Here is a 72,089-nt window from a genome sequence, read left to right as displayed (position 1 = left end):
AATGTCAGCCACCCCTGGAAGCTTGCTATGAATATAGAATCCCCAGCTGACCCCAAACTCCCCAAATTAGCACCATGATTTTAACAAGATCTCAGGTGATTGGTGTACACACTACAGTTTGAGAAACACTGCCCTTTTCACATTATATGGCTCTGTGCTCAGTACAGATTTAGTTTTCTTTTTTTTTTTTTATTATACTTTAAGTTCTGGGGTACATGCGCAGAACCTGCAGGTTTGTCACATAGGTATATATGTGCCATAGTGGCTTGCTGCAGTCATCAACCCACATTAGGTATTTCTCCTAATGCTCTCTCCCCTAGCCCCCGACCCCCTGACAGGCCCCGGTGTGTGATATTCTCCTCCCTGTGTCCATGTGTTCTCATTGTTCAACTCCCACTTATGAGTGAGAATGCAGTGTTTGGTTTTCTGTTCTTGTGTTAGTTTCACAATCGTTCTCAGATTTAGTTTTCAAACTATTCATTCCACCTGCCAACAATTACCAAGCTCCAGACATTGTACCAGGTGAATGATGGCGGTGAAGAGACAAATTTCCTTATAGAACTTGGCCACACCCTTCATGCAGGCAGTATGTAGACTGCAAGTCAGGACACTTGGATCTAAATTCAGTGCTACCACCTGCCGGCTGCGAGACTGTGGCTGAGTCATTTCACCTTCTTGGGTCCCAGTTTCCTAATCAGTAAAACCAGGAGGCAAGCCAGAGATGTCCGGCCCCAGCAGCATATTCTATGTGAACAGGATGAGGTGCCCAGCAGGCACTCGATGGGGATCTGCTGAATGAGGGAACCAGTAAATGAGTGAGTGAACCGATCATCCACCACAAGAAAAAAGCCCTCCATTTCCAAATGAAGAAAAGAAGTATGCTAGTGGAGGGGAGATGGGATTATCTGCTGTGTGTCAGGGAAGAGTAGGGCCTTCCCAAGCTCCCTTACTACTAACATTACACAGGGGTCCTAACTTGCCCTTCTCAATGGTCCACTCAGATGATTTCTCTTGGCGAATGTCTGCCCCACATCTGTGTGTCACTCAGCAACTTTGGCCATGTATCCAGTGTGGGATCTCTAGATCACAAGGTGGAGAAAGGGGTGAGGAATGACCTAGAATCCTGGCCTCTGGCCTTAAGAGCCTCACTTGTTAAAGGGAAAGGGGCAAATAAGATCTGAACATCAAAAATTATTTCAGCTTGCCTTCCCTCTCACTCTTCTCTGTCCCCGTCTCCTCTTGTCTTCCCTGCAAACCACTTTGAATCTCCTTTGGTTACTAAGATAAAACCAATCCACATTAACTATGGCTGGTATTTTTTTCGCTTTTACTCCAAGCCAATGCATAGTGCATTTTGCTTACATTAGATTATGGAATCCTTCAAACAACCTGATGATGAGTGGGTGCCATTGATACCCCCATTTTATAGCTGGGGCAACTGAGGCACAGGGTTGTTAAGCAGCTAACCTGAGGCCACTCGGTCACTTCCTTGTGGTGGGCCCAGGATTTGAATCCAGGTTTGCTCAACTCCAAAGCCTGTGTACTAAACGACACTTCCTGCCTTGATAAGATAATTGTGGTTGTTACTTGGCCAAATAAAGAGCCTATGGAGAAGTTGTTTCCAATGAAGCATATCAGCTTCTAAATCTGGCTGAACATTGGACTCTCCAAAGGGGCACAAAATACAGCTTCCCGGGCACCATCTTGAAATGACTGATTCAGCAAATTGGTGGTAGGCAGCGAGGCACCTGTAGTTTGGTAAAGCTCCCAGGTGATTCTGATAATGAGCTTGTGCAGAACCCATTTACCTAAGGAGAACGCGGGTTCAAAGGGACTGGACAGCTCTTCCTTATTTAGAGTAGGAGGCTGTTGGCTTCCGAGAATGAGGGCTAATTAACTTTGGGGAGCTTCCTGGAGTGACCTTTGCCCTCAGTGAAAGTGTGGGGATTGAGATAAGAGAGAGAAATCCTTGGTGGCTAGGAGGAAGGGTAGGGTGTTTGCTGTCAGGCTCCAGGCTTAGCCCTCGTGGTGTCCCTCGTGGAGATGGTATACACTGAGTGCAATGGCTGCTGGAGAGTGGGTGGAGAGATGAAGGTGACAGGGGTGGGATTAATTAAAATATCAGGCAGTGTGGCTGGGAGCAGTGGTTCACACCTGTAATCCCAGCGCTTTAGGAGGCCAAGGCAGGTGGATCACCTGAGATTGGGAATTCGAGTTTAGCGTGGCCAACATGACGAAACCCTGTCTCTACTAAAAAAATACAAAAATTAGCTGGGTGTGGTGGTGCACTGCAATCCCAGCTGCTCAGGAGGCTGAGGCATGAGAATTTCTCAAACCCAGGAGGCAGAGGTTGCAAGTGAGCGGAGATTGCACCACAGCACTCGGGCTGGGGCAACAGAGAGAGCCTGTCTCAAAGAAAAGAAGCAGTGAACCTTTAGATTATCCCGCTCTAAAAGTGAGGCAACCTTAGTTTGTCTGGGTCTTTAGCAGCAGAAGTGCCCTTGGCTATTTCTAGGCTGAGGGCCCCACCTAGTTCAAGTCTTCTAAACATCCAGTGTTTTGCTATATTCATTTACCACTTGTCCTATTAGACTCTTAGGTCTTTTTTTTTAATGACTCACTTATTAAAGAATGTGCATTTATTTACAAAGCAACAATATCACTACCTTTAATGGAAAATTAGCAACCCTGGCTACACCTAGAAGGTAACTGTTAATAAATAGGATGAAACCCAAGGCTGGAATTAACTTCTCATTGGATCCTGCAGCCTATGCTCCTTTCGTTGAAGGGTGATATCAGCCAACTGAGACCTCCTCTAAAGTCTGTGAAGGATTGAATTAAGAGAATTGGAAAGGGCACACATTTCTCATGATGTGATTCAATATTGATTAATTCCAGGTTCACCTATTATGTAAAACCATGTTACTTAAAGTGGCTTATAAATACCACAGCACCAGAATGTAAGCTCCATGAGGGCAGAGTTTTTGGTTTTGTTTTGTCTTTTAAAAATCTGTTCATTGCTGTATTCCTAGACTCTGAAACAGTACTTGGAATATAGTAGGTGTTCACATATTTATTGACTACGTGGACTCTTTTTAGACTGAGAAGCGGAATATAAAGTCGGAGGGTCCGACTGGTGATCGAATGTCTTCCTTCCTTACTCAAACCCACTCACCCACTTAGTTTTGAGAACTCTGGTGACCCAACCTACATCCTGTCCCACCTTCAGCTTCTTCCCATTCCTTGGATGCACGTGTTGCTGTGAGGATCAGACGAGGTCATGGATGGGCAGGACCCTGAACTGCGTGCCCTCTGCACTGCGAAACAGCTGGGCTGATTATAAATTGCAAAGGGGATACCTGATGGTGGCCCCATGACTTTCCATATGCTTTGGGCTGTTGTGAGAGAGAGTGCCCAAAGCCTGATTCTGGAATATTTTCTTTGCTCTCTTTTAAATGAGAACCTGCTTGCTTCAATTCTCCCACTGAGCAATCATGCTGACATGAGGGAGATGGAGTCAGACCTTACATTGTTGAGACCAGATTCTGTGTTCTACTGAGTATTGGGAAGGGTGATGCAGGCAGGCACCCACCATGTTCCCTGTGAGTGCTTATTTTTAGTAAAAACCTTGGTATACTGCTATTAATGAAAATAATAATAATAATAATAATAATTACTCCTGCTAATAATATAAGGAAACACCCACTGGTCTGTGACTGAGCCAGCCTTGCCTGAAGGCAGGGGAATGAATTCAATGACCTCTTGACACTGGTCTCAGCCCTTTGGTTCTATTACCACCTTGTAAACCTGAGGTTGTTCTGTTTTTATCCCTAGGGAGTTGTGGTTAGAACCTGCCAGAAATTTCTCACAATGAATCAATCTTCCATTGGTCACTGCCCTTTTCAACATGCCTGTCATTCAAGACTTACGATTTCCTAGGCATTGACAGAGAGAAACTGGCCATGTGGCCCAAGGCAGTGGGATTTACGTGACACCCGCCAAGCCGGTGGGGCTAAGTTCCATTGCCGAAGTCTGATACCTGTCATCTGCTGTGGGGTGACATCCACACCATGTAATTCTCCATTCATTCAATACATATTTGTGGATTCCTAGAATGCCCCAGCCACTGTGATAGTCCAGCTCAAGAGAGAGGAAGTACATGAGACATTACCACACAGTGTGGTATGTGCTGGAGAGATGAAGACTCTGGAGCAGAGAGGCAACAACTCAGGTGGGGACTGAATGGTGGCGGGGTGGGCTCATCAGGAAAGGCCCCCTCCGGGGAAGCTGTGTTTGGGCTGGGGTCGAAGGATGAGCAGCAGTTAGCCAGGGAAGACAGGGAGTAAAGGTACCCAGGCATGTGGGGCAGTCTATGCAATAATGTGGGGATTGGGGGAGGAAGGAAAGAGAAAGAGAATGGGAGAATGGCCTGCCTATCTGGGGAAATGAAAGGAGCCAGTATGTAAAAAGTCAGGTGAGAGACAGCTGGAGATGAGGCTGCAGAAATAGGTAGGTGCCAGGTCACAGAGGGCCTTGTGAATAGTATCATGGAGGCTGGACTTTACTCCAAAGGGCATGGGAGCCATCAAAGAGTGTTGAACAAGGAGATGCACATTATAGAAAGGCCAGGAAGGTCTCTGGGATCTCCTCTTCTCCAAATTGTGGCTCTGGGGACAGCTTCCTATAGTGCTCTTGGGCAGTACCAAACTGGTGTTTAGGCTCAGCTCACATGCAGCTCACAGCAAGATGGTGACAAATGACTCATCCTCACACAACAGAGCAGGCATAGGAAGGAGGCCCCGGTTAGGGTCTTGCTTACCTGGTTTGCTGGTGGCCTATGCGTTTAATTATAGAAAAGAATGCCAAGCCACTTGTGCCTTCTCAAACACTTTTTAACCTTTCTTCTACACCATGCCCTGCACCTCCCGTTCTCTCTCTGCTCTTCTCCCTTCCACCCTCAAATTTCTAAGCCATGTCCAGGTCTCGTTTTCATCTGTGCCAGAGAAGATCTATCTGACTTTGGCCATGGAAGAGGTATAGCAGGTACCAGTTGGAGAGGGCTGGAAAAGGTGCCTGGTGCTAGATATGGAAGACCTGAGCTTCCAGTCCTTGCTCTCACAGCCACCAGGCATTTGACATGGGGCAGAAGCACTTTTCCTCACCGAGCCTCTGTTTCCTCGTCTGTAAAATGGGAATCATGTTATGGTGATGGTGTGATATTTGAACAAGTCTTTTTTTTTTTTTTTGCAAAATTGCTTTGTAAACTGCAAAGCTCTGAATAAGTGTTTATTTGGGATTATTAGGAACTGCTTTGCTGGAATAGTCTACCAGAGGGATGGAAGGAGAGGAACTGAGAAATCCATTCTTTGAAACATTTTTATCATATGAGATACAAATATATGTCTATATAAATATAGATATAAATACGAACAAATATATCTGTCATAAAATTTAAAAAAGGATGAAACTTGCCCCTACTCTCGCCCCTAGCAGCAACTATTAATTGTTTGTTGTATATTCTCCCAGACACGTACAAAATATATATATTCAAACAAAAAATATAATCATATTATAAGCTTTGTTTTTTAGCTTGTTTATTCACATTACATGGAAATCTTTCAGCATCGTGGCCTATAGATCTGTCTTTTTAATATTACTTCATGGTCTAGGTGAACCATGGTTTATTTAGCATTTTCCTTTTGGTAAACATGAAAGTTAGTTGCAATTTTTCATCATATATTTTTTCTGGTCTTTTCTACATATATCTATGTGAGAAATTCCTAGAAATAGGGTTGCTGACTCAAAGGATATGAGCATTTTAAATTTTGGTAGGTACTACCAAACTGCTCTTCATAAAGACTGTACAAATACACCCTCCCACAAACAGAGTGCCTGCCTTCCATGCCTGGACCAACCACAGGCATTACCACCTCTGCTGAAGCTTTTTTATAAGACAAGGTCTTGCTCTGTTGCCCAGGCAGGAGTGCAGTGGCGCGATCTCTGCTCACTTCAACCTCTGCCTCCCAGGTTCAAGTGACTGTCATGTCTCAGCCTCTGGAGTAGCTGGGACTACAGGTGCGTGCTACCAAACCTGGCTAATTTTTGTATTTTTGGTAGAGATGGGGTTTTGCCATGTTGGCCAGGCTGGTCTCGAACTCCTGGCCTCAAGTGATTTGACTGCCTTGGCTTCCCAAAGTGCTGGGATTACAGGCATGAGCCACCATGACTGGACTGCTGAGGCTTTTTTTTTTTTTTTTTTTTTTTTTGAGACCAAGTTTCACTCTTGTAGCCCAGGCTGCAGTGCAATGGCATGATCTCGGCTCACTGCAACCTCCGCCTCCCAGGTTCAAGCGATTCTCCTGCCTCAGCATTCCAAGTAGTTGGGATTATAGGCATGCACCACCATGCCCGGCTAATTTTGTATTTTTAGTAGAGATGGGGTTTCTCCGTGTTGGTCAGGCTGGTCTCGAACTCCCAACCTCAGGTGATCTGCCCGCCTTGGCCTCTCAAAGTGCTGGGATTACAGGCATGAACCACTGCGCCCAGCCTTGCTGAGGCTTTTAAAACCATGAAACTCTCCTCCTCCCTCAACTGGTCATGTGGCCGCTGCCTGCTTCATCACACTGCTCCTCTGTCTGACAAGCCTGTTCTTATATAACACCAGTAGATAGGGCCATCCGAGACATGGTTACCCAATAAAATGGTAGGAACCAGCCCTAGGGTATTTGGGAAACTGGCTTTGAGGGTTCAATGGAATATTCACATTTCCAAACATAAAATTTAGCAGCAATGGAGAAACGTACTTTAAGCAGATAGTTTTGCGCCTGACACAAGAAATTATTATTGTTGTTGTTATTGAAAGTTCTGACCCACAGATCTCGGTTGTGTTTGGAAGGAGGATAGTCAGAGAGAGGAGGAAGGTATGAAGAGGTCGAGGTGTTAGTTTTAAAAAGTGTGTCTTTGTCATTGTCGAGCTGTGGCTGGTCCCACAACCTGGTTCTATCAGGCCTTTGGTGTTACAAAATGCAAAACACCAGGCAACCAAATAGCGTTTCCATGGAAGTATCCCGTGACCTCTGGTGCTGTGTACAGGTGAGAAAGTGAGCACTCAGAAAGGGATGGCCTGGGTGGGGAGGGCGAAAGGGGCCTCTCCAGCCTCTGCAACCTAAAACAAGGGGCCAATGAAAAGTTCTGGAACTGGATCACTAAGAAGACAGGCCCCACTGCTGGCATGCGTGGGATGACCAAAGAATTAGGAACCTGAGATTGGAGTTGGTCTCCAATTCAACTGGCCCATTTTAAAATTCTCATAAGCAGGGACAGAGGATCAAGTCAAGAGCACTAGGGAGATGGTGATGAATGGAAATTGTGTAAGGTAGATGGCTATTTGCTGGGGAAGGAGGAGAGAGGATTCAGAATTATAGGAATAATACATGAAATGACTGACAAAAGTAGCCTTTTACGTGTGTTATCTAATTTAATCCTCTTAACCTTATAGAGTTAGCACTGTCAGGATCCATATTAAAAAAAAAAAAAAAAAGACGAAGCAGAAGCTCAGAGAAGTCAAATTACTTGGCCGAGGTCAAGGTCACACAGCCACACGTGGCAAATCTGGAATACAAACTTAGGTCTATCTGACTTTAAACCAAAATGCTGCATATAGCTTCGATTTCAGCATGGCAGAGTTCAACTTGGAGGTAGAGGGTGGTGTTGTAGATTACTAGATATGATAGTGGTAGGTTTTCTTCTTCTGTCTTGATGAAAGATGAGCTATTTTTATCCTGTTGCAGGACAACGCGAAGGATCATGACTTCCATTTTTGAACTGACATTGTAGATTTGTGTATATTTGACAGCTCTACCACATTCCCAACCCTATGCCCTCCTATCACCCTTTCTGAGAATACTGGGCTAGTTGGGGGCAGTGTTGGGGGACTTGGGCCTGGGTGTATGCTGGGAGGAAAGGCAAGGAGATTGTGCAGTGTGGTAGTAGGGACTGGGGGAAGTTTTTTTGTTTTTGTTTTGAAAATCCTAGTTGGTCCCCAGTGGAGCCTCCAGACCTCCTCAAAGTCTTTGAGGTTGTGATTAATTACCATATAAACTAGACAGTCCTTGGCCTTGGTGTTGCCATTCCAGCCTGTAATTATCTTCATCACAAGTTGCTGTCTGGCTTTGTTCTGTAGGTAGAGGCTCTTTCGTTGGTCCCTGCATGTCCCTGAGTCACTAGCAGGCTCACTTGTGCTTATCCAAACTGGTGAATCATTCGCTGTCACCCTGGAGAGCAGTGCAGTTTGGGAAGGCGTGGGTGCTCCCATGGAGAGGGTGATCCCTTCTCTCTTCTTTCCAGGCATGCGTAAGGAGCAGTGGCAGAGAATTACGGAACACAGGATGCTATCATAGGTGACCTATGAGCCAGGCACGTTCATACGTGTCATCTCAATGAAAGCTTTACAGCACCGGTTATACAAGTAGTACACAGGGATAAACAGCAAGGTTCTTAGGTGGGTTTCAGACCCGGCTCTGCCACTTATCTAGAGGTATGACCTTGGCCCAACCTTCCTAACTTGTCTGTGCCTTGATTTTCTCAACTATAAAATAGAGATAAAAATGGTAACTGCATCTAAGAGCTTTTGAGAGGAATTGATGCAAGGATGCAAGTATAGTGCCTAGCAAACTGCAAGCACTCCACGAGGGGTGGTGATGCGGATGCTAATGCTGATGCTGGGACAAACTTATACCCATTTTACAGATGGGAGAACTGAGCCTCAAGTTGTCCAAAGTGGCATAGCTAGTAAGTGGTAGACTTGGGATGAAAACCCCAGTCTGTTTCCAAGTCAGGAACACTTTCCTCCATAATGCCATCTGCATAAATTAGACTGTTGGACTAAAAAACAATCCATTCAAACCACAAGGGTACATTGGCCCAGGTTGCTTCTATGTTTTATCCTCAATCTGAAGCAATATAATGAGCAATGTAATGAGATTATGTTAATATTTACTCAGGGTTCTGGGAAACCCAGAAGGGTTTCAGGGTAAACCATCTCCCAGCAAGCAAGGGCTTGCCTGCTAATTCCCCTTTCTTCCAAGACAGATCAGATTGCCCAGTGCCTAGTAAAATGCCAGTTTCCTTCTATGTGGAGGGGAGCAAAGCCGTCAGCTCCTGCTGGGGCACAGGGAGAGGATGTTTCTTATGGATGGGTAGGTGGTGCTTAGGGGTAGAGGCTCTGAGATCAGGCAGACCTGGTTTCTATCTGTCCTTCCCAGCAGTGTGACCTTGGGTAAGTTACTTAATGTCTCTCAGCTTCAATGTCCTCATCCTTAAGATGGGGGATTATCATGCTACTTTGTGGGGACTTTGTGAGGATTAAATGATATCTTAGTATCTGGCACATAGTAAGTGCTTAATAAAAATAATAAGGTAGAGCTGGGTAGATTGAGGGTTTCATTTACAGCACTTTGGCAGCAAGTCTCTTGTTTCCTGCCATTCAGAGACCCTGGCCAAACTACGTCCATTGTGGCCACATGACCATTGCCATGTCAGCCTCCAAAAGAGAGATGGCTGCTCAGCAGGCATTAACCAGATCAGAGGTTCTTTGATTCAGCACAGTGCTCTCTTTTTGCACTGCTCTCAGTCCACCAACAGTATTAATCACAGCAACCATTCATGGTGCAAGGTGATCTCCCTAAACTTACATTATATCTTTAATCCTCACAGCAGCCTTGGGGGATGGTATTATTTCCATCTGTAGATGAGACAATAGGGGCTCAGAGATGGTAGGTAATTGCCCAAGGACACATAGCTGTTGGAGTAAGTAGTATTGGAGCAAAATCTATGTGTGTGCATCTAGATTGACCAACCTTCCTGGTTTGCCTGGGAATATGGGGTTTTCTAGGATGTGGGTCATTCAGTGCTAAAATCAGGAAAATCTAAGATGAGTTGGTCACTGTATATGCGGCCTCTCCGTGGAGGGTTGGTTGGTGGGCCTGGAAAAGGGATGGGGATAAGAGAGAGAAGAGGAGGACGCAGAGAGAATGGCAGAAGCAACTCTGCACTGTTTCTTTCTGCAAAGACGTCTTTTCAATTCAACCTGCTTGTTCAGTTCAATAAGCAGGTTTGAATGCCCTCGTCCTTGGAGGGAGTCATGTCAGGACTTTCTGGGTATTTGACCATGATGAAGAGCGCTGTCTGCCAGGGTTCACCAGGCTGGATGTGGAAAAATGGTGCCCCAAACCAGCCCCACATGGCAGAATAGGAAACATGCTGTCATCTTGCTTCATCTGAATCTCCATTCCATGAGGGCAGGAATTCTTTTCGTTTTTACTTCTATAGCTGAAGCCCCAGTGCCCAGAATATGGCAGAAACTCCAGAAATGTTGGTGGAATGTAGACTATTGAATAGTACGAACCAATATCAGTACAATGTAGACTATTGAAAAGTACAAACCAATGGTCCAGGGAGATTTAAATTCTGATGAAGGCAATCTGGGGAAGACTGAATGGAGAAATAGATTGGAAACAATTTGGATACCACGTGTGGGGATCAGGAAGCAGAGGAGCACAGAATGCTTGTGCGGAAGTGACATGGGCCCACTGCACCTGGGGTGGACCCTGTGAGGTAGAGTTGGAGACCAAGGGCTTGAGGACTGGACATGTCGGTGGAGACCAGGTGCTGGAGGATGGAGAATGCCATGCCCTTAGGGAGTTTGGACTGCCTGACGTTAAGCCATTGTTTTCTCCAAATTTCAATCCCCCTCATTCCATTGTCACCATATTTGCCATGTCTGTGTACCTACCTATATTACTTATTTAATACTTTTCCTTCAAGTGACTTACTTTTTAACTTTACATTTGTTTTCATATCAAACACACATGGCTGTTAAAATAAAAATTATGATTTGAGCTTAGAATAATCTTGCCTACCACATGAGGTAGGTGTACTTCCCTCTGAGGACCACAGCTCCAGCAACTGGGGAACCGATTTGAAAGAAGAAAAATCTTCTTTCAAAGATTTTTGAAAGAAGAAATGATTCAGTTGCTTTTTGAGAAGACTACACACGTGAGGAAGTACCGAGTGGAAGATATGTGCATAAAATTTTGGCACAATTGTGACTAACATGGTAAGAAATATTATCAACTCAAATTTAGGGGGGCATTTCAAAGTCTCTCGATGGTAATCAGGATGAAATATGCAAGAACTGCTCTCTGTCTCTCTCTCTCTGTCTTTTCTCTTCTTGGTCTCACTTTGCCCTCTTTCCCAGCAGCTCTGCCTTCTCCCCCATGCTTTGCTGCCAACAGCTCTGAGGAATGGGAGGGATTGCAGTTCAAAGAGTAAACAGGTCTACTCTGAGTAAGGCCGTGGGCCCTGCAGTGACCCCCAGTGGGTCTGGGTGCCTGGCAATGATGCCTGCACTGGCATGATGCTGTGGCTTTCCAGGCTTGTTTTACCTGGTTGTGCAAAGAATGTTACCCCCAGCCAAGGCTCAAGTTCACAGACCACTGGCCCATCCCCTAACTAGCATATTATTCCCAGCTGGACATTGAACTTCCAAGTTAAGGTGACCTGCCAAGCTGGAAAGAAAATGGATTTGCAAAAATCAGATGTTTGCCAAGAGCACTATCCCCCACCACAACCATACACAATTGTGAGATCTAAAGTTGGACTCCCTGAGGTTTTCTGCCCTGGCGGTTCTGGCAACTCCTGGAGAGCCACAGACTGATGAATTTGAGGATCATAAACCTTAAGAAGACTTTAAAGTATTTTTGGCATTAATCGACAAAGTCCACAGCAAGCCAGACATGCCCTTCTCTCCCACTGCCCTTGTCAGAGATGTCTCTTTCCCCTTGCTCTCCTTACCCTGTTCTTTCCAGCATAACCAAGCTTAATAGCCTCCATGTTTCCACTGTAAGGAAGTGAGCCGAGTGTGGTTGGTCTGTTTCACAGCAGGGCTATCCTCACACGAAAAGTTTTCAGATGCACTGACTATGCAGATTTTTGGCTCAGTTTGCAGAAGACTTCCTTATTTCAATTTTACTGTACACCCACCTACATAATACTTTTTGGTTCTCAGAATTTCAGAGCTATTAACCTCTAAACTTAAATCAAAATTCTCATCAAACTTTCCTAGGGCCTTGTCATAAAAGAAACTAAGTCTCAAAATAGGACTTTTTGGCATACTTTCCTTGTCCAGGAAGACTGATTGACTAATTTCAAACCCTGGACTCACATGTGATTGCTAAGAATAGGGGTGGGGGAGAGAGAGGGGACAAAAGTCATAGACATGCCATGACACACATTGGGAGATTTCATCTGAATTTCCCCCGAGTATGAAATTATTCAGAAATAATTCCAAGGACTTCTTTTCTGACATTCCACCAGTGTGCAGGTGCATATGTTTTGAATGAACTGAATGGATAATTTATTTATACAAATGAATCTTTTTGCATAGTTGCAATGGATGTGCTGTCAACTCTCCAATATCACTTCCAGGAGGTTTGTAGATGCATTCTTTCCATGGGCATGAGCGGGTCTGGATCTCCTGCTTTCTATCTGAAAGACATTATGGGCAGCAGTCTGGTTGATTTTATACTACTTTGATACACTCTCAATTGCATATGAAGAATGAGGATAGAGAAACTGATAGTGACCCTCACTCCAATTAGGTTTCACTACTGCCCTTGACGTTCATATTTAATGCCTTTGTTATCACGGCAACTCTTTGCTCTATTTCTGGATCCAAATGCCTAAGGATCTCCCAGGGTTGTTAAGCTTGCTCAGTTCTATTAAACCTGGTGGGTGGCAGAGTGACCTTTGTATCACAAGAGCCTCATGACTTCCCAGGCAAGACCAAGTCACAACTTTTCCAATGGATTTCCCCTCAATTCTTATTCTGAGCATTTAGCTTTTTAAATATTTGGTTCTGAAGGGCAGGGGCTAAACATTGTTCTGTAAGATCCAAACCTGTTTGTATATTTTATACTTTTTTTTTTCATTTCAACTTTCCGATCTCGCTCTTCTGAGAAACATTCACATTTCCAATTGCATTCCAGAACTGAGCTTGACTTTCCATGTCTATGTAAGATCTTGTAATTCAAATTTCAGCCAGCTGCTAAGCTTCTCTTTTCTGGAGGGGATTGTGGTTAAGAGATCTTGTTTTGCAATGACGCTGTCTGGTCTGAGCTCCAGCTGCTTGTCTTATTTACTGTGCAACCTTGGCCATGTTAACTTATCAGGCTCATGAGGCTCAGTTTTCTCATCTGTAAAGTGAGAAAATGAATAGTACCTGTCTGATGGAGTTTTTGTAAGGCTTAAATGAAGTAATGCAAATTAAATTCTTAGTCTAGTCACTGGGACAAGATTAAAACTTAACGAATATGAATAGTCGCTATTCTGTTTCTTTTTTTCTATGCCATTCCAGCTTCACCTCCTTCTCTTACTTTTTCCTTTTCTTTTTTCTTTCATTTTCTTTTTTTCTTTTTCTTTTTTTTTTCTTTTTTGAGATGGAGTTTCACTCTTGTTGCCCAGACTGGAATACAATGGCATGATCTTTGCTCGCTGCAACCTCCACCTCCCAGGTTCAAGCGATTCTCCTGCCTCAGCCTCTTGAGTACCTGGGATTGCAGGCTCCCACCACCATGCCCAGCTAATTTTTGTATTTTTAGTAGAGATGGGGTTTCACCATGTTGGCCAGGCTGGTCTTGAACTTCTGACCTCAGGTGATCCACCCACCTCAGCCTCCCAAAGTGCTGGGGTAACAGGATGCCGCGCCACTGTGCCTGGCCTCTTCTACTTTTTCTTAGAAACATGGAGGGTTAGTTCTCTGGCCACTCATATGAAATTTCATTCCTTGCTAAGGTGGAGGTATTGGAGTTCAAGCTCTACACTTAGTGGAGGGAGTAAATAAGCATTTCCAGAGAGCCCACCAAGTGCCATGCAATCTCCTAATGCTTTGTACTATTTCTCATTTAACCCCCCAAAAAGCTCACTGAGTATGTTAATATCCCCAGTAAACAGATAGGGAAACTGAGACCTAAAGTTTAAGCAAATATGGCAAAGTTGTCCTAGGCTGTCTAGCTTTAAAAACGATGTCCTTTTCACCATAAAAGTTGCTTCTGAGGAGCAGAGCCACCTTGCTTTTCTAAGTCTGTTGGAATAGGCTCTGAGATGCCACAGGTTATCCCAAATAATTAGGCATCTGGATGGAGATTTTACACATTTTCTACTTGGGCCTGAGAGTTTGCTGTCTCTCATGGTTCCTGGGTGAAAGGGGCCAGGCCCTGAGACCTTTACCCAAGGTTGGCTCACCAAAATATCTTCTTGAGCGAGTTCTCTGGTTGATCATCTGTGGAACAATGTGGGAGCCTACTAAATATGAATGGAAAATGAGGAATGCAAAATGGATGGTTTTCTCCACTATCACCTCACCCTTGGAGGTGTTTGCTGATTTGGTAGATGTGTGGAGGAACTCAGGAGTCTGAATTTGTAAAGGTAATTTGGATGCTCCATTAGCTTAGAAAGGACACAGCAGGGAGAACTATATAGCAGAGAAGGCTGGATGCCTATGAGGGTAGGGAAGGGAAAACAAGGGGGTGGGGCTGTAGCTGCCCTACCTCCGGTCCATATATGGTTGCATTTCTTTAATCTCTTTTATCTTTTGGGATTCCATGGTAGTAGAAAAAGAGTTCTTATGTTAAAACAATTGCTATCTAATTGTACAGCATGGTGAATATAGTCAATAACAATGTATCATGTGCCTGCAAATTGCTAAGAGAGTAGATTGTGTTTTCAGCACACACAAAAATGGCAAGTATGTAAGGTAATGCCCATATTAATTAGCTCAGTTCAGCCATTCCACAATGTGTGTGTGTATATATATATGTATATGTATATATATATACACACATATATATGACATGTCGGAATGTCATGTTTTACTCCATAAATATATACAAATTTTATTTGTCAATATAAAAAGAATAATACCTGAAAAAACAAACAAAACATCCTGAGTGCTATACTTATAAAGAAATCTTCCTCATACAAAAAAGACTGGCCACAGGAAGGATGCCTGAAAATGGCCACCTTTTTCATGATCTTCCCTCCCTTTCTGAGACTGAGAAATGAGCCTTCTTGAAGACCCTGATGGAAGTACTGTGAAGAAACTAAGACAGTTGGATTCAAGAACCAAAATGCTTATCGTAGCAGTGAGGTTGGCTTTAAGTCAGGGAATGGTGTAAAGCTATTTGTGGGGAAAGATAAGGCCAGAAAGAGATTAATAAAATACAGGCGAGGCCAAAGGAACAGGGCAGGGGCAAATTAGTTTAGGCAAGAATGGAGGTGTCTTGAGAATAATTAAAATATGAAGGAGGAGTCCAGAAAATTCATCCTTGGTGCTTGGGTAAGTTTAGCAACATGTTCAGATGCCTGAGTTTTGTGTGTGTATGTGTGTGGGCATGCATGTGTGTGTGTACGCAGTGGGTCATTCTTCTCAGGATGAGTGAGCCACTCTCCCCTCCTCCAGCACCAAAGTGGCCCCCACCTTGGCACGCCAGCGGCTCATGCCATTGGGCTAGGATTTGTTCAGAATGCAGGCACATAGACATAATGGCAGGAGGCATGACTGGTGTGTTTCACATCAACCTGTTAGAACAACTGTCAACGTGTGACCTCCCAAACAGAACTCAGGTGCCCCCTTCAGAGACCGTGAAGCTTGTCCTTAGAGGATAATGAAGATCCCCGGGAATATCATCTAATCCAAAACCAAAAGATTTGGGAAATGTGGCCTTTAGAGGGGAGTAGCATTAAGAGGTAAAATGATACTTATTAATTCTGTTGTTTATTTGACTGTAACCAGTATAATAAATGATCATATTCTGCTCGATTTAATTTCCCCTCCCCATAAGTTTCACAAGACCAGAAGGAGTTTCTTCTTCCCGTTGGTCTTACATTAATATTCTTGTATGGCTTTCACTAAATAGGTGCCATGTTCTGCCCTGGAGGTAACACCACGTCATTAGGAGGAGATGATAGACAGAAATATATACAAACACACACTTGCTTTCAAAAATAAATATAGGCCCTCTAGTTAAAAGGTATTGTGTAAAGTATGTGAGCATCCTCTTTCTTGCAAAGCAAGCACACAGCTCCCATTAATCTTGTAGCCACAGCCTGTGTTGGTGTTAAGACTCAGATTCCTTAAGGCTTGATACTTGGCTTAAAGAGATTATTTGTCCTGGCCTTGATTTGGGAATTAAGATCCCTAGGGTTTTTTGGTTTTACAGTGTGGATCTTCTAGGAGACAACCCGACTGACCTCCCGGTCTCCAGGCCACCACACACAACCTGGTTTGCTTTGCTCTGTTCTCCTTTTCCTCTGTGGGGACCAGCACAGGACTCGACTCAAAGGCTCTGTGTCTGTGCACAGGTTGGAGATGGTGATAGGGCCTTGACCTGTAGGGACGACCAGGAAGATTTCTATGCAGAGTAATTGGGTTTCTAGAGTTTGTTTCAGTTGATTTGAGGGCAAGCTGCTTGGCCTGTCTCTCTTGATTCTTCCCATCCACAGAATAAAGACAATAAGCTTTGTTTATCACTCCATTAATTTTGTTATGTTTTTATCAGCCCCCCAGAGAATTCAGGAGCACAGAACAAGTGTTGGAGGTCTTTCTTGCCAGAGTCCTCCTTCAGAACTTACAATGTGTCCACATAAAGGATCTGCTGTGTTTGATGATTTTGTGATTACACTTTAAACTTCTTATCCTTAAAGGACATACTTGATATATCTGAGACTTGTAGTAGAAGGCCTTGAGACATCCACCTCATCCCATCATATCTATCTATCTATCTATCTATCTATCTATCTATCTATCTATCTATCTATCTATCTATCCATCTATCTATCTATCCATCTATCTATCCATCGCCAGTACTGTCTTGCTGAAGTTGGCAGTAGGGTGAAAGACCTCAAACTCCAAAGGACTTTCCCTACGGACGCAATATACCTGCAGTTCTAGCTTTTTTGTGTTTTTTTTTTTTAGGTTGGGGGTGAGGGGTATTGTTTTCATTTTTGTTTTTCTTCTGGAAGGTTCAACTAAGATCCAAGTAAAAAGAAGAATCAATACTTAATAAGTACCCAGTAAGTAGCAGGCACACTTTTAGGTACTTTATTTACAAAAACCCTCCACAAATAAAGTGGTTTGTGAGTATGAGGTGACATCTTTCCCTCCCCTCCCACCATTACTACCCCAATATGACTCTTCTCAATAGTCCTCCAATCTAAAATGGACTAATACAAGTGGATAAAGAAATGGAGATTTAACTAGAATTCTTCAGCTATAAATTAAAGGGCCTATAATTAAAGGTGATTGGGACTGGGTCAGAGAGCCACATCACTTTTGGGGTTGCATTTGAAGTTCACTACCTCTTGACCACACAACCCTACCCCTTTACTCCCACACTGCTGTCTCAGGTTAATCTCAGGCAATGGTGTAAAGAAGGCCAAGTTTGTTTCCCTGGAGTCCCACGGGCTCTAGCAATAATACTTCCCTTTCCTCAAGTGTGCCCCCTCACCCACCCTTCACCATCACCACACACAAATGCCCTGCAGTGGGTGGAATGTAGTTACTTCAGGTTGTGCCTGATTTGTCTCTCAAGCAAAACTCCAGCAGGCCATTCCCTCTGGGCCCTGCTCTCAGATCTGGAACTGATAGACTAATTGGGGCTAATGTGATAACGGGCAATAATGACATTTGTTGTTTTTATCAGTGTGTATATGGGGCGGGGTTTACATTTGCATTTTCACAGGGCCCTTGGCAAGTTCACAGGGTTGAGCAGTAGGGAAGGGTGGAAATGTCTGGGGCAGGTTAGGGAGGCAGAGGGGTTTGTTAGAACTCCCCTAAACTGCACTTCCCAAAGCCTCAAGCCCTTCTTCAAGACCTGCCCAGCTTCCAAGACCTTCCCAAGTCCACCCTTGTTCTTCCACTGAGTCTTTTACACTTTCAGAAACCTCCGAATTCATGTAGAAACTAGAAAAATAAGTAAGAAAAGACTAATACTACTGCACACTCACTGTTCCCCCTTAATATAATAACCAGTTTTTATTCTATTCAGTCAGCCTTTGACCATAAGCAGACCTTTTTTTTCTTTTCTTTTTAACACAAGGAACTTCTTAGTTTTGATCACAAAATCTTTATCTCTGCCAAATCTCAACTTCCCTTCCCTTTCCCACAAAAGGGAGGCCCGTTGAGTCAAAGAAATCTGCTTAGACACTTTGCTCATGCCAGGCCAGTGTCCTGGAAGGTTCAACAGAGAAAGTTAATGGTTGGGGAATGGTATTTTTCTTTGCTAGGAGCAGTCATTCACCCGTATGGGAGAAGGTACATTTGTGACCCAGTGAGGCAGGTACAGGTAACTCCCCATATGTCCCTTGGCCCAAGGGAATAGAAGTTGCATGGTATTTGAATCCATAGATCCTCCCTAATATTCCACCTTCTTCTTGTCCAAACTGTGCTTTTTTATTTCCAGTTTCAGCATTTTGGTCTTCTCATCTCTAACTCCTATAGGGAGTGTCAATAAACCTTTTAAAAAAAGATCATGTAAGAGTCAAGAGGAAGTGAAGAACCTAGATAATCCACCAACTGGATAATCAGCTCTTGCATATTTGAGAATTGACTGCTTGACCTGAGCATCTCCTCATAAGGGACCCTCCCTCCCAGGACCTTCCCTTTCAAACCTCTCAAGGCTCTTACCTGGGGCCAGGGGCGATAGGCTTTTCAAAGTCCATTGAATTGCCAAGAGTCTCTGTCAAGAAGGCAGTCATGGTGCCTGGAGAGGGAACTTGCTGGGAGCCCCTTCAGAGCCTGGTACTTATACAGCTAGGGCAAAGATCTTGATGCCAAGGCAGGGTGGACTAAATACAGAACTAATAAATGAGACAGGTGCTCAAGAGGGCCCCCCTATACCATCATCTCCTCCAGATTTGGACTTCTACTCACTTTGCTTTTACATTCCCTCTTCCTGATGGTGTCTTTGGTGAGCAGGGTGCTTTTCACCTGAAACAGCCTCTGAGCTGAAAAGAACAGTCACCACCAAATCAATTCCTCATCCATTAACAGGTTGTCTCTCTGTTCTTGAGACACAGGCATTACCTGGTTAGACCTGTTTTGTTTGAACACTAACGTGTGAGTTGGCCAAATGCAAATGAGCCAATGTTTGTAATCCTTTATTTTATTTTTTTAAAGGGCTGGGTAGCCAATCAGAAGAGGGGGAAGTGACTTAGGGAATTCCCGGTTGGTGGCTTATTGCTTAACATCCTACAAAATGATTTAAAATTATTGTTATATGCATTTATCTTCACTCTGATGAGGGCTCAGACTTGATAACACCCGTGGTGCCCCATCCCTATAGGAGCTGGTGAGATTGCGGCCTGCTGCCTCCCCTCCATCAGCCACAGCTATTGGATTTCCAACCCAGAATCTTTAGGTAAATGAGGTAAGTCCTGATTTTTAAAACTTCTTTTGAATCTGGATTCCAAACACCTGAGTGGAAAGAGAAGCCTGCTTTAAACCGGACAGATGAAGCTAGAACAGACTCTTGGAGACGGCTGGCAGGAAGTGAAGCTCACCTTACCTGGGCTTACCTCACTGGGTCAAATCAGAATTTTATTTTGGAGGGCAGGTTGGCTACTTTGGATATTATCTGTGAATTTCCTGCATTGTCTGGACTTTTAATCTCATGAATTTAAAAGCCCCCTCATTTCCCTATGCCTGGGTGGCAAAACCATTCCCCTGGGTTGAATTCTTCTGGAACAAATAGGCAGCTAGAGATAGGTGGCTCTGATATAGCTCAGAGAAGAACTGGTTGGCTAAGTAGCTGTTAGGGCTCAGAGTACACGGTCTCGCTTTCTAGAGATGTCTTCTGCTGGTAATTTTTCTGACTCATGAGCTACATGGAAAGGCCAATTTGTTTTTAATATGTTCCAGGACTGGAAAATGGCTAGAAATAGGCAAGAACATACACAATCACACTGGAAAAAGTGGCCAGGCAGCCAAGGCAGGCAGAGGTATTGGGGAGAGCTGAATATCTACAAAAACAAAAATTCAGAAAAAACAAAAATCAATTTGGCAAAGGGCTTCACTGTATAACAAGGGGACAAACTAACCCTTTGTTTACAAACTAACCCTTTGTTTACTCCATTTTGTCCAGAAAATACAAAAATCAGTTTTGGCAAAGGGCTTCACTGTATAACAAGGGGACAAACTAACCCTTTGTTTACTCCATTTTGGGAGACTATGATCAGACAGGCAGTTGTGACTCAGCAGCAACAAATGCCTTCTGAGACAGGGCTTCTTTTGATTTTGCTGGACATTGTGGAGAAGTGTTAGCCCCAGTGTGGACTGATCTGGGAACAGTTGGAAATTAACTTCTTGTTGGTAAATATCAGTACTGAGGTGAGAAAGCGACATTTTCACCATCCATCTTTGCTGATTTACCATGCTCCCAGAATGGTGGGAGTGTGTGTTTTTAAGATGGAGAGTGTATACTTCTGAGTTCAAGTTCACAGATGTCTCTGCTGGTTATCTGCACTCACCTTGGTAACAGGGAGAAAGTGAGTGAATGGATTCCAAGAACTTACTGATGGAAGTCTAATTCAGGAGTTGGTTCTGCAGCCATGGAGGTAAAGATGTGTTCAGATAGTCTTTCAATGTGTAAAAGGGCAATTAGAGATTCTGTGTGGCTGTGTGTTAATTCCACTGGGGTCGGGGGAAAAATTTATTTCTAACAGAAGAGAAGAACATATGTTATTAGGAAGAATTTCATGGCTAGGAGATACTATCAGAAAAGGCTCTTAAGAGATTTTAAGGATGACTTTAATAGCTGCATTTGGAGTTTGCAGAGGATCCACTTTTCCTCTTTTTGTGACCTAAAATTCTGGGACGATTCAATAACTCACCAATTCCATCTTCTTATAATATGGAGTTATGTAGACAACACCATTTTCACACAAATGGCTAATGGTATTTAAAAACCATGGTGGAATGTGAATTGGGATTCATTTGGAGGTCTGTAGTTGAACTTTAAAAAATAATAAATATAATGAAGACAATACTTCACCATGTTTCCAAAATATTTTACAGAGGCATTTAAAATGAAAGTCACTTTGAGGGAATAGCTGTGCTTTAAGTTCTCTTGCATGACCGCGCAAGATGGTAGCCTTCATGAAGATCCTTCAAGGTAGTGTGGGTAGGGTGACGTGTTTGATTCAGGCCTCGTTTGTTATGAAAAAGCTCAAATTCAATTGTATTTGTCATTTTTTTGGTTAAAAAGCACCTATTTGTTAAATTCAAACAATCCTTTTTGGTTTTTTTTTTTTTTGAGACAGAGTCTCTCTCCATTGCCCAGCCTGGAGTGCAGTGGCATGATCTTGGCTCACTGCAACCTCCGCCTCCCAGGTTCAAGTGATTCTCCCAACTCAGCCTCCTGAGTAGCTGGGATTACATGTGCTCGCCACTATGCCCAGTTAAGTTTTGTATTTTTAGTAGAGATGGGGTTTTACCATGTCAGCCAGGCTGGTTTTGAACTCCTGATCTCAGGTGATCCACCTGCCTCAGCCTCCCAAAGTGCGGGGATTATAGGCTTCAGCCACTGTGCCTAGCCGTATTGGTTTCATTTTTAATCTGTTAGTCTATCGTGATCTCCCAATGGAAGTATCTTTGGCCTTTGTGGACATCAGGAAAGCCCGACATTCCCACTCATGATTCCATGTTTATGGGTACCCTAAATGCTCCCATTAATTGACCAACTTCACCCTGATCTTCTTTCAATATCTTTCTGACTCCTTGAAGGTATGAGACAAAATGGAAACTGAGAGGTTAAAAGGTTTACTAGGTTGCATTCAATTAGCGAATTGGAAACTGGAAGGAACTCCTATCGGGTCTCGGGTCAGAACGTGAGTGCTTTTGGCCAAAGTTCACTTCTGAGGAAGTAGAATTTCGCTTTCTGGAATCTTGTGATATTTTATTTCCTCTATATCTTTCCCATGCCCCCGCCCCACCCAATCTCCACAAATTTGGGGATTTGAGCACTGGGTTGTGATCGTTAAACCATCTTGCTTTTCTGAAAGCCCAGGGCAAGACCCCTGCTTCATGTCACAGTATCAAACACAGACATAGAAGCTTATACAAATTATTGAGAAGTTATTGTCTTTTCTCCCTTCCTCCAGATGGAGTCATCTCTATGCCCTTTCATACAGATGTGATTTACGAAGACCTCTGGGTTAGGGGTGGGGTGGTGAGCAAGAATCCCCTGGCAGAATCTGCTAACACACTTGAGAAGCAATGTCATGGTTTTAAGGAACTCAATCTAAAGCTTGAACCTGATTTTCAGGGATACGATTTTGCTGCCATTTCAGCCCATTTCTCTTGTTAAGATCGCTCTCTGGTAGAGTTGACGTGACAGTCATTTCTGTTGTGGGTGGGGCCCTGGTTGGGAGGCATTGGCTCCACTGCAGCCTGGGTGTCTAGAGACCACATTCTCACCCTGCCTTTGTTACTGGGAAACCAAACGCGGCGCTGTGGCTTTCAGCTTGGGTAAGCCGGGTCTGTGGTGGGGATTGCCATCTGAAGACAGAGGCAGGAGGGCAGTCACACCTTGCCCAGGTTCTCTTAAATCTCTTGCTGTATAACTGAAAGGAAGGCATAGATAATTAACTTTATTTGACGTTTTTCATATCTAATTTTTAAGAATATGTTTTTAAAATAATAGATTTGTTCTAAAGAGCAAACAATCGTGCTGTTATTAAAAACGTGTTTACTTAAATTGAACGGGGTTTCAAAGGGCCAAGCTACTAAGCTATGCAGGAAACAAACAGTGCAGTGAGGAGAATGGCTCCTCACCACAGCTATTCTTAGGGTGGGACATAGTTTCAAGCCAAATGGCATTGATGTCCGGAAACCAGGATGTGCTGAAGTAGAAATTTCCAGGGATCCCTCAGAGATATTTGCTAAAATCTTTATTATTCTTCAGAGGGGGGTGGAAATATTTCTTTAAGAGTCTTCCCTGAAGAATTTTGAACTCCAGCTTTGGAGTGATGGGAGCACAGTGCAGGGAAGGCGGGATGTGAGGTGGTGCGCTGGACGGCAGTCTAGGTACCTGGTCTTCTAGCACTGGCAGAGCTGTGTGGCCCAGAGCACACATTCCCCTTTGCCAGGCTTTAGTTTCCTCCTCTAGACAAAAGGTTTTGAACCTGACCATCTTTAAGATCCATTTTTAACCCTCAGATTCTGTGGCTGTGGTGATTGGGGGTGGTGGGAGTACCTGGGGGTCAGCAGGATGAGCACAAATCTGTGAGAGCTGAGAACAGGTGGGAGAAGCCTTCTAAGGATGAGGCAGGAAAGATTAGCAAGAGCCCTTAAATGGATTCTTTAGGGCCTTCAGAATTTTGGCTAAAGGCTATACCTAGTGGAGGTACTAAGACCTGACACCTGGAGCCTTTATTAAGGATGTTAGAATCTACTCCCACGACAACATCCCAGCTTTGTCAATTTGCCTCATGTGTCTCAAGCTGGTGGGAATGTAGAAGTGGATGAAACAGACTGTTTTGTGATGGCAGGGAACAGTCTATGCATAGGGGCAGGTGCTCTACTGGTGTCTTCTATAAAACGCCAAAGCAGCCTGCCAGAAAATGGACATTTAGGCACTCGTGGTGTCTACTGAGTTTGTATGGTACTGATGAGCTTGCTTGACTGATTATCCATGACTTACTGAGTAGATCGAACGTATGTGAACTCACTTCTCCTAGAGGAAGACCCTGTGGCTGCCCCAACCACTGAGCAGCCTAACCTGGAGACCCTGATGCGCCCAGAAATCCTCAACCTTGTATCTGGAGAAACCAGAACTTGCAACAGGGCCAAGCAGGGTGGCCCATTTAAAGAGGCTCCTAGGGTTTTAATTGACCTTGTTTTAAAAGAGACACCCTGTAAAATACTCCTATGAAAACTTATTTCACAAGCACCTAACCACATTCTCTGTTTGGTTTATTTTATGGGGCCGGGCCCCTTGTTCTGGTCAATTGGTCTGCATTATCTCTCCTCCTCCAATCTCACCACACACCCTGGCCTCTGGGAGGCTTCCTCCCTTCTTTTTTTTTTTTTGTTTTGTTTTTTTAGCATCTTAGTTGTTATTAGTGGTACTTGCCTACTTATTTAAAATATGGCCAGTATAGGTGCATACAAAATGTGCTTTCTGATGAAAACAAAGCCAAAAATAAAAAGAAACCAAAACGCCTATTATAATAGTTGGATTTTTAGACTAATAGACCACCTCATTAACCCTGTCATTTTATCATAACAACTTATTTTTACCTTTGTATGACCCTGTCTCAATGTCCTTTTTCTTTGATGTTGTTGGAATTATGAACACAAAATTTCATAGCTGCTTTTCCACCCCACTTTCTATCACAGAAACACAATAAATAATCTTGGGGCCTGGACTCTTGTTGGCCCAACTGTGGCTTCAAAACATTTCAGTTGCCCGTCCAGCCCTGTCTCAGCCTGATACAACGTTCCCCAAAAGTCTGTTGAGCTTTTCCTGGAATAAGAAGAGGGTCTTCTACTTTTTGAATAGAGCAATGGAGATTGGAGAATATGGTCATCTTGTGGAGGTTATTCCAGGTTTCTTCTTAGGAACCTTAAAAAAAATCTCCTCAGTAGGGCTGATGATATATTCTGGAAAATAAGGTGAGCAGAGTCTGAAAGATGAGAGCAATTTTCAATCTTGTCATGAGGCTGACTAATGATAAGACTTGCTTTGTCTTTGCAGTGTACTCTAGATTTGACTCTAAATTCAGCCTCTGTCTTGATCATGCCCACTTAGAAAATTAGAGTGCAGCTAGCTCACTTTTTAGTCATCTTAATTCCACTAGGCAGAAGGCTGTGGGTCAAGGAATGTTGATGGAGTAAAATTTGACTGCATGTGTATCTGAAGGAGTAGGAGGCTAAGAGATTTTATGGCTTGGAAGCTGCTGAGATGTGGTGTGAAGAACACTGGACTTAGAGTCCAGACACCTGAGTTCAAGTTGGACTCTACCACTGGGTAGTTGAATGACTTTGAGTGAGTTATATAAGCTCTAGCATCTAAGTTTTCTCATCTGGAAAATGGAGTTAATAACATCTACTGCATTGGGCTATTGTAAGGATTAAATTAACAAAGAATGTGAAAACACCTGAACAAAAGCTTGTGAGTAAATAATTAGTAATTTGTGGAATGAACATCAAGGGAAATCTTCAATTTGGGTGTTTTCAGTGAGTTTCTGTTGGGTCAGAGTGAATGTGTATTAAATTCTGGGATTTGGGGTTTTTGTGTGTGTGTGTGTATGTGTGTGTGGCGATCAACATTGGTTCTTCACTGTGACCTTGGGAAAGAAATGCAATAGGGTTTTTACTGGGAAGGTGGGTAGCAGGAAGTTGCATGAACCATATTAAGGGGGGACCTCCAAATTGAACCTTGTTTTGAGTCAGCTGCAAACCACAACCAAGGAGGTCCTGGGAGACCTGGGGTGACCTGGGGTGATTGGGTATGCAGCACATTCCTGTTCTTGTGTCCTGATGCCTGGCAAGTAGGGACCTCAAAAAATACTAATTCTCCTCCAGGCAGTTCACATGACTAGCTTTTAGGAGTGAGTATACCATTGCCCACTCCTGAAATTCTTGATCATGTCTCCAGATGTCTACTGACCACTGATGCTGAGGTCATGAATCTTGGGCATTCTAGAGGCTTTGGGGAAAAAAATTCTACTTCTTTTGCCCAGACACTCTGGGGTCTACCTCTTGGTAAATTATTCAAATGAGGTTTCTGGTCATGCAAATGTGGTTTCTAGAGGCTATTTGAATTGAACAAGTAGTTCTTGTTATTAGTAAAACAGCAAGCATCCCTAACCTGGGGTCCAAGGATAAATTCAGGGTTTCTGTGAACTTGGATGTAAAAAAAAATTGTCTTTATTTTCAATAATCTCTAACTAGAATTTAACATTTTCTTTCAATATGAATGTAGGCAAAACTCCATGATAGTATTAGCTGCAACTGTGACTATCACCAGGATAAATCACATTTTCATATCTTATTACACCTATTACATGTATCACAAAATGTGGGTATTTGATATCAAGTTAGATCTGCACTGTGTAGATATTCTTATTTAATGTATTAACAAAGAAGCACATATATTGTTATCAGGTTGGTGCAAAAGTAGTTGTGGTTCTTGCCATTAAAAGTAATTACAAAAAGCCAGTCTGGCCAACATGGCGAAACTCCATCTCTACTAAAAATACAGGTATGGTAGCACACACCTGTAATCCCAGCTACTCGGGAGGCTGAGGCAGGAGAATCATTTGAACCCGGGAGGCAGAGGCTGCAGTGAGCCGAGATCACACCACTGCAATCTAGCCTGGGCAACAGAGTGAGACTGTATCAAAAAAATAAAAAAATAAAAAAACTCTGCAATTACTTTTGCACCAACATAATATGATAGCACGCATTTATTTTAGAAAGTATTTTGACATTGTCTTTTAATATAAATTTTTTTAATCTTATAATATTTTACTTTGTCATGTAAAAATATTATTTTGAGAAGAGGCCTGTAGGCCTCACTAGATTACAAAACAGATCCATCGTACAGATGAAAGGTTAAGAACACCTCATTTACAGCATTCTCTCACACACGACTAACGAAATGACTTCTGAACAGCACCAGTTGATAGATGTTCTCTGCCAAAAGGGGAATCTGATCTTCCCATATGTTCTTGCCTATGGGTAGCCTTGGAGTTGTGAAGTGACTTTGGCATAATGAAGATGATAATAAGAATGATAATGGTAATTTGTTGAGTGCCTGCTGTAAGCCAGGTGGTTACAGTCCTGTTCAATGTCATGTTTAGTTTAATCCTCCCGATGATGTCAGGAGGTAGTGCACGGAACAAAGACAGAAGAGATCCCCTGCCCACCTTTTGTACAGGTGAAGGCAAAAGTGGAGACTGACCCCTTGGAGATGGCTGATGTCACGAGTGTGCAACTTGTGCAGTTCCACAGGGCTCCATGCTTAGAAAGGTTCCATGTTTGGTTTAAGGCTCTGCTGTTGCCATCTTGAAATTCTTCGTAAGTTTTGAATAAAGGGCCCTGCATATTCCTCCTACACTGAGCTCTGCAAATGATGTAGCTGGTCCTACCTCTGATTATGGTGAAATGGAATGTATGACAACTCCTGAGACTGGGAGTCTGGGAAGCTGCTGCGGACAGCCCCCTCCTCATTTTCATCAGGCTCAGCTACGCAACCTCTGGTGGAAAGCTATGGCCTGTTGAGGAGGGAGGATGTCGTTTTTGAGTTAGTGAGTTTTCCAGTTTTGTTTGAGCTCCAAAGGTTTCCTCCAAACAACTGGAAGGATGACTGAATAATTGGCTGAAAGGGATTTAATCCCTTGAAAAACCTTTCTGGTAGGGAGTTGCTGGCAATACTGGTGGGTTTTTCATTATTTTATTTTACAGAGGGCTTGCTACATAAACCAGTGAGCCAGGAGAAACAGAATAAAGTCTGTTCTGGAAGTAAAAATGAGACCTGGTGTGCCACGAGTCTAGTGTTCTCATAGGAAGTCTCTAAAAACAAACTCAGCTTTCCTGCTATTGAATGATTATCTCTATAAAAGGAAACTTTACTTAGTCTGAAGAAGAAGTCATCTAATTTGTGAGGAAATTCAGATGTTATTTGCTTCTTAAGCTGCAAGGATGCTAATGAAATAACTCTCATGAAGTTCTGTTGGTGTTTTAGGGCTAAGTTTTTACAGACTGTTCCAAAGTTCAAAACAGGCATGTGGACATAGTGATGGTGGAAGAGGGGAAGACTTTTCCTCGATTTCTTTGTTTGAGGGATGGAATTCAGGCTCCCCCAATAACATATTCATGGTCTTTCTCTGGTCAGTCAGTGATGTTCATAACACAAGCAAGCCTGTCATCAGGACCAATCTGTGATGGCTAAGACATCAGCTGCTCTTCCAAAAAAGCCATAATTCACCCTTCATTTTCCAAGTTTTTTTTTTCTTGCTGGTATTACTGCTCTTTTATCATGGCTAATAAGTCTGAAGTAGCTTCAGGCAGCCAATTCTAACCCCTGAGTCAACCTGGGGCCTCCAACGGGAAGCCAGACTGAAGTTCTGATAGATGGGTTTGAGTGGCTGTGAACTGGTGTTTCTGTAGCATCCAGACTGATTTGCACTGAAATGGAGCTTCCATATTAGGGCACAAGGATGATCAATATGTCTCCTGTTTACATTTGGGGGAAAAAGTTGTGGGAATCGTGCTTAAAGGATCTCAACTTTGAAATGAAAAGTATAAGGTCCTAACAGACATCCTCCTTCTCTTTAGAAACATAAGGATCCATTTTCAAGTAATTTCAAAAGAATTATGTTGCTTTCCCCACCTCTTCCCAAGCACACTTATTATAATATATCCAGTCCATTTGCTAGCTTTATGTCTTTAGAAAAGTTGCTTAACCTCTCTCCGTAAAATGGTGCTAATATTAGTACTAACATTCAGGGTTATTGTGAGGATTAAATGAGGTAATTCATGTAATGACTAGTTCTATTTCTAGCACATTTTAAACCCTCAACAAATATGAACTATTATCACTGTCATAGTTTTTGTTGTTGTTTTGTAATTATATAATCTTCAAGAGTCTGAGCTGGGGGCTGTGGCTCTTTCCTTGACTTGAACATCTTGGTCTTTTCCTAGGAGGAAACTTGACTCTTGAAATGGTCAAATCCATTGTCCTAGTTCATCCTGACCCCTCCCTGTCTCCAATCCCCACCCCTTACTGTCCTCCACCCTTCCTACATTCCTGCACAGTTGGTCTTATTTATTTTTCAGTCAACTAAGGGTGTTGTTAAATCTTTTATTTTTCTGCTGCCCGATTTGGTTCTAAGAACTCCACTCCCTATGCTGCTCATAACAAGAATGCCTGGGAACGCTCAGCCAGCCATATCCCTCCCCTGTCGGAACACGCAGTTCTTAATGCTCCTGGAGAGGCAACATTTCTGAGGCCATTCCCCACTGCTGTAAGCCCCCCTCCCCCATGAAGCCAGTGATCTGGTAGTAATGAACCCCCGACGGCCCGGAGAAAACTGGAGCAAGGTGTTTGTCTGGGGAAATGTTGCATGTTGCCTTGACTGTGCTTCCTTCTACAAAGCTTAAAAAGATATATTATATTATTTTATTTTTATTTTTATTTTTGAGATGGAGTCTCACTTGGTTGCCCAAGCTGGGAGTGCAGTGGCACAATCTTGGCTCACTGCAACCTCCACCTCCTGGGTTCAAGTGATTCTCCTGCCTCAGCCTCCCAAGTAGCTGGGACTACAGGCACATGCCACCATGCCTGGCTAATTTGTGTATTTTTAGTAGAGACGGGGTTTTGCCATATTAACTAGATTGGTCTTGAACTCCTGACCTCAAGTGATATGCCCGCCTCGGACTCCCAAAGTGTTGGGATTACAGGCATGAGCCACTGCGCCCGGCCAAAAAGAGATATTCAAAAGCTCCCTCTGTGTGTGCTGAAGGCTGAGTGCTGATGCCATTGCTTAATTAATGTTGTTCATGATCTCCATTTGGGCAATTTGTTTAGCTCCTTGTGGCCCTTTTTGGACTTAGCTTATCATGTGACATTGATAAATTAATGAGAAGTGAGCATGTGATGATGCTTGGATTAGGACAGAAATCACATCTAGGACATCTCAGGCCCTTTCCACCTGGGACCCGAGACTTCAAATCTCTTGGCAGGAGATGAGTGGGTCTACACAGCCTGCTTTTGAGGTAGGTGTGGCTAGCCTCATTTATGCCATGGGAAAACTGTGGTCCGGGAACCAGCGGTTTTCAAATTATGCTCTTTGCCCAGGGCTGGATGTAGGATGTCTGGGGGAGAGGCTAGACTGAGATCTGGGTACACTGAGCCTCTACTTTAGGAGGTAACCTAGAGACTACACCTACTCCCTAAACCGTATTGACTTTTGGAAGTCAACCATTTGGAAGAGTGTGGTTTTGGTTTCGATCGTATCCCAGTAGTCTTTTCTCTGCCCTTGTTAATCTGATTCATGATCTGAACCTGGACTGGCTGGAGGCTGGCCATGTCACTTTGCAGACCTTGGACACCCCTGAGTGCCCTCACAGAACCAGCCAATGGAAAAGTACAATGTCTTCTGGCTTCTCAGCCTTGCTGGCTCCCTCTGGCCTATTTGATACCCCCTTTTATATTGAGGGAGTGGAAATGTAGCATCCAAACTGAAAACGCAGGTTTTTCTTTGGTTTTTATAGGAAAAACAAATTGGCATGAACACTCAGTCAAACCAGCTCAGGCTGTTTGGGCAGATGCCTTTCTTTGCTTTTTTCTGTTTATTTTCCTACAAATCAATGCTTAACTGCGTTGTTATCAGAGCAGAGCAACAGGTGCAAAAAAATAACTCTGCTGCCAACTCAAATGAAAAGGTAGGGCTTATACCCTCTGGGAGGTATTCAGAAGATAACAGAAGCCCCTGCCAGCAACTGAATTAACAGCTCTGTTTAAGGTGGGTTTTATGTTAACAACCTGCTCCCGACCCTCCTACACATAAACACACCATTGTCTCGGAGAGAGACATTCAGCCATCCAGACAACCCACTGCTTTATTCTGCCCTGAGTGGAGATTGGTTTTGGCTCAGGCTGCTTTGTGAAACTCAGAAGCATTATCCTCTCTGCCAACTCCACGTCCTAGTCAGAGTTTTCTGTGAAGGCAAGGGCATGGGGTTGCCGGAGAGAAGAGGATTGGTCCTGCTTTTAAGCCTAGTTGAAATTCTTTTCAAGGTTGGTCATTCTCAAATGCCAGAGAGGGTTGCCCGGCTCTCTCTGCTCTTGCCCCATTCCATTCACAACAGGAGGTGGGGAATGAGCTCAGATGACTTTGGAAGGAGCCACTATTGTTTTGGAAGCCCTGTGCTTGTGAATAGTCCATCAGAGTAGGGCAGCATCTATATTTTGTTAACTATTGTATCCCCAGCACCTAGCAAAGTGCCCGGCATCTAGTAGACACTTGGTAAATATGTATGAATTACAGAGGGTCTGAGACAATATTGTAATGGCTGGATAAGCATTTCTTGGTAATAGTTTCTTTCTGCTGAAGGCTGAGAGACTAATTGTCTTCGGTACGAGGGCTTAAGTCCAGGGTAATTAAGTAATCTTTTGAAGGACTGAGATGGGAGTGGGATGGGGTAAGGGGTGGCTTGGCCAGCCTTGAGATCCTCCTGATGGAAGTAACCATCAGAGAGATCCTCTGCAAGCGCTATATTCTGGGGCCAGATTTGTCTGTTTGGCCTTCAGAACTCATACTTTTGAGTATCCAATTATTGTTGAATTTGACCATTTCATATTAATAGAACTAAGCAGTTGCCTGTTTTATTTCAAGTTGGCAAATAATATAATAGTAGGTTATCTGCAGATGAATTAGAGGTTGAATTCTCTACATTGAATCTTTTGTCTCTAGCTTTATAAGGACTTGCTTGCATTTATGGACATTTCTTTCAAGGCTGATATCTCCTGGAGTTAGTCATCTTGTGGTGGGAAAGGGAAGGGAGGCAAGTGGGTGAGTCTATATATAGACCAGAAAATCTCAATGGTGAGAGTGTTCAAGACTTCGTTAAGGGAGGTTCTCAGAAATGCAGATTTTAGTTTAGAGATCTGGGGTTTCAGTAGCCAAACATTGTTGAATCTAACAATAAGGGGGTACTGAGCATTAGGACCTATTTTATTTCAAGTTGGCAAATAATATAGTGATAAGTTGTCCACAGAGGCCCACAGAAAACAAATAAAACCAGGAGGATGTAAATGTTTGGAAGAAGAGGAGAGTCAAAGCTTCTTTTGAGGCCTCGAAGGCCTCTGTGACCTTTTACAATCCGAAGCTTGCCCTATTCTTACTTTATCATATCTGAATGGGTTTGATAAAGGCCCTGGGGGTCATCTTAGGCAAGCTTGTCTTTTGATCGACTTGGGTGCCTGCCACTGTCAGTATGTGCCGCCTAGCCTGGGTCTGACACCAAGACTGATAAAGATCAGCATACTATGTATATTTCCAAATGGCTTACAGTCAATAAAGTGTACCTATAATGGATCCAGACTTGGCCTCCCAGTGCTGCAATATTGGTCATGAAAACCCTTGAAACCCCAGCAATAATACTTCGGATGTTGCCCCTGGGAACATGAAAAATGTCTGTTTCAAAACACATTATAAGGCTATGAAATTATCTGTGATGTAATCCCAAGAGAATCAAATACATTCCCCAAGCTTGATTCACAATTCAATTCATTTGTAAAAACACAAATGATTGTATGTATTATATTCAGTTGACTTTCACATGTACATGAATTTTTTTTTCTCTTATATGGGAGTAGTCTTTTGAAACGACAGTCATATTGAAACAGGAAGTCAGTAAGCTGTTGCAACATCCTTAGGGCAAAGGCTGTGAATTCACCTGCTGGTAACTTTGATGAAGGACTGAGAATGGTGTGGGTATTGCTGTCATCACAAAAGTAATTATTTAAAAGGACTAATTGCTCCTTTGGCTTCAGGAGTAAAAATGCCCACATGGCAGCCAGCTCTGCGGCAGTTTGGGGATAATGTGGTTGGATGAATAAGGGAGCTAGAAAGAAGGCTGACGGTGGCCTTGACTCTCAATCCCCTGGGGCTGGGGATAGGGAATGCAGGTGCAAGCCCTGGTTAAGTTCTGCTCTGTGGCCCTGGTGGCTCTCAGTGTACCTTCACCCTTGCAGCAGGAGCAAACCATGCTCTCTGGCCTGAGGTCTGATTCAGGTAAAGCATAAACAATTATGGACCAGTCAATTTCCCAAATACAAAATTAAAATAACTTTATTGAGTCATAGGGGGATAATTTACATTATATATGCATGTATGTATATATGCATGCATACGAATATGTATACATATATTTGTATATAAGCTTGATAAAGGTGTAAGGCAGCAGACGGCACAGGGAGAATGCTGTGACCATGTCTAGAATGGGAGTCAAAGTGAGAATGAGTTTTCTCTGGCAAAGCACCCTCTTCTCAGCAGAGAGTGGCCAAGTTCCCAGGTTTTATTGCAGGACAGTCTTGGTTTGAATTCTCTTCCAATTCCAATTCTTGCTAAACTATGTGACCTTGAACAAGTCACCTAACTCCTCTGTGCCTCAGAGAGGCCATCTGTTAAATGACATAATGCCTTCTAGAGTTGTTGTGAGCATTGATTGAGATAATATGTTTAAACCAGCAGTGCAGAGCTGGCACGTTTTAAGTATTCAGTAAGTCCTAATTACTATAATATAGTTATTACTATTATTTTTAAAGTGTTTAATCCTGAGTCTCAGTAGCCACATCACTGAGCAAAAGAAAGACCTCCCTCCAGCTGAGCAGGCCCAAGCTGGCCTGCGTTGGTCTCTTCTGGGAGGTTCGCTCTGTATATTTAAGAAGGGAGGCCAGTGGAGCAGAGCTTGTTAGGAATCCCAAGGCTGAGCAGAGCCTCCTGGGTCTTCGGATGTGTGGTTCCAGTTCCCTGCCAGTGGCCCAGGGGTTCTTCTTGCTTTTCTGTCCCTATCAGCCCCAGCCCCAATCCGAAACCTTATTCTTTTTTTTTTTTTTTTTGAGATGGAGTTTCACTCTTTTTGCCCAGGCTGGAGTACAATGGCGCGATCTCAGCTCACTGCAACCTCTACCTCCCGAGTTCAAGTGATTCTCCTGCCTCAGCCTTCCAAGTAGCAAACCTTATTCTTTGCAGTATTTGCGCATTCTCTGTGCTAAGGGACTCGGAGGAAAGAGAAACCTTCAGCTGTTCTCTACCAGGAGCTTGCGTTTTAGACATGCTACTCTTCCTGGTCTTTTTTTTTTTTGCACCTGCAAACCAGCTATGGTATGTGGGAATGCAAAGCCTTTGACAACACAGAGCTTAGGAGCATATGCTTTACCACTGCTCTTGGCAGCCTTGGCAGTGTGTCTAGTGAGAGGAAGGGGGACAGGAGGGATGGCTTTCGTCCTTTGGGTAAGAACTGTGCCCAGCCGGAGGGGAACATCATGGCTTCTGCAAGCAGGGTCCAAGCCCCGCTGTTTACAGCTCAGCCATAATGGTGCGTCTACACAGCAGCTCTCAGAATAGGGAGTGGGGAGGCGTGAGATCTAGTCCTAGGCTCCACTGTGCCAGCCAGCCAGAACTGGAGAAGACTGTACAGATAAGAGAGCTTTGAAGCCTTGCTTGAAATGAACTTGGCTCTCAATTTCCTCCTTGAGAGTTCAATAAAATAAAAACTACAAGTATGATTATGATTATTATTATAAAAACCAGCAAACATTTATCAAATATTTACTATGTGTCATGCTTTTCCAAGCATTTTACAGGTATCATTTCATTGTTGTCTTTCGACAACCCTTTTCATGTTATCTCTACTTTATAGATGAGGAAACTGAGGTCCTGAGAAGTTAAATAACTTGTCCAAGCTTGCCCCATTAGGAAATTGGCAAAGCCAGGATTTGAACTGTGGCCATGTAACTCCAGAGCCTGGGGCTCCCAACCATGATCCTGCTTCTGAGGAGTCTACCCCTACAACAAGGATGTCCCCAGTGCCAGCCAACACAGTTTAAACAGAGACTCATGGGCAGACCCTCTAATAAGCATAGACATTGACTAGACACTTGCTACATATGAGACATTATGCTGGGGACTTTACAAACAATCTCATTTAATCCTCATATCAGCTCCACCTTCCAAAGTGGAATTTTGTTATGTGGGGAGACTGAGGCGGTAGAGAGGATAGAAATTCTCCAAGGTCAACACAGCCCACCAAGCCATAGTACCAAGATTTCAACCCTGGCCGTTTGAATCATGAATCCTTATTCTCTTAAGAGCTTCCCTCAAGACATGCGGCACCACGGCTGGGCCCGGTGGCTCACGCCTGTAATCCCAGTGCTTTGGGAGGCCAAGGCGGGTGGATCACCTGAGGTCAGGAGTTTGAGACCAGCCTCAACATAGAGAAACCCTATCTCTACTAAAAATACAAAATCAGCCAGGGTGGTGGTGCATGCCTGTAATCCCAGCTACTCGGGAGGCTGAGGCAGGAGAATCGCTTGAACCTGGAAGGCGGAGGTTGCGGTGAGCCGAGATCTTGCCATTGCACTCCATTCTGGGCAACAAGAGCGAAACTCCATCTCAAAAAAAAAAAAAAAAAAAAAAAAAGACATGCGGCACCACTAGGCTGCTTTTCAAGCTCCTCACACTCTTGAATGTGTCCTCTCAACTCAGCTTTTAATGGGATTCAGTCTCTGTGGCTAGGCTTTACCTTCTGCTATGCCCGTATTTGCCACCAACCAGCAGCCAAAATGGGAGACTCTGAAACTTCAGGGTTAGACTAAGTGCTCTGTTCCCCCTGCTCCCCTTCATTGGTCCAGGCTGTGTATGGTGGTCATGGTGGTGCTTTTCTGGAAATAAGCCCTTGACGAAGCAAGCCTGGAGAAGCAGGCGCATGGGGCTGGGATGTGTCTCTGTGTGGCTGACACAGAAGCAGTCCAAGTCCTTGGCAACTCAGGGCACTGCGGGAGTTTGTGTTTACCTGAAACTGCCCTTAAAAGAAGTGAGATGCGGAGGCTGGCCTATCTCCCGCCATGTCTCAGGCTGTGGTCGTTTAGCACAGAAGAGTGCTTTTTTGCTGCAAAAAGAATTTCAGATTGGCCAAGCCCCAGTGGCCCATAATTTTAGGGGAGCTGATGGCACATTGTAGGGGACTTGCTGCCTAAGGTTAAATAGGTCCTGTCAAGAAGCCTGGCATGATGTACTTGCTAGTTCTTCAGTCTATTGGGTAGCACATAGGGCTCCTTCTCTTCAAATAAAGAGTACAATTCTGCCCCACAACTGTGAGTCTTACAAACTTCTGCACAAAGAGGTGAAGTTTGGGACAAATGTCAACCTCTGGACAATCAGTGTCTCAAAATCAAATACAGAGTTCCCTCCAATTGTTCCTACCTATGAAAAAGGATGGGGGAATACACATGAAAAAATCTCAGGATAATCTACATTTCATTTCACTCCTTTTTTTCTTTTTTCTTTTTGAGACAGTCTCACTCTGTCGCCCAGGCTGGAGTGCAGTGGCTCGAGCTCGGCTCGCTGCAACCTCTGCCTCCTGGATTCAAGAGATTCTCCTGCCTCAGCCTCCTGAGTAGCTGGGATTACAGGTGTGCACCACCACACCCAGCTAATGTTTGTATTTTTAGTAGAGATGGGGTTTCACCATGTTGGTCAGGCTGGTCTCAAACTCCTGACCTCAAGTGATCCACCCGCCTTGGCCTCCCAAAGTGCTGGGATTACAGGTGTGGGCCACCACACCAGGTCACACTTCACTCTTTGAGTTTGAAATAAGAGGTATAGTTTTTCTTTGTGTGTGTGCAGTTTTTAATAGCTCAGGTAATAATTTATACTATCTCCCCGGAATACATACCACCTGGGAACAGACAAAGGTGGCTCTGATACCCAATGTATTCTCTTAAACCTTCACAGATCAAGCAATTACTCTGTAGGTACCAGGCACTCTGCTGTGGGCTTTGAGGTGCCTTGTCTCATTTAACCCTCCAGCAAGCCTATGCCTATTCCCCGGCAGAGGAAATGGCACCCAGGAAGGCTAAGGGACAGCCTAAGTTTGTCACGTCAGTAAGAGCAAAGCCTGAGTTGTCTGCCTCCACAAGCTTTTAACCAGTATTCTCCACTGGGGGTGGTTTTTGCCTCGGGGACATGCTGTGTGTGGAGGGGGTGCTGCTGGCATCTAGAGGGTAGGGGCCAGGGGCGCTGCTAAACATCCTACAATCCACAGGCCAGCCCCCACAGAAGGGATTGTCCACATTTCAGTGGTGGAGAGGTTGAGAAACTCTGCTTTTAACCACTACCTAGGGTGGCTGAGGATTCCTCCTCTGCCTCCCAATCCAAGGTTCCTGCCTCCAGCAGAAGATGGGGAGAAGTAAGTTCTTTTCCCAGCTTCCTTTTGACTCCCAGGGTGGAGTCATTCTCACTTAGGCTCTGAACTGGGGATTCAGTCCTCGAAGAAATAAAATGTGTTAGAGGAACACCTTGAGAATTAATGTTTAAAGAAGGGAAAGGAAACTGATTTTGATGGGGCCCATGTTTGCCAGGGGCTAGACAAGACACTTTTAGACCCATTATAATTATTTATCTTTCAAAACAGCCCTTAGGCTTAGGAGAAACAAATACTCCCCTGCAACCCCCTCCAGCTCTCCCATTTCTAAACCAGTGTGAGAAATGGAGGCTCAGAAAGGTTAATGTGCTCAAGATCACATGGCTGAAAGATGGGACCTAGAGTCTAACCCAAGAATCTCAGATTCTGAAGTCTCTACTTCCACATATTTGATGGTATTTTTTTTTTAAGGAAAATAATGAAAGCTATGCTGAAAGTAAAGTAGGGAGCTGAAATAAGAGCATTCAATAATTCCCCTGCTTTCTAATTAAAAGGATTGCTTTTTATACCCCATAAAGCAATTACTATATACCACAGAAAGTCTACATTAGCATATGGGGGTGTGGGTGAGTTCGTTATAACAAGGTTTTTTTACAATTCTCAAGTCACATTTGTTATCCATGATCTCATTCCATCTCAACAGTCCTGTGAGTGTGTTGGGGCAAGTGTCTTCACTCTACGCCTGAAAAACTGTGCCTCAGAGGAGGGTAGGACTCGGCCAAAGGCCTTCTGCTACACTGGCCCTGGGCCTCATGTGCCCACCCTGAGGACGTCTTTCCCTGCAGCTCCCTGCCCAGTTGGAAATGCTGACCTTCTTTGCTTACAAGCCCAGGTGAGCTCAAGTGAACTCTGACTCACTAAGGGTTAAGCCACACAAACTCTTTTATGAGTGGAAACCACTTAATGTGCCCTGCAAAAAAGGGCCCCTCACCATGCTGGCTGCTTTCCTTTGGAAAAGGAGTGCCAGCAGGGAGCAGGGCTATGCACAGGCCATCTTTTTGCAGGAGGATGGTGATGCGGCAGCTGCCACCCTGCAGTCTTAAAGGCATCTCTGGGGGTTGGGAGAAGTTCTGGATGCTTCCAGAAGGTCATGGTGGAAAATGACGTTGGCCCTGAGGAGAGGGGCTTGTGGGCATTTGGCCACAGGTGGAGAACTGGCCCATATTGTTCTGCAACATTTATTAAATTCTTTTTTTTTTTTTTACTACTTGCCAAGCTCTCTATGTGCATGACCTCATTTGATTCTTACAGCCCTTTGAGTTTGGTATTGTTCCCATTTATCAGGTACAGAAAGTGAGGAACAGAATGTTTTTGGCTAGACAGACTTGGCACTGGCTCAGGGTCACCCACAGTAAGCAGGGGAACTGGAATCTGAGCCTGCATCTCTCCAGCTCCAAAGCCTGGGTGCACAGCCTCCACACCACCCTGCTTTCTGTTTGTCAGGAAGCATAGCTGGCCCAGGCAGGTGCTGCCACTGAAATGACCACTTTGAAACAACCCTGCAGGCAAATCCTTGTGAAAGAATTTTAGAGAAGCCTTTCCCTACCTGTCCTCCCTGAGCCTGGAAGGCCAATCCCTCCATGCAAATGGGCTGGGCTCTGAGCTTCAGCCCTTTCAGGGTTAAACAGTAACCTTTCCACTGCTTGTGGTTGAGCAAATGCTAGCAAGGAACAAGCCCAGCCTTGAGCAAACAAGACACTGGGCCCTGGGCCCCCCTCCTTCCCCGAGCCACCCGGTCTGGGGACTTAGAGATTTTCTTTCGCCTTGAAGTTCCCAATCTGATTTCTTAGCTTTAGGGCAATTGCTCTACAAAGTTGGATGGGAAAATACCCAGTTATTATGAAAAAGGAAAGAAGGTTTGACTTGAGGTTGTTTTCTTTCTCTGAGGGTGAGAATCAAAGAGGTTTTCAGAAAGGGAACTTATGATCAGTATAGTCACCATCTTTAAATTTTCAAGTGGGGAAACTGAGGCCCAGCATCATTTCTGGTTCAGGCTATCCACAGAGCTAGTGACGCTCCTCATCATAACACCTGACGCGTATTCGTGCCCTACTTTGTGCCAGGTGCTCGAGGTACAGAAACTCATTTAATCTCCAATCAATGTACAGACGAGGTATGATTAGCTGCATTTTGCATATGAGAAGACTGGGGTTCAGAGAGGTTAGGTAACTTGTCTGGGTGAGTACTAACCTTAGCTAGTAAGTAGGAAGGCTTGGAATCGACCCCAGCTCTTCTGGCTTCAAAGCTCCTATACATGGTGCCAGGACATAGAATCCAGTTCTCCTATCTTCCCCCCCAGTGGCTCTTTGCTGTTATAATGTCCATCATCCCTACCCTGTCTTTCCTTCTCCACCTTCTACTTAGGCTGGATTCAGTCAGAATTATTTACCAAGCAACAGTGATGATGATGCTAATAATCATCACACATATTTGTGTGTAGCCTAGTTCAACCTTTAATTACTGCTCTCTCCCCATCACCTAGAATAGTGCCCAGCCCATTATTGGGCTGATAAATATTTGTTGAATAAATGAACACATGAATATATTAGTATGCCTTTTGCAGACCCCTCTTCTCCCCCAACAGGCCCTACACAGAACAAGAGGAGCGGTAGCTAAATTAGGGGAAGGAATGCCAAGGGCTGAAAATCCTCTGGGTTGGCAATTTTAATCCTGCGGACATTGGTAATACCCGAGGATGCAAAATTTCCCCAAAACAAGCAGAAAATTTTCCATGAATTGCAGCTATAAAGCTGAATTCCTCTCCCCACCCCATTTTATAAACAGCAAGTGACTTTTACAGCCTCTGGGTATTGCCCAATAGCGATCTGGAAACAGGCTGCTCTTCGTTTAAATGACTGAACACACGGTTGGGGATCTGGTCTGAAAGGTGGAGGGTGCCTGCTTTGGAGTAGGGACATTATAAATACTGGACAATTGAAGACAATATTTCTGAAGTGTAAAATGTTTGTATTGTTATAAAATAAACCCAAACAAGCCCACGGAACAAATCTCTTCTCCCAAGTCCTTTACTGCAAAAATGATCCCACAGACTGCGGAAGCCACTTTTACTTAGGTCAGCTTGGAAACCCACTAAATTCTCCAGGTCTCTAACAGGAGAAAAAAAAACTGGTTATAATTGTTACCAGAAAGGAAAATGTTTTTCTTTACCAGAAATGGGCAGTGTCTGTCAGAGAAACCAACTGATTCCTGATATTATCACAAAGCCATATACTTGAAGAGCTCTATTAAAATATGACTGAGGCCCTCTGACGACCAGCCCAGCCCGTGGCAGATACCCGCACTGAGGAAAGTTGTTACTGGGTGTGCAGGTGCGGTTGCAGTCCGAGCTCCCACACAGGTGCTGGGGCTGTGCTGCCACCAGCTTGGATTTTCATTGATTGAAATTGCACTTTAAATAAAATCTCTTTGGCATTTTCACTTTTGTAAAAAAAAAAAAAAAAAAAACACTACTTGGATGCCAGCCAGCCTCGCCCTGGGAGCAGGTATTGCATTTTCCTCCCGCTTCATTCCTGATCAGAGATTATTCATTTATGAATGGGTGGCTGTAAAAACTTGCCTCATGCATATGAAAATTGAACCTGGAAATTTTTAATTGCTGTGAGTTTTGCTTTTACAAAAAACGCTTTGGCAATGGGTGGCAGGCAATGGGTGGAAGGACAAATTCTCTTTATTTTCTTCCTAAATTTACTCTGTGATCTGCACTTTCAAATGACATTTGTCCAAGAGGCACTGACTGAACAGGCTGTCTGATCTCCTAACAGATCATGATTCTGGAAGGAGGTGGTGTAATGAATCTCAACCCTGGCAACAACCTCCTTCACCAGCCGCCAGCCTGGACAGACAGCTACTCCACGTGCAATGGTAAGAGGGCCCGTGGGTGTTGGAGTCACTGCTGTGCTGTGGGGGCTCTTTGCTTTAATTCCTCTCACAACCTAATGTTTGAATAATATAGGCTTTTCAGCAGAAGATGTGGGACAAGAAGGAATGGAGAAAACTCAATTTTGGAGTTCCCTACCAGCCCCCAGGGTTCCAGACAAAAGCTCGTTTGAGATATTCTATTGCCTCCTCCCAAAATTCAAGGTTCCAGATTGACAGCCTGGCAGTGAGGGGAGTAGAGGAGATGCCTAAAGGAAAGACTCTCTGTTGAAGCTTTTAATAGTGTTTTGCTGGGATATCAAGATAGGCTAGGAGAGAAAGGGGGTGTGTGTGTGTGTGTGTGTGTGTGTGTGTGTGTATGTGCGCATGCATGGAGGTTAGGAAGGAGAGGGTTATAGCAGTTCGGTCTTTCTTTTTTCATCTTCCAGCGGCCTCTCTTTGCAAGGGGAGAGGAGATTTGTAAGGAGAGCAGGTGTTCTCCCTAGAGCTTTAATCTAGAACACCTCTATTAGAAGAAGAGGGGACCTGGTGGTGGGGTGTATAGAGGGTTTAGTGATCAAGCTTGTGGCTTCCTGAATCAAGTTGAATCCCTGAATCAAGTTGAATCTCTGAATCAAGTTGTTGCTGAATCGGGAACTCCATACCCCATTGTGAAGCCCTCCAGTTTAGGCATTCAGCTGTGCATCCAACAGCAGTGAGTTTAGGGAGCTCTGGGCCTCTTCCCAATCCACACCCACTGCTAATCTGCCTGCCAGAGGCTCTGCTGTTCGAGTTTGCTTTGAAATATGGAGATGGTTTGTTGGTGACCAGAGCTTGGGAGGAGGCAGAAGTGGGAGGATAATGGGAGAGTTATTCTGCAGCGAGTGCTAATCCATGTGGAGCTCCACCTCTTTTAATTTGGAATCCTAGTCAAACATGGTTGAAAGGGTGAGCAGGTGAACTTCCCTTACTCGGTCACCTGTCCCCCCAAACTGCTGCACTTTCTGGGCAGTTGCATTTTCTTTTGTGGGCCTCAAATACCCTGTGAGGACCCAGAAAGTGGATTCCAAATAAAACTGGAAGTCTTTGGCATCCCCAGGACCCTGGCCTCTCGATGAAGGCAGCATTTCTCCTGCTTGCTCTGGAGAAAGCTGGGAAAATGTGTTCAGCAGGAAGTAGAACTGGGGTGCCACTTTTATTTCTTAAATTCCAGAGACCTCAAAGAAAGCTCAGCCTTGATTGAGACTGAAGAGGAAAAGGAGATCAGTTGAATGGCAGAGAGGATGTGAACTCATAGGAATTTTTATTGTTTCTCCTGAAACTTCAGGAATTTGGTGTGTTCTCTGTCTGATGCGGAATCTCCCCAGTCAGCTTCAGACAAAAATTCCTGATTCTCCCAAGTTTGAACAAGATACACTAGCAGGGACTATCTTTTAATCTAGACCATATCAAGTTTGCAGATGAGATTATTCTACATGTGCTGTTAGGTTATTAAAAGTTGGTGCCTCTTGTTGTCAAAACCAGAGCTGTACTGTCATAGCAACACAATTATTTTAGAAAAAGAAAGACGAAAGACTTGGGGAGCCACAAAATATATATCCCATCCTTAAACAGCTTTATTTGTGAGGCACCAAAATTTGGGGGAAATGGAAAGATCCGGCCCAAAGTCTGTGTATTTGGGACTATTTCCGTATAATCAGATTTTTACATTAGATTGTTCCATTCCTCCCCCAACCCCTGACTATTGGCTTCCTCTTTAGAGCCCACGTTGTGGGCCGGGGGCTGCTTTTGTTTGGCCATGAGGTACGAGGAGCTAAGTGCATACTGTGAGTGGTGGGTATTACTAATGGCAGTCACCTTTGTGTGCTAGATAAACTTGACCTCCTGCTCTTAGTGCTTCTGAGGTCTGGAAGCTGTGGATGGATTCTGAATGAATGAGGAAGAAGAGGGATTGGGTCAGAAACATTTCCCCTTCAGTCTCTCCTCTGAGGGTGTTTTGGGCTGGACCATGGGCATTATGGGAGTTAGACCTTTCTGAGGCCTTTAGCTCCTTGTAATTCAATAGACCAGCAACATCAGCATCACATGGAAGCTTGCTAGGAATGCAGAAACTCAGGCCTTGCCCCAGACCTGTTGAATCAGAATATGCATTTGAACAGTATTCCCTGGTGATTCACGATCATACTAAAGTTTGAGAAGAACTGATCTGGCGTGACCTTGAAGAAAAAGTTAGAGACAGTTTTCTTGCACTACATTTTCTTCTTCTGGTCCACCCTTGAGTTTGTTGGAATATCCATGTGTGACGTTCAGTTGGATTTCCCCTGCTTCAGCTTGGTGGGATGCAATAGTCTTTGCCCCTTGCCCCTTTCACTCATCTTTCCTGAAAGAGAGTTCCTTCCCAACATCTATTTCCAAGGGAACTGTAAGCTCTCTCAGCCCTGTTACATGCCCTCAGATGCTGGCTTTGTCTTTTCCATTGCCCCAGAACTTCGGGCAGACTATGGAATGTTTTTTTAAGTGAGCATGAGTCACATATATAGATGGTTAGCACATATTAGGCTCAGCAATATTTATCCAGTTTAATGAACTGCACTTCTTCATTGGTATCTGAATGTACCATCTTGTAAACGCACCTCCCAACTCCTCAGATGCCTACCTTATTTCTTCTTCAAAAATATATTCCATTAAATAAATATACAGTGAGCATCTACCATGACAAAGTCTCTGAGGTCATTTTTTAGGTGATACAAAGACAAGTAAAACAGTCTGTGATCTCAAGCATACAATTTACAAAGGATAATAAGATGGCACTTAGAGACTTGTAGAGAAAAGCAGAACATGACAAAGCCATTAGAAATACCAAGCATGTCTCCTGGAGAGTAAGAGGACAGTGAGCCCTTGAGGCAAGTTGGCGGGATTGGGGATGACTTTACAGGGTGGTCAGAGTTCGAAAGATGGGTAGGAATTCAACAGGAGTGAGAGGTAGAACACAAGCTGAGCTGAAAGAACAGCACAGAAAAAAGACAAGAGTTATTGGTTACTTGAAGAAGAGTCAGTGAAGAGCCTCAGTGCCTAGCTAGGTAGTTTTATACCTAATTTCAGTGGGTGATGAGAACTACTAAAGGTAACTGAGTAGGGAAGTGACATCATGATAGCTATAATGACTAGGCTGGGGCAGTGGGATATCAGTCCAGTTAGCAGATCAATAATCTGGACCACTTTGAGGAAAAGCAAAGGCATTGTAGAGAAAAGAACCTTAATTTCAGGCCTTAGTTTTAGTTGAAAATGGTCTGAGTTTGGTGTGTGTGTGTGTGTGTGTGTGTGTGTGTATATATAAGAGAGAACAAATGAGAGAGAGTGAGAGAAAAGAGGAAGAGAACTATTTGGGTATGGACAATAAGCTAATAAATTGCTGAAATGATAGCAACGCTCTAGCTTTCATGATATTTTACTTTGGGTGAGGTGGGGGAATGAGCTCTGAGCACTTCAGCTCTCTTGTCCTCATCCAGCGCCCAGGGATAGGTAGCAGGCTAGAGAGGACATGAAGATGCATTTCTGCTCCATCCCCCATGCTGGCACATACACGGACTGTGGTTGTGTCTCGGAGATATCTGGCAGCCAACAGTGCATCCCTGTGTCAGATACTATAGCCAGGAACAGCTGGGGTCACTCATGAGGCTGCCTCCTGTTTTGCAGTTTCCAGCGGGTTTTTTGGAGGCCAGTGGCATGAAATTCATCCTCAGTACTGGACCAAGTACCAGGTGTGGGAATGGCTCCAGCACCTCCTGGACACCAACCAGCTGGATGCCAGTTGTATCCCTTTCCAAGAGTTTGACATCAACGGCGAGCACCTCTGCAGCATGAGTTTGCAGGAGTTCACCAGGGCAGCAGGGACGGCGGGGCAGCTCCTCTACAGCAACTTGCAGCATCTGAAGTGGAACGGTGACTCTCTCTTTCTGTGTCTCTCCCTACCCTGCTAGAAGCCAGCCGGAAGAACAGAGATTCTGCCGATGACAGGATTCTTTGTCAGGGACAAGAAAGAGTGGTCTCACCTCCAAATTACCATGTCCCAAGACAGGGAAATGGAAGGAAGATGAGAGGACAGGATTGAAGCCTAGGGTACCTGGTGTGTCTAATCCCTTATAAACGCCGGTGTAATTTAATTCTTTCCTTATGGTGATAATTTTCAAGAAGACAAAAGTGGGCTAGGAATTCTTAGAATACTTACTACCCTTAGAAAATGTTTTCTTCTTTCCTTTGCAAACAGGGTTCAATAGTTTAACATCCAGTCACTTGCTTGTTAAAGATCATCATGGTTACAAAAAACAAACAAACAAACAACAACAAAAAAAACAACCACGCACACACACACACACATACACACACACAACCTTCTAGACCTGGGTTCTTAAGATAGGGTCCTAAGGGTGGTAAGAAGATATATGAAATTAGAACTATGTTTGTGTTTTGGGAGGGGAAAAGATTCACAATACCTCAGCAGATTCTTGAAAGGTCTGTAACTTAAAAAAAGGGTTAGAACATATGGTCTAGACACGTGTATGGGGAATGTTTCTGTGGTGGTTTCTGGAATTTCTGTTGCCCTAATGCCCCAGATGTCTCTCTGAGGCTTCCCCTAGCACAGGGATGGGCCACCACTCCAGATGTTGTCCTTGAGTGGTAGATTATTCACACATGAACACATCCTATACTGACATGTAAGACCTAGTAGGATGGACAGCTGACCTTGCAGAACAGTTTTGACACTGGCATAAGGTTCCCCTGATAGTGGCTGTAAAAATCTAGCTCTTCTGAGAACTATGGGCATCCTGAAAAGTAGCAATATTTAAAAACAGGGAGTTGGCCTGTCTGCACTGGAAAAGGCATTTATGTCTTGGTAGAACCCATGTTTGGGCAAGTAACCGGGACTTGGGCGGCATGAGCTCCAGGGCTGTGAACCGGAGTCATACCCTGGCAACAGCCATCAACACTGAAGAGGACCTGGGGCCTTGCAGCAGAGCTTGTGGCTGCGGTGGCCATTTTAGATGATGTCATTCAGCTCCCTGGCCACGCCCTGCTTCCCACCCACCTCACATTGGTGGCTGATCTTTTTTCTTTGACTAGAATCAAACCAAAGAAGGCTCTATAAATAACCCTCAGGGATCTTCAGAAAGATCAGACTTACACTTGAAGAATTAAAAATATTTACCTCCACCCCCCAATTAAATCCACTCCTTTAAAGCTTTGCCCTGATTGAGGTCTGAGGCAGGGAGGCCTGGGAGGTGCTGTGGCCATCTTAGACCTTCCATCTCTGACCTCCCATAACTTGTTTGGTCTCACCGCATGCTGCTGTAGCCTCTGAGTTCCTAACGTCCAGCCAGATTTCTCACTCTTTTGTTGTTTGCTTTTGTGTAGACATTCTATTAACTAACATTTATTGAGTATTTATTTATACTAGGCACTGTAAGTGAATTAATTCATTTAATAACTTTACGACAAAGTAAATATTGTGCACATTTCACAGGTGGGAAGACTGAATGTCAGAGAGGTTAAAGGCATGGCTTCTGCTCTTGAGATGTTTATAATCTGTCTGGGGAAGAAGAACATACTAGATTCATTTGTGCATTTACATATATATATAAAAGCATACATATATAGGCTTTTATATATGATAATGGGAGAGGAGTTGCAAGCAAACAAGGTCATGTGATGTGTACTGCTTGTACATGTGCTGAGGCATAAATAAGGAAAGAATCACCACATTTTATCCAGATATATCTCACAGATTGGATGTAATCATGATGGCTTTGATTAGATTTTAAATCAAAGAAGGCTCAAGCTAGTTAAAATGGTTTTCCCTACATTTTCATTTTCATATCGTATCTTAATATGGGAAAGCACCTTAGAAGTCGTCTAGTGACCTGATCTAGTTTAATCTTGTTACAGATGGGGAAACTGAGACCCAGAAAGGTAAAGGACACACACCTTCCTCATAGCTAGTAGTGGAAAAACTGGGCTTCTGAAGTTCTATTTCACCATACTGGATGCCTTTACTTTACCACATCAAATAATTGCTTCTAATGTAGTGCCTTAGATTCCTGATTTTCTGGGGTCAGAGACTGCAGGCTTGAGTTTGTAGAGGCTGACAGAGAAACCCCTCCCATAAACAAACATAGGTGACCAGGCAGTAGGATGGCAGAAGCTCTGCAAAGAAGCCAGTTCTGTCCTTATTTAAGCATCCAGTTCTGGCTCCATCTGGGCCCTCTTTGACTATCCCAATCTGTCCTTCACAGGCCAGTGCAGTAGTGACTTGTTCCAGTCCACACACAATGTCATTGTCAAGACTGAACAAACTGGTGAGTAGTAGTGGACAAAGGGAGCCAACCTAGCCTGGCAAAGCTCCGGGGAGGACAGTTGGGAGACGGCAAGAGAGAATGTGGGAGTAAGTTTTTGCAGGAAATGCAGGGAGGCCTTTTCCCTGGCTGTCTCTGATGGGCCACCCCCACCATGAACCTCATTCTTGCCCTTGCGACCAGTGACTGCCACCTATTTCCGATTTATAGACTTATGGGAAGCCACACTTCTCTGCCCCCTACTCCTGGTTGTGGCATCATCGAGACCTCAGGCCAGTAGCCAAGGAAATGCAGAATATATTGTGGGCCTCCTCACCTTAAAAAGTGTCAGGGGACTGGACTTGGCCAAGTTTGGAAAGAGAAGAGGAAGGGGCAATGTCTCCTCTTCTCTCCCTCCTCCCTTGATGGGAGTGTGTTTCACAAAAAGGGGGAATATGCTGACTTGGTGTTGTAGTTAACAAATTTTTAGGGGCCCTGGGGAGCTTCTGCAGAGATGTACAAAGGTACCTGCAACCCAGCTCCTGCCTTAGGTGTGTTTTTATATGAAGGACACAATTCTGGGCTCTGAGCAGAGTCTACAGTCCCATAGCATCTACATTCATTTTCGTTTCCTTTCCCCTGTCCTAAATCTCTCTCCTGGAGACTGTCCTCCAAAGTCCATGAGCCATCATAAAACCGTGCAGCAACTATTGCTCCTAAGTCACTCCCCATGTTCATGCCTGGGAGCCTAGGAGCCATGTGGGCCAACCAAGCTTTCCACAGTTCTCCCTGAGGATGTGTCCCAGTCACCAAGGACAGAATTTGACCTGCAGGTGATTTGTGAGTCACTTGGGGCCAAAATTGGCCCATGCAGTTATTTACCCTTTCATAAGTGGGCTGGCCTACCATTATTAAAGAAAAAAGCAATAGTTGCTAAGCATGCGAATTAGGCTTTGCTAGCCCTGCCCTTCTCTTCAGAGGCCAGGGGATGGGCCATCTGGATGTTCTGTGCTTTACAGGCCTGGTCTTGCCCTAGAGATGGACGCAGGACTTGGTCAGGAGGATGGCACCCCCTCCCCTGCTTGACCTGACAGATAGCCCCACTGAAGGAGCCAGGGTAATACTGGAGAGGTCCCAAATAACTTGATAATTCCTTCTTGGCCATCCAGACATTCTTGTGTTGCCAGTTCAGAAAAGCTGAGTGGAAGGGTGGAGAAGAAGGTCCACCCTAGGAGGAGGGGAGAAGAAGCTCATAGAGGGGCCAACACCCCCAAACCTCTTTGGTTCAGTTTGTTTTCAGAGACAACAACAGGTGTACAAGGTGACCCAACGAGAGAGGGTGTAACCCCAAGAGATTGGGCTTGGGGTGTCCAAACATGTAGCTATTAGCTAAAATACCGGCTAAATCCCTATGTCGTAAACACGAGGACTTAGCCAGTAAGTCAGGTTTTGTATCATTTGTGCTATAAAAACAAAATGAAACTCAGCCAGTGGCTTACACCCCGGCCCTAAAACTCAGAACCCAGCAAGGAGGGGAGCTGAGGGTAACCTAGGTCTGCGGTGAGGAGAAAGCAGGAAGTTTCTGGTGAGGACGAGGTGGGAGATCTTACAGCTTTTGGCTAGCCAAGAAACAAAATGCTTCTGTTGGAGACCAGCCCAGATCTGGGGGTTGTGCGGGAGTTGAGCTCCATTTGGGGTAGGTGGAGGGGAGTTCCCTTTGAATCTGAAATCTGAAGAGTCAATCAAAGTGAGACGTGCTTACCACAGCACACAGAAGAAAGAGAGAGAGAGACAGAGTACAAGAGCACTTCTTTTCTGCGATGGGGCAATGGGGCTTCACTCTTAAAAGGTGTTTATTTGATTTAGTAACACAGTCCACCCCTTCTCCTTGGTTTTGTTTTGAGAATTTTATGTCATCCTTTAAGCTAATTGGAAAAATCCTAGAGGGAGGGGGCTGTCACCCAACTTGGATGACAAATCTCTGGATTTCAGCAACGAAGAAACTGTGATAAGATTGACTAGACTCTTCCTGAAAGAAATATCATTAACCCCCCAAGAGCTCATTAATTATTTATTATATATTTAAATAAATTGATCCCTAACAAGGCCTTCCCCCCACCACACTCCAGGGTAAAAATATTCTGGTGATTATGCAGTAGAATGCAAAACAATGCCAAGCCAGGTTAGGAAAATTCCTAGGAACCACTTGGTCTAGGACAGGTTCCCATTCTTGCAACTTCTCTCACTTCCCTAAAAATGCAATAGGTATGGAACACATGGATGAGGCCATTTCCCCGAGGATGCTGAAAGGAAAATTAACAACATTATTATAAAGTAACGCAGCTGAAGCAGAATCGTATCCCTTGTCTCTGAGGACCACTCCTCACCCCTCATACTTTGTTGATGAACAATGAGTTAGAAAACGCAGCCTCTTCTCCCTGGGGAAAATGATCGCTGACTATTCTCCTTCTCTATTTTTTGTAGACCCTTCCATCATGAACACCTGGAAAGACGAGAACTATTTATATGACACCAACTATGGTAGCACAGTAGGTAACTAACTCCCTGACACTTAAGGCCCTTTACATTCTTATTCGGTTTGTCTAAGAGCCACAGCGCTCTATTGTGAGGTGGGGGGAGGGGGTGCTCTAAATGTCCTTTATCTTTTCATGGCCACAGATTTGTTGGACAGCAAAACTTTCTGCCGGGCTCAGATCTCCATGACAACCACCAGTCACCTTCCTGTTGGTAAGCTGTCATCACATCTGAGGCTGGGTATGCCTAATGCTTAGGGAGAATCGGTGGGAATTACCAACACTCTACACTTCTGCCTTGCTGGAGTCTTTCTAATTAAAGGGATAGGAAAGGGATGGGGTTACCATTAGACGAGGTTTGCTTTTGAGGCAATATTTGTACATTGAAGATGACCCGTAGGGATCCTCTAGGCAAAATGTTGGTCTCCTGTGAAACTAGTCACTCTGTTGTGACAATAAAAGTTGTTTAGGCTTTTCTTTATTTTCAATGAAAACATACTCTTGCAATATAGATGCTAAAATTATTCATATTTGGGTATACTTATGGGAAATAAGGCTATATTTAATTTTCAACAAACTACATTTGGCCTTAGAGAAAGAATACCTCAAAGTGAAATTCAAAGGTCCGTGAACCTGTAGTGATGGTTTCTGGGTGAAGGGGTAGCCATTGGAAACTTCCAGAATCCCCACAGTTACACTATTTTGTCAGTTTTTAAGTCTAATTCTGATGACTCATCAGTGCTCTCTAATCAGTCAGAACACCTGCATTTTATGAGTTACGTTCACATTAGCTGCATTTGGTTAAGCTTGGATGCAACTGGGGCTATCCATGCTTCTTAACCAAGGTTACACTGGGTGAGAAGGTTGGGATGTTGGGAGTCTGGGAGAGGGGATTTCAGATTACCACCCCCACCTACAGATAGGTGCATTGGCGTGTACAGTGTGGGAAATGGTTGAAAGAGGATCTTATGGTTTCCCGTGATCTGAGTACGAACTTGTGGATCTCTTTGGGTCTATGAAATGGCACTTAGACATCAGTCACAAGTGATAGTGCCTCTCTCCTGGAATTAAATTTGGAGCAACTTCAGAACTGGGATTTAATTGGGTCTTTGTGAAAGAAATTAGTCTGCAACCCTTCCTTCCTTTTTTTTCTGTTTTTGTTTTTGCTTTTGAGAACTGAAATAATGAAAGATTTTGGTTTGAGGTTTTGTTTGGGTCAAGCCCCTTAAATGAGATGGGGCTGGGAGCCAGTGTAAATGCTTCTGGAATTGATGTCAAGAGCTGAGGCCAGCATAGCTCTTGACTTCTCCTTCCCCCAGTAGTCCTTAGCATTATGTGTCACTTGAAGTATTTGTTAAAATTAGGAAATAGATCAAACACTGGCAAGGCTTGGCTGTGTATTTGCTATTCTGGGGGAACTGAGCCAACCGGGGTAAAATTTCTGTGGCAATCATTGCCACTCAGTCAAGACCATGGGGTTCAGGGCTGAGGAAACCTCCCGAGTCATACTCTGAGTTCCTCTGCGACTTCCTACAGTGTCATCTCCCACATCCTTCCATCTTTCCAGTTGGGTCTTTGACTTAAGGCAGAAAATTCCAACTAAGAATAAAGCTGAACCAACCACTTCCTGAGCCTCAGGGGCTAGTAGGTCTTGAGGCACCCGGGAAACCAAAACATCATAGTTACAGCTCTGCTACCCTGACATTCAGGCCATCTTCTTTTCTATATCTTGACTTACACCTTCTAGAATCTCAAAATCAATAGGGGCCTTAGAGGCCAGTTTCTGCTTTCGCATTTGCAGTAGCAAGGAACTCGCTCTCTCCCGAGTCCACCGATTGTATTTTTCAATAGTCCTTCTTAAGATGGGCTCAGGAATCTTCTCTCCTTACCCTTCTGATCCTTGTTTGCTGCAGCTCCCCATTCCTATCCTGTGATTGCAACCCAGGCTGGAAAATGAGATCAACCACCCAGGCCCTAAAGAATCAATGCGGTCTCTAGGGTTGGTGTATCCATTGGGGTAATAGCCCTTCAGTAGGATAGTTAATTACAGCCTTATATGGGTCAGTTTCTTTCAGAAGTTTATAGTCTCTACTGCATGGAACCAGAACCCCCCGGAAAAACCTTGGTCTTTTGCCTGAGTCTTTATATTTCAAGCTCCCATGTAATTGAATGCAGTGAAATATCTTTCTATGTTTTAATGCTAGTTACCAGCTGAGCTAAGGCGAGGCTCAGCAAAAACTGATGCCCTCTGTGATAAACGCAGGTGGGGAAACAGGCTTTGTTTTGATTTCTCTGTCATCTGCCCGTTTCATAAAATGCCCGCTGCCAGAGTCCTGTTCTGCTCAACAGTCCTCCAGCCTGTCATGCCAGCTGGGGCTTGATGTGTTTATCCACTGACTTGTTGAGCCTAAAGCTAGGGTGGCACGGTCTATTAGAACACTGAAATTTGTATATCCCGTAAAGAGATGGCTCACAGCTGAATCATATGCAAATGCTTCTAATCTTTGCTTCTTGTGAAGCAGCTTAGCTGAAGTCACGCTCTCGCACTTGCATCACAAACCTGTGGCTTGTTGCTGCCCCTGCCTGGACTGAGTAGGACCTTGGCCTGGAGTGCCTGGGAGTCAAGCAAGAGAAAGCCAGGCTGGACAACTTCTCCAGGGCAAGCCATTATTTTATAAGAATGAATCACTTAACCACATGGCTAACTTCAAAGGTCTTGACTTCTATTCTAGGGCAGAAGGAGGACACATATTAAAGCGAGGTTAAAGATCAAAAGATATCAGTGGTAAGGCAGGCCAGTGATTCCACGGCTTACCCCTGCACACGGCAACAGGCAGAGAGGGGCTGGAAGAAATTAGGTTCTTCTTTTGCCTTTGACTGCTTATTCCCCTTTATGATGACGGAAAGATTTTTATTTGGGGATTAAAAAAAGAACGTTCCTAGCTGGATGGAGCCTAGCTTGGGTAAACAGCTGACAACTCAAAGAATATTTCCTCATGGTTTATCTAGTCTAAGGGTTTTAGAGTCCATGGACAGTTACATGGGCCACAGCCCCCTGAAATTGTTGATAAAATTTCATGTGTACATATATGTGCATTTTTTTCCTGAGGAGAGGGTCCAATGTTTTCATCTTATTCACAAAGGCACCTGAACTCTAAAGTAACTGATTCTAGATCAACTAGGAACCTACAAACAATAATTGAGGCCAATATACTGAGAGACTCTTGTATTTTTCTGAATTCAACTCCTGCCTCTGAAATAATGGCCCTGCATCCCTCCTGGATGTCATTTGAAAACGAGCTTTGCTTGTGGCCTGCTGGGTAAATGCCACTCTTTGTCTGCAGTACAACGTGGCCCTGTCAGAGTGATGTATCACTTGGAAACCGGGGTGGATGCCAGACCTGTCGCAATATTGTCACATCCTGATGGGATGTTGCAACCTCACCCTGCAACCTACAGGGAGAGAGAGTGAAGTCTCCTTGCATTTCCTGTGAATTTGTCCTCTCAGATTTCAGAGAAACCCAAGTCAGGTGCAGGCCCTGCTAGTGACAATGCCAGGAGAGAAATTCTTAACCAGGATGAGAGGTTTCTTGTTTACCTAGGTCTTATTAAATCGCTCTCTCCATCCTGCCGTGACGTTTCGAGAAATTGCTGGGAACATTGAGTCTTGATTAGCTGGGTGATAAGATGGTTGAAAGGGTCCATGAACGTTGGGAAATATGGAATCGTCAGATTGAAATTATCTTTTCTACTAACAAGAACATTATAGAAGTGAACCTGATTCTTGGCAGGAAAGGCTTGTGTGAAATCTGTTATGTGCAAAGGAAGATTACGTGCCGGCCACCATTTCTGGAAATGACATAGAATCATGGTTATGAGTAAAGCTTCTGGATTCAAACTGTTTGTGTTCATATCCTGGCTCCACATTCCAGCTGTGTGACTCTAGACAAGTCATTTGACCCCTCTGTTTCTCAGATCCTCCACAGCTGAAAACTATGGATCATATTAGTACCTGCGTCATAGAGTTATTGTGTGAATTAAATAAAGTGATTCATTTAAAGTGCTTAGTACAGTGCCTGGTACATAGTAAGTGCTCAATAAACAGTAGCTTTTTTTCTTAACCAATTTAATTAGTATCTAATGGCTGGCAGTTCATAGCTTTTTTGAATAATAGGCCTCTCTTGATAATCGAATGGATGCTGTGAACCCTCTCCCTTCATATATGGTTTCAGTCAGTCCAGGGGCCCTTGAAGGCCACACTGGGTCAGTGGACCCTAGGTTAGGAAGGGCACATGGAAGAGATCAGTTTTACTGGCCCGATTTCTTAAAATAATTGGCTTGTATTTAGGGACCACTTTGTATTAAAATTGGCTGGTTTTTGAGTGTGAGAGTCTTTGTAAGATCTACTTTGGTCCTCCCAATACACACACACACACACATACACACACACACACTCACACTCACACACACACGGCTAGATCATTTGGTTTTCTTTCTGAGAAGAATTTTTATTTCCTAGGTCCGCCTCCATCATCTCCTCTTTGGTAATAGTCGCAGGGTTGCCATAATGAGTCATTTGTTAAACTAATCTGTGTTTCCATAGTCCACTGTGGCCCTCTGTATTGAGCTTGAGCCACTCAATGGCCCCTTTGTCAGGCTGATTAAAATGTAACTTTGCATGCCAAAAAAAGGGCACTTCTCTGGCTTAAAGGCCATCTTCCTTTGTTATAAATGTTTACATTTTTGTATTATGTAAAAAAAAAAACAAACCACAAATTTTTCAAAGATCTAAATCTTTCAATGGCTTCCATCTTTCTCAGCGTCATGTCCTTAAAAGTCCCATAAGGCATTAATGATCAGAACCTCAGCTCCTCCCTCTCTGCCTCTTACAGCATGCATATACCAAACACACATCAACCTCAGGGCTTTTGCACTTCTATCTTACACATGGAAGGCTGTTGCACAAGCTCTCCACATGACCATCTCCCTCATATCCTTTAGGTCATGGAATCAGAGAGGTCTTCTATGACCACCTTGTATCAAATTGCAAATTATTCCCAAGTCCATACATCTATCTCCATTTCTTAACCTGCATCATTTTTCTCCATAGCATTTATCATCTCTATTTTGTTTGGTTCACTAGCACATACTCAAAGAGTGCCAGGCATGCAGTAGGTGCTCAGTAAATATTGCTTAAATGAGTGGATGCATGAATGAAAAAGAGAATTATAGGAGATAGGTCAATTAAACGGCTCTCATTTTTCTCCTTAGCAGAGTCACCTGATATGAAAAAGGAGCAAGACCCCCCTGCCAAGTGCCACACCAAAAAGCACAGTAAGTTGGCTGGCTTTCAGATGGCCTTTGGTCCTTCCCATCACATCGGGCACATCTGGAGGCCACTAGTTTTCTGGCAAATATCGCCTCTGTCTGCTGCCTTCATGTCTTCATCCCAAACAGGGTGGAGTGAGAAAATAGAGGCATCACTTGCTATCAAAGTAACCCCCCTCTGCAGCTGTTTCTCAAAGTGGAGCCCCATTGGACTTTTCCTCCTTGTTCTGTCATATGTGCTCTAAAACTGAGACACCCAGTGCCTAAGAACTGCTTGCAGGCATGGGGTTAGCAATTTCTGTCTCTCCCAGAAGAAAAGGGTAGGGAGAGGAGCGAGATAAGAAGAAACAGCTGAGATGTATCATCCTTTCTTTTGCTAAATGTTGGCCTCCTACATTTGTGGAGTTACCATTCCAAGAAATGACTGTTTTTTCTTAAGATTCAACACTGTTCTTTGGGAGTTGGGTCTCCTTCAGTAATAAAATCTTATGAACATATACGAAATATCAGAGACATGGAATTGTGGGTGGAACACAGAAAGAAATCAAGACGGTATAATCTAGGTCTGTAATCCAAGCACTTTGGGAGACCGAGGTGGGTAGATCACTTGAGCTCAGGAGTTCAAGACCAGCTTGGGAAACATGACGAGACCCCATCTCTACAAAAAATACAAAAATTAGCTGGGCATGGTGGCACGTGCCTGTAGTCCCATCTACTTGGGAGACTGAGGCAGGAGAATTGCTTGAGCCAGGGAGGTCTAGGATGTAATGAACTGTAATTGCACCACTGTACTCCAGCTTGGGCCACAGAGTGAAACCCTGTCCCAAAAAAAAAAAAAAAAAAAAAAAAAAAAGATGTAATACAGAAATTATAAGGAATTAGAATGTCTTTATCTGCTCTTCCACATAATCCCACAAAACTGTATTAATGCAACCCCTCGAATGGTGGGTGGGGTGGGGGTGGGGCATCAAAAATTCAGTGGGAGTAAAGTTGAATTTGGTTGATAATCTTATTGCAGTAGTGGCTTCATTTTCAAATTGGGTCCTCCAGTCCCTGCGTGACCACCCCCTTCCCTACCACCCTCATCTATTCTGGGAGTAAACATTCTAGAGCCTTACTGATTTGCATTTGGCTGAAACACAGTTGCTGGGTCAAAGCAATTTAATTGGTTGAGGTACTAGATAAAAGTGGTTGAGAATTGCTCTCTGGGGAAGTAACAGGATGAAATGAACCCCAAATAGTTTGTGAATAATAACTAGAAGAAACTTCCCCCTGGCTTAGGAGACCTAAGACCTATTCCTTAGTCTTGGCTGTGTCACTAGTTAGCTGTGTGACCCTGATCAAGTCACTTAAGTTCTCTGTGCCTCAGTTTCCTGATTTGTAAAATAAAATAGTGTGCTAGTTTATTCTTAAATACCTTTTTAATGTCCAACATCTGGTGATTCTGTGATTCATCTTCCCTGAGAAGTAGGGGAGAAATGAGTATCTCCTACTTGGAGGAAGATGACCTAACTGAATGCTCTCTGCCCTATCTTTGCTGTGACTTAGATCATTAATAACCTCCCTTTCTGCTTTTCATCAGACCCGAGAGGGACTCACTTATGGGAATTCATCCGCGACATCCTCTTGAACCCAGACAAGAACCCAGGATTAATAAAATGGGAAGACCGATCTGAGGGCATCTTCAGGTTCTTGAAATCAGAGGCAGTGGCTCAGCTATGGGGTAAAAAGAAGAACAACAGCAGCATGACCTATGAAAAGCTCAGCCGAGCTATGAGGTGAGGAGTTTCATGTCTCTGAAAACAATAAGGTGTACGACCCATTATTTACCTAGCAACCTTCATCTGATCAGTCACCTTATGCAATGTCCTTTGTTACAGATATTACTACAAAAGAGAAATTCTGGAGCGTGTGGATGGACGAAGACTGGTATATAAATTTGGGAAGAATGCCCGAGGATGGAGAGAAAATGAAAACTGAAGCTGCCAATACTTTGGACACAAACCAAAACACACACCAAATAATCACAAACAAAGAACTCCTGGACGTAAATATTTCAAAGACTACTTTTCTCTGATATTTATGTACCATGAGGGGAAAAAGAAACTACTTCTAACGGGAAGAAGAAACACTACAGTTGATTAAAAAAATTATTTTGTTACTTTGAAGTATGTCCTATATGGGGAAAAAACGTACACAGTTTTCTGTGAAATATGATGCTGTATGTGGTTGTGATTTGTTTTCACCTCTATTGTGAATTCTTCTTTTTCACTGCAAGAGTAACAGGGTTTGTAGCCTCGTGCTTCTTGCTAAGAGAAAGAAAAAAAAATCAGAGGGCATTAAATGTTTTGTATGTGACATGATTTAGAAAAAGGTGATGCATCCTCCACAAAGCATCCATATGACTTCGTCAAGGGAGGTGAACACGGTTGCTGGGTTGAATTCCAGGGTCTCAGATGGTTAGGACAAAGTGGATGGATGCCGGGAAGTTTAACCTGAGCCTTAGGATCCAGTGAGTGGAGAATGGGGACTTCCAAAACCCAAGGTTGGCTATAATCTCTGCATAATCACATGACTTGGAATGCTTAAGTCAGCAAGAAGAATAATGGTGGGGTCTTTATACTCATTCAGGAATGGTTTATCTAATGCCAGGGCTGTCTTCCTTCCTCCCCTTTGGATGGTTGGTGAAATACTTTAATTGCCCTGTCTGCTCACTTCTAGCTATTTAAGAGAGAACCCATCTTGGTTCTTTTTTGCTCCAAGTGCTTAAAAATAAGATGGAAAAAGGAGACGGTGGTGTGGAAATGGCTGAAGAGTTTGCTCTTGTATCCCTATAGTCCAAGGTTTCTCAATCTGCACAATTGACATTTTTGGCAGGAGTGTTCTTTGTGGTGAGGGCTTTCCTGTGCATTGTAAGATGTTCAGCAGTATCCACTCATGATCTCTAACCACTTGACACCAGAAACCCCCCAGCTGTGATAATGCAAAATGTCTCTAGACATCACCAAATGTTCCCTGGGGGGGCAAAATTGCCCTTGATTGAGAACCACCAGTTTAGCTAGTCAATATGAAGATGGTGGTTTATTCTCAGAAGAAAAAGATATGTAAGGTCTTTTAGTTCCTTAGAGTGAAGCAAAAGCAAGACTTCAACCTCAACCTATCTTTATGTTTTAAATGTTAGGGACAATAAGTTGAAATAGCTAGAGGAGCTTCTTTTCAGAACCCCAGATGAGAGCCTATGTCAGATAAAGTAAGCATAGTAATGTAGCAGGAACTACAATAGAAGACATTTTCACTGGAATTACAAAGCAGAATTAAAATTATATTGTAGAAGGAAACACCAAGAAAAGAATTTCCAGGGAAAATCCTCTTTGCTGGTATTAATTCTTATAATTTGTTGTCTTTTGGATTATCTGTTTACTGTCTCATCTGAACTGATCCCAGGTGAATGGTTTATTGCCTAGATTTGTACTCAGAGGAATTTTTTTGTTTTGTCTTTTAAGAAAAGAAAGAAAGGATGAAAAAAAAAACAGAAAACTCAGCTCAGGCACAATTGTCACCAAGGAGTTAAAAGCTTCTTCTTCAATAGAGGAATTGTTCTGGGGGTCCTGGAAACTTATCATTGAGCCATGCAATCTGGGAAGCACAGGATTCAGTAGACACTTTGAAAATGGATTTGAATGTTCTCATCCCTTTTGCAGCTTTTCTTTTTGGCTCTCTCATGTCCTTGGCTTGCTCCTCCATACTACCTCTCTTTCTCCAGCAATAATATGCAAATGAAGACATGTATCAATAAGAGGGAGTGCTCTTCATCAACTAATAGACCACCTACCACAGTGTCTTACCTGGTAGAGGTGAGCAATTCATATTCAAAGGTTGCAAAGTGTTTGTAGTATATTCATGAGGCTAGAAGTAAGAAGAATTAAAAATTTGTCCTAATTACAATGAGAACCATTCTAGGTAGTAATCTTGGAGCACCCATGAATAACTTTCTGAAGGTGCAATCAAATCCATTTTTATTTCTGCCTGGCTTGGTCACCTCTGTAAAGGTTTAACTTAGTGTTGTCAAGTAACAGTTACTGAAAGAGCTGAGAAAAAGAACAATGAACAGCGAAGATCTTGACTATGCAACTCAGACATTCCTGCAGAAAAGACATATGTTGCTTTACAAGCAAGGCCAAAGAACTATGGGGCCTTCCCAGCATTTGACTGTTCATTGCATAGAATGAATTAAATATCCAGTTACTTGAATGGGTATAACGCATGAATATTTGTGCGTCTGTGTGTGTCTGAGTTGTGTGATTTTATTAGGGGCATCTGCCAATTCTCTCACTGCGGTTCCTTCTCTGACTTTGCCTGTTCATCATCTAAGGAGGCTAGATCCTTCTCTGAGTTCACCCTTCCTCAAAACTGTAAGTTTCTCACTTCCTCCAAATTGGCTTTGGCTCTTTCTGCAACCTTTCCATTCAAGAGCAATCTTTGCTAAGGAGTAAGTGAATGTGAAGAGTACCAACTACAACAATTCTACAGATAATAAGTGGATTGTGTTGTTTGTTGAGAGTGAAGGTTTCTTGGCATCTGGTGCCTGATTAAGGCTTGAGTATTAAGTTCTCAGCATATCTCTATTGTCTTGACTTGAGTTTGCTGCATTTTCTATGTGCTGTTCGTGACTTGGAGAACTTAAAGTAATCGAGCTATGCCAACTTGGAGTGGTAACAGAGTACTTCCCACCACAGTGTTTAAAGGGAGAGCAAAGTCTTATGGATAAGCCCTCCTTTCTTTTGGGGACACATGGCTCTCACTTGAGAAGCTCACCTGTGCTGAACGTCCACATGGTCACCAAGCATGTTATCCTTAAACCCCCTGTATGCCTGAGTTGAAAGGGCTCTCTCTTATTAGGTTTTCATGGGAACATGAGGCAGCAAATCTATTGCTAAGACTTTACCAGGCTCAAATCATCTGAGGCTGCTAGATATTTGAGTTGGTAAGACTTAAGCAAGGCTCTGACTCCCAGGGGCATAAGAAACAGTTTCTTGAATGTGCCATCTGAGAAGGGAGACCCAGGTTATGAGTTTTCCTTTGAACACATTGGTCTTTTCTCAAAGTTCCTGCCTTGCTAGACTGTTAGCTCTTTGAGGACAGGGACTATGTCTTATCAATCACTATTATTTTCCTGTTACCTAGCATGAGACAAGTACACAACACATGTTTGTTCAATGAATGAATGAATGTCTTCTAAAAGACTCCTCTGATTGGGAGACCATATCTATAATTGGGATGTGAATCATTTCTTCAGTGGAATAAGAGCACAACGGCACAACCTTCAAGGACATATTATCTACCATGAACATTTTACTGTGAGACTCTTTATTTTGCCTTCTACTTGCGCTGAAATGAAACCAAAACAGGCCATTGAGTTCCACAAGTCAATATATGTTGGATGAGGATTCTGTTGCCTTATTGGGAACTGTGAGACTTATCTGGTATGAGAAGCCAGTAATGAACCTTTGACCTGTTTTAACCAATGAAGATTATGAATGTGTTAATATGATGTAAATTGCTATTTAAGTGTAAAGCAGTTCTAAGTTTTAGTATTTGGGGATTGGTTTTTATTATTTTTTTTCCTTTTTGAAAAATACTGAGGCATCTTTTGATAAAGTTAGTAATGCATGTTAGATTTTAGTTTTGCAAGCATGTTGTTTTTCAAATATATCAAGTATAGAAAAAGGTAAAACAGTTAAGAAGGAAGGCAATTATATTATTCTTCTGTAGTTAAGCAAACATTTGTTGAGTGCCTACTATGTGCACGGCATGGGCCCATATGTGTGAGAGTTTGTCTGATTATGTAGGATGCAATAGATCTCGGTAGTTACGTATTGGGCAGATACTTACTGTATGAATGAAAGAACATCACAGTAATCACAATATCAGAGCTGAATTATCCTCAGTGTTGCTTCTTGGAATTCAGTTTCTGGAACTAGACATAGAGCATTTATTAAAAAAAACTCCTGTTGAGACTGTGTCTTATGAACCTCTGAAATGTACAAGCCTTCACAAGGTTAACTAAATTGGGATTAATCTTTCTGTAGCTATCTGCATAATTCTTGTTTTTCTTCCCACCCGGCTCCTGGGTTGACAATTTGTGGGAAACAACTCTATTGCTACTATAAAAAAAAATCAGAAATCTTTCCCTTTAAGCTATGTTAAATTCAGACTATTCCTGTTTTATGAAAGAATTATATTTTTCAAAATATGTTTATTTGTTTGATGGGTCCCAGGAAACGCTAATAAAAACCAGAGACCAGCCTGGAAATGTGTGTTTCGTTCTTCAATCAGCCATTCAATGCTGGGCTTAGAGAAAATGCACTTAGTCTCTAGCAACAGAACACATAACAGCTTCTGCGTTACTTTACTCAAAAAGCATTTATCGAGCATCTGCTATGTGCCAGATATTGTTCTAGGCACGAAATTATAGTAGAGGATGAAAGAGACAAAAATCTCTGCTCTCATAAAATTTACGTTGTATTGAGTAGAAACAGTCAAGAAAAAACACAAATAAATAAATAAAGCATAGCATATTGGATGTGTAGTAAAGAAATATAGAGGAGCAGAGAGTGCTAGAGCACTTAATACAATAGGGGCATGCTGTAAATTTAGGCAGTGTTAAGAAGGAAACATTTCAGTAAAGAACTGAAGGATCTAAAGGAAGGAGCCACACAGATATACAGACAACTGGGGGAGTGATCCATACTGAAGTGATGTGAGAGGGTCCTAAGGTGGGTGTGTTCCTTATCATGCCCAGGGAACAGCGAGGAGGTCTGTTTGCCAGAGTAGATCAGCAATAGTAAGAAATGGTGAAACAGAGATACTGGTGGACCAGATCACATAGAGCTTGGAGGCCATTATGAAGGCTCTAGTTTTTCCTTTGCATGCGTGTGATGGAGATACTAGAGGAGTGACATGATCTAACTTCTTGTTTAAAAGGATTCTTCTGGCTGTTGTTTTGAGAATGGATTGCGGGAAGGCATTCAATGCTGGATATAAAGAAAGGTAGAAAAGATGACCCTCATATCCAGGTCTCCAATACAATACTTAAAAATGTCTCCAGGCAGTAAGTGAGCTCCAGTAGTTCATAGCATGTTTCTCCCTGGGTCCAGAAAGCCTCAGCTATTTAGTCACATAAATTCATAAATGATCATGAAATTAGTAATAGCTAACTACTCTGGGAAGATTCACTTGTCCCAGGAATTATGATAATGTTATTTACATATATTATTATATTCATTTCTCATATAAGCCTGGATTTATAGATATTATCTTCAATTTTCAAATGAGGGAAATGAAGATCAGAAAAGTTAAGTGACTTTCTGAAGGTCACACAGCTGGTAATAAGGGGTAGATCTGGCATTGTTTATACAAGTCCCTCTTTCCTCCCTACCACCCCCAACCCAAGTCCATGTTCTACCAATAATATTTCTCTAGTTTCTCAGGATGCTAATGTTTTACACACACACACAAGCACGCACACACACACACACATGCACACACACAGATGTTTCTATAGTTAAACAGAGCTAGTTACTGTAAGACTTCTCAGAGTTTTTACTATGATAATGTGCATTGTGAATCTACAAGAGAGGGAAAAAGTGTGCCCACTTCCCTAAGCCTATTTGACAATGGACACCTTTCATCAAAGGAGACCTCATGAAACCAGCAACCCTTAGGACACTCCTAATCTTTAAAAATTACTTCTCATAAGAGGCAATATTTTTCATGTTTGGGCCAAATAAGTTTTCTGATAATATTTCTGCACATCAAACTTGGCCAGCTTTGAATATATTCCATTTTTTCCTCCTTGAGAAGAAATCCCTCACTTACTGACCTGGGCATTATTTATTTGCATTGATGCATTTCTTAGTAATCACAAAGATCTTGCAAAGTGACTCTTTGAAAACTATGAACCCTCCTCAATTTTAACTCATTAGAATTATCTACTCAAAACTATAGGCTGTAGCCCCAGGTGACAATTTAAGTTTAAATTACTTACAATTATATAAATTAAAATTAAAGTTTCTAATCACACTATCCACTTTTCCAGTGCTGAATAGTCACATATGGCTAATGGTTACTTTACTGGACAGTGCAGATACAGAACATTTCCATCATCAGAGAAAATTCTATAGGATAATACTGCTCTAAAATCTGACCTGGGAGGGTCGGGTAAGGGTGGAAAGGATAGTGATCAAAGCTAACCAACAGTGAAATAAGATTCCCGGGAGTCTTAGAAACCAAAGGTGACCCTGAATTGTAGAGAACAAAAAATAAAGATCCAAAGCAAATAACTGTGTTTGCTGGAGTGATGACAGTATCTGCCAGTACAAACAGGTTTGATGTTGTCAGTGGAGCCTTGGTGTGGGAGGATTTGATTATTCTTATCTCCAAACCCCAAAAATACCCTATAGTCATTAACATGAATGTTCCAAGGATGTGGCTTTTTGGTGGAGAATATTGGCATTAAGGGGAGATGACCAAAATGGGAAGTGAAATGAAAGGTCCCTAAGCAGAAATGGTTGCCACTGCCCACTCCGCTATAAATGGCACTAATACCACTTTCTTTCTTCTTTTGAAGAACAACTTCTTGCGTAAGTCATCTGCCCTTAGGCGCTCTTTCCTTATAAATCAATTCTCCTTCATTACTATCATGATCTGGCCTCTATTCACGTCAAGTCACTGACAATGCTCTACTGGAGGTCATAGTCAAACTCATTCCTGCCTCAGAAACTTTGCTGTAGCTGTTCCCTCTATTGACAATGCACTTTCTTTTTTTTTTTTCTTTTATTATTATTATTATTATTATTATTATTATTATACTTTAGGTTTTATGGTACATGTGCGCAATGTGCAGGTAAGTTACATATGTATACATGTGCCATGCTGGTGCGCTGCACCCACCAACTCGTCATCTAGCATTAGGTATATCTCCCAATGCTATCCCTCCCCCCTCCCCCCAATGCACTTTCGATCTTCATGTGGCTGGTTCCTTCTAGTCATGCAGTCTCAGTTCAAAATGTTGCTTTCCTGATTGTACTTGCTTTAGCTGCCCACCTACCTTGCGTTGCTTCCTATTATATTGTCCACATTTAATCTTCACAGAACTTAAAGTATCTGAAATTATTTTTAAAAATTCATTAGTTTACCATGTCCTTATGATTTTATCTCTGACCAATCAGCATTCCTGGCTCACTGGCTTCCCTCCACCCACCAAGTTATCCTTAAAAACTCTGCTCACTGAATGCTTGGGGAATCTGATTTGAGTAATAATAAAACTCTGGTCTCCCACCCCCCAAAATTCATTACTTTTATAGTATTTCTTATCCCTGCTAGAACATAAGCTCTCGGAGAGCAGGAGCCAGAAACTTCCATGTTGGCCAATGTGTTCCTAGAGTGAGAATGTGCCTGACATGTCCCCCTGACCCCATCGATATTTGTGGAATAAATAAATAAATAAATAAATAAATAAATAAAGGACATGCTTATTTTCAAATTCCAAGTCCTTTCTTTTGACTTTATGATTTTTGACACTGGTGACATCCTACTCCCTTTAATTTTGTAAAATAATCTAAGCCCTTGTTTTCTGCACCAGTGAAATTCTTGCCCTCTGCTTTCCTGAGTATTCGTTCTTCGGTTCTTTTTCTTCCCATTCTTCTAACTGTCTGTGTTCCCCAATATTAAATCCTCAGCCCCCTTCTTTCTTCCCATTCTTTGCCTCAAAGTTTAGCCTCTTGAAAGGTCAGCCTCAAGAAACTTCATAATGATATAAGGGAGGTACAGGCTGTTTTCTTCCTGGTCCTGACTTCAACTCTAACTGGCTGGAGACTATGAACCTGTCACTTCTCCATTCCTTAGTTTCTTCTATGAAATGGGGACATACCTTCTTCCCAGTGTTGTTATGGGAATCAAGCAAACAGATTCTAGCCCCTGTTCATTTCATAATTTTTTTTTTTTGAGATGGAGTTTCGTTCTTGTTGCTCAGGCTGGAGTGCAATGGTGCAATCTCGGCTCACCGCAACCTCCGCCTCCCGGGTTGGAGCGATTTTCCTCCCTAAGTCCCCTGAGTAGCTGGGATTACAGGCATGCACCACCACGCCCTGCTAATTTTGTATTTTTTTTTTTTAGTAGAGACGAGGTTTCTCCATGTTGGTCAGGCTGGTCTCAAACTCTCGACCTCAGGTGATCCGCCCACCTCAGCTTCCCAAAGTGCTGGGATTACAGGTGTGAGCCACCACACCCGGCCCATTTCATAACTTTAAAGGGTTTATATGTTCAGGCATTGTGCAAAGCACTTTGATTTTATTTTTTCTTGTAACCTCACTCTAACCTCACGAGACAAGTTTGGGAAATTGAGGTTCAGAGAGGTGAAGAATTGTACCTGAGTTCATTCTGCTGATGTGGAAGAGCTGATATTTGAACCTCTGCCTGGCTGAAACCAGAATTTAGGTCTTAAACATAATGCTGTATTGTCTTCCTTTGAAAGCATTACGAAAATAATTAAGCACTAAATCAAGTAAGAAACTTATTTTTGAATTTATGATGACCCAAAGAGAGGTATTAATATTTAGAGTGTCTAGCATGGGAATGCAATGATAACTAGTCAACATGGTGTCTTCAAGTCATTTTACCCTGTGTTAAATGGCATACCTGACCATCCCTGGGTAAGGACTAAGATTCAAAGAGGATTTGATATCTGATCTGCCTTAAAATCATAGTCCCAGAGCTGGAAGATTATTTGGTACAAACTCTTCTCATAAGAGTTTAGAGAGCTTAAAGAGCAAACTCAAGGTCACCCAGGCTCTTGGCTAGAAGGGGAGCTTCCCACTTTCCTCTTCAAAAATCCCACCCAATGTGAATCTTCTTGGCCATGGTCCTCCCATATTCACAGGGCTCTTCCATCCTCAAAGCAGAGACATCTTCAGGGAAGCTCCTTTTTCCTCCTGGCCTCCATGGTGATACCACCCAACTTTCTTGTGCTGATTCCTCAAATCCAGCCAACATCATCTTCCCTCTGGGCCACAGCCAAGTCAGGCAGGAAGAACTGCACATCCTAGACATTGGTGGAAGGGCAGATGTATGGAACCGGAGGGACCATGTCAGCGCTGCTAAGAAATGATGGATGCAAAAGTCCCAGCACTTCTGAGGAAGGGACACAGAGTGCTCCTGGAATCTGGTAAAAGATCCATTAATCATCACTTCTGTCTTCTCTCCTCGGCTTCACTGTGTGTATGTGTGTGTGTGTGTATGTGTTGTATGTTTGTATGTCTGCCTGCCCTTCTCTCTCTTGCTCTCTGTGTCTCTTTCAGAGTCCTTGTTCGTTTCCCATACCCTTCCTTCCTCTTGCTCACCAATCCCTTTCAGACTCCTTCCCTCTCCAAACCTGTCTTTCCAGGTTGCTGAAAGACAGAGCCAACAAGAGGACAGTCCAGGACCAGGAATGGTGCCATCTCTCTGAAAGCCTCAGCGGTGACAATAACAAATGGTATTTACCTAAGAGTTATTAACACATCAACTGTTCTCTCCTTTACTGTTTAGTCATGTCACTCAGCACTAATGGACTTTTCCAATGGCAAACAGAAAGAGAAGAAGGAAAACAAACAGTGTATTCACACTAGATAGAATCGGTGATCCCTGCTGAAGCTGTGAAAACAGAGGGCATCTCTTAGGTTTGACCTGAGGACACGTCTCACCTGGATGTGGATTGCAAGATTCTGGGCCTATGCTGGACTCTCCACGAAGGTTTCCTATGAGAGAGAAAGCAAGGAGAAGTGAAGGACATGGCTTCATGGTGCAAGAAATAAGTGCTTTACTTATTCCACACTTTCAACTATGAATTGATGCCAGTCAAGGTTCACTGCACTAGGTGCTGCCATATTGTACCAGACAGACTGAAGACAAGGTTGTGAGTGGTCCAAGTTCACACAGTAGGTCAGCATGAGAGCCCATCTTACTTCCAGTTTTACTTCACCACGCTGCCTCCATTGATGCACATTCTTCTCTCTCTCTCTTTTTTTTTTTTTAAAGACAGGATCTCACTTTGTCACCCAGGCTGGAAGGCAGTGGCATAATCAGGACTCACTGCACCTCCTGGATTCAAGCAGCTCTCCAGCCTCAGCTTCCCAAGTGGCTGGGACTACAGGTACACATCACCACGACTGGCTAATTTTAAAAATTCTTTTTTAGAGACAAGGGCTTGCTATGTTGCCCAGGCTAGTCTTGAACTCTTGGACTCAAGCAACCCTCCCACCTTGGCCTCTAAAGTGCTGGGATTACAGTCATGAGCCACTGTGCCTGGCTCCATTCTTTCTTTAGTAAGGAAACTGGAATACAGGCTAACAGAGTAAAAAGCACAGGCTTTTGAGTTGGAACAACTCTTGTTTTAATTCACATACCTTCACTTACAAGGTGGGTGACCTTGGACAAGTGGCTTAACCTCTCTAAGCCTCAGCTTCCTCATGAAAAAGCAGAGGTTCTAAGTGGGAGCTTATACTTATGGGGAAGAGAACCAAATAACCAGGGTATTACATTGCAGTATGATCAATAACAGGGAACTGCAGGGAGACAGGATGCCTGGTTTCCAGGCACGGCTGTAACTCTAAGTAGCCATGGACCTTACGCAAGTTTTAAAAACTCTATTGCCTTAGTTTCTTTGCCTGTAAATCACTGTAAATCAATAGATTGGACTAGATCATCTCAGGCCATTCCAAACAGAAAGTTCCAGGAATTTATGAAAATAAGTTTGAATCAAGTCCAACAGTTCTTTAAATGTTTGTGTCTCAGCCACACTATTTAAAAATGGCTTCCCTTATCCCCCTAGAATGGGTTGGGAGCTAAAGTGAATGCTGAGCCATCTCTAGTGAAGTTTTAGGGTTGAGTAGGTGGGAGGGGAGGGGAGAAAAAATCAGCAGAGCCTGGATCCCTGGACATACTTAGCCAATTCCGAAGGATGCTGTCCTTTTGGATCTAAGAATTGTATCCCCATCTGCTAACACTGCTTCTTGGGGACATGGCTCACAGGTAACAGTGAAGGCTGATACTGATTAAGTGTTTACTCTGTGTCAGACAAAGTATTGCACTTTACCTGTATGATTTCACTTAACTCTATGAGCGAGGTGCTGTCATTATTATCATCTTTCCCTTGGAAGGAAGATACTGAGATTCAGAATGATTATGTAAATTTCCCAAGTGGCAGAATTAGGATTTGAACCCAGCTCCCAAGCAATGGCATTTCTTTCAGTGAAACTCCTAAACTGCTAAAGGAAGAACTGCCTGAGGTTTGAACAGCTAAGTGAAGTCCCTTCTTTCTTTGAGTCTGCTTTCTTAGAAACAGGAAGTAGACTTTTGCCAAAAACACAAAAATAAACAGGTCCCTGGGGCACCACGTGTAATTTGAAATTCAAAACTCTTGAGAGATGTTGCCTTTTCTTGAGTCTGGTTGGTCCCAGCAATGCTAATGATGGAATCACAGATTGGACTCTCAGGGATCTCCTGCAACAGGAATACGCTACATGTCTATTAAGAGTGTTGGTCTCAGGGAGTATGTTTGGTGTGTGAGTGATGCAAAATTAGGATACAGGATGGCAGAAAAAAGAAAGGCGATCTCTGGTTCTGGCAGCCAGGAAATCCTCCCCCAAAGCATGGAATTTAATTTCCATTAAAAGGCAGTAATCATTTTCATTTCTAATATTATAACTTAAAAAAACCTGATGTCTGATCATTATAAAAAATGAAGAAATATAGAAAATACAAAGGAAGTTAAAAAATATATACTACAAATCTCACAACTAAAAGAATCATTGTATACATTTGGTAGACACCTTCCCAGGCTTCTAGAATAATAAAAAGATAGATGATTGAGGGGTGGAAACTGAGAGGGTGCAGTGAATCAAGATTTGCAAAATTTTGTATCTGAGTCATATTAATACATTAGTTATTCATTAAAAAGAATAATTGTACAGACAAATAATTTTATAATAATACAACCTGACATGCTATTTAAGAATTAAAAATTAGCCAATTTGACTTGAACTCAACTTGAAGAAAAAGAGATGGAGTCAATTCAAATAAATGTTCTTTTAATATACGGTATCTTCAAAAGATATGTGTATGTTTATAAAAATAAAATTATGAAAAGATGGACATTGGAGTAATTATGCTTTTACAAAATCCATTCTTTTTAGATAGGATTGTGTAGCTCCTTGCTGTAAAAGATGATAAAATTAACTCTTGTGTTGTTTTTCATATTTTCCTTTCCCTACTTACTGATTTGGGTTAGTCTATTTTTATTTTTACGTTACTGAGGTTTAAATACTTTTATTCTTTTTGACAAAATCAGGACCAAAATCCCAAAGTTGTTTATTGTTAGATCTAAATCTAGGTGTGTCAAATATTTGCTACCTGTTCTTTCACATTTATTACTCATCTTGTACTTCTTTATTTGGATTCACCTCTTGGTTGGCCAGATTTCATAATGTAATGAATTCTTCTTGGTTCCTCCTGAGTTTACATTCTTCTCTTCTCTCTTTCTGCGAGTTCTCAGTTTATATGGGGAACTATGTGATTCTGAGGAAACTAGCTCTTTCTTCAACTCCAGACATGGAACCATTACCCAGGCTGAGCAAATCACAGCATTCTGCATCCTTGGTGAGGGTTATCTATGTGACCTCAGATGGTGTGACCTCAGATGGAACAATTAGAGTGAATCTCAGGACTTTTGGCTGGAAATGTTGGAACATAGAACTCTCTTCTTCAAGACCGAATAATATGAGGATGCGAATCCCAGAACTGCTGCAACTATCTGTTTGCTTACTTCCATGAAAGAAGTTAGCCTGAGGATGAAGTCAATACATTGAGAAGGGTTAGAACAAACCAAATTTCAGAGGACTTTTGCTGGGTCCCTGATGATATCATGAACTCCTGGATCAGGTTAGACCTGAAGTAACCCCTATTTTTGAACTTTTCAGTTACAGCAGCCAATAAGTTCTTATTTTAGATAGTGTAAGTTTTCTGTTGATTACAAAATGAAGAGCTCTAGTTCATAAAATTGTGAAGGTAGCTGGTGACAGACTTATGGAAAACAGTTCTGTAGAGAAAATGACAGCAACAAAGCTTCAGAGGTCAAAGAACAGAGGGCATATGGCCCAATATTTGTGAGTTTAGCTTTTTCTAATGCTGCTACAAGGGGACTTATTCTTGTTAAGGAGGAATAGAACATAATTGTGATGGCTTGCCTCTTAGAGCATAAGCTATTTCCTTATAGGAACTTTTATCTGGAGCTGGAAAAACTTAAGGAAGCCAGGAAGGCATTGACAGCTACTATGGCAACCAGGATTCAAGGGGACAAAATTCCAAAGAAGAGGGAGTCATGCAGAAATGTGAAAGGACATTGTGACTTTTTGTCTCTGGGAATTTTTTAGTTTGGGATTTGGAAAGAGGGCCCAAGCAAGGGGTAGCTACTAAGAGGGCAGAGAAACCCGCTGAGATTTTGATAGTCTCGTAAGGCTGAAGAGACAAAAAAAAATTTGAAGGGTCAGAATGTCAGTGAGAAGAAAGGGCTGGATAACTGATTCCAACATCATATCGGCTTCCCTACCATTAATATTTGTCAATTTGAAATTTCCTGGGGCAGGGGACGAACAAACTTAGACTCTGAAAAACAGAATGAAATTTTGGTAGTCTCAGAATACCAAAGGGATGAGGATTAGAATTCAGGACCAACTGTGCAGAAAAATCTCCAGTTAACACCTCAAGCTCTTATTGAGAATTCCAGGAAGAGGAGATAAATCAAAGATTATCCTAGTTGTAATTGAAAATCTAGTTCAAATCAGCTTTGTCCTTGATTGGTGAAAGTTGATAGTCCCCAATCTATCTGTTCGGCAAAGGAAAGGGTGAACCATTTCAGGAGGAAGATAACATTATTCAGAGTCTTTCTCATACACAATTCAATCAAAAATTACTAGGACCAAGTGATCAAATTCAAGAGATCCAAGTGTTGAATTGATCAGATGTGAACTTTAAAATAGTTAGGATTAACATGTTTGAGAAAAATACAAAAAAAATAAGAAAATATATTAAAAGATACAGAATTTTAGCAGTTACTTAGATTTTAAAAGCAACAATCAAATTAAAATTTTAGAACTAAAAATGTAATAACTAAAATGAAAAGCTCAATAGATGGATTTGACAGAAGATTAGATACAAAAGAAAGCAGAAGTAATAATCTGAAAAAATAGGCCAATAGAACGCCTATGAAACAAAGGATTAAAAAAAGAATTTAAAAAAGCACTGAAGAATATAATAGATATATGAGGCACAGTAAATATTTCTAAAAATGGTATAATTTGAGTTCCAGTATGAGAAGAGAGAATGTGATGAAGCAAAATTTGAAGAGCTGATGGGATACAATGTTCCAAAATGAATAAATCCCACAGGTTTAATCATTGTTGCAAACTCTGAGAAGAAAACATCAGAAGAAAACCATACTCAGGCTTTCCTTGTAAAACTGCTGAAAAGCAAAGACAAAGAGAACATCTTTAAAATAGGCAGAGGAAAAAAAGATAATAATATAAATTTTCTTATGAAGCAACAGAATCCAGGAAATAATCGAATAACTTCTTTGAACTGCTGAAAAAAGTCCAACTTAAAATTCTATATCCAGAAAAAATATTTCTCAAACATTAAAGCCAAATAGACTATTAAGACAAACAAAAACAAACAGAATTTGTCAGTAGCACAACTAAAGTAAAATAAATACTAAAAGGAGTTCTTTAGGAAGAAGAACATTTATTCTTTTTTGGAAAGAACCCAAAAAGATTATTCACTTCTTTCCTCCATCTCTGGGTATACATTTCCTCAGATCTTTCTTGACTACACTGGCCCAGCCATCAAAGACTTCCTCTTAAATCTCCAAAATAAAAA

The 72,089-nt window shown here is 42.9% G+C and overlaps 1 protein-coding gene across 7 annotated transcripts; it reads left to right on the top strand.

Annotated features, from left to right (window-relative positions):
- The first annotated feature begins 19,366 nt into the window (after positions 1 to 19,366).
- On the top strand, positions 19,367 to 61,428 carry EHF (ETS homologous factor). 7 transcript variants are annotated; one of them, XM_054440317.2, is made up of 9 exons: positions 19,367 to 19,475; positions 40,837 to 40,936; positions 44,627 to 44,872; positions 47,221 to 47,283; positions 49,744 to 49,812; positions 49,939 to 50,007; positions 55,065 to 55,127; positions 56,704 to 56,899; positions 57,002 to 61,428. In XM_054440317.2, exons 2-9 carry the CDS (start codon positions 40,840 to 40,842, stop codon positions 57,099 to 57,101), a joined length of 903 nt encoding a protein of 300 aa, XP_054296292.1. In that variant the 5' UTR covers positions 19,367 to 19,475; positions 40,837 to 40,839; the 3' UTR covers positions 57,102 to 61,428. The 7 variants fall into 7 exon arrangements, with proteins under 7 accessions (XP_054296292.1, XP_054296294.1, XP_054296291.1 ...); XM_054440319.2 differs by having other exon boundaries at positions 19,367 to 19,484; positions 55,068 to 55,127; XM_054440316.2 differs by having other exon boundaries at positions 19,367 to 19,484.
- The last annotated feature ends 10,661 nt before the right edge of the window (positions 61,429 to 72,089 follow it).

This window comes from Pongo pygmaeus, chromosome 9 (genome assembly GCF_028885625.2).
Source record: "Pongo pygmaeus isolate AG05252 chromosome 9, NHGRI_mPonPyg2-v2.0_pri, whole genome shotgun sequence".
Classification (NCBI taxonomy): Eukaryota; Metazoa; Chordata; class Mammalia; order Primates; family Hominidae; genus Pongo; species Pongo pygmaeus.
This window is presented reverse-complemented; position numbering and strand designations above follow the sequence as displayed.

What these genes read in the sequence shown, in the direction of transcription:
- EHF (XM_054440317.2), top strand. Translation starts at nt 40,840, where the DNA reads ATGATTCTGGAAGGAGGTGGTGTAATGAATCTCAACCCTGGCAACAAC. An exon ending in GCAGCATCTGAAGTGGAACG is followed by an intron (nt 44,873 to 47,220) that starts GTGACTCTCTCT and finishes TGTCCTTCACAG; the next exon opens with GCCAGTGCAGTAGTGACTTG. An exon ending in CAACTATGGTAGCACAGTAG is followed by an intron (nt 49,813 to 49,938) that starts GTAACTAACTCC and finishes TCATGGCCACAG; the next exon opens with ATTTGTTGGACAGCAAAACT.